This window comes from Agelaius tricolor, unplaced genomic scaffold (assembly GCF_023055355.1).
Source record: "Agelaius tricolor isolate 1412-34295 unplaced genomic scaffold, bAgeTri1.0.p SCAF_5, whole genome shotgun sequence".
Taxonomy (NCBI): domain Eukaryota; kingdom Metazoa; phylum Chordata; class Aves; order Passeriformes; family Icteridae; genus Agelaius; species Agelaius tricolor.
The window spans coordinates 46044156-46104055 of record NW_027269265.1 but is presented as its reverse complement, the minus strand read 5'-3'; the positions used below and the strand labels follow the sequence as shown (position 1 = coordinate 46104055).

General features: G+C 40.5%; 1 protein-coding gene across 1 annotated transcript; it reads right to left on the bottom strand.

Moving 5' to 3' along the window:
* Positions 1-2020: 2020 nt before the first annotated feature.
* Positions 2021-59163, bottom strand: MUC2 (mucin 2, oligomeric mucus/gel-forming). Its single transcript, XM_071425982.1, has 62 exons — positions 59094-59163; positions 57240-57504; positions 54696-54810; positions 54445-54535; positions 53944-54053; positions 53506-53722; positions 52947-53072; positions 52146-52263; positions 51674-51812; positions 51044-51154; positions 49980-50049; positions 49480-49617; positions 48778-48942; positions 48118-48212; positions 47092-47222; positions 46192-46443; positions 45252-45304; positions 44875-44984; positions 44338-44489; positions 43760-43898; positions 43086-43196; positions 42602-42781; positions 41365-41604; positions 40006-40162; positions 38858-38986; positions 36835-36985; positions 36078-36121; positions 35293-35508; positions 34919-34948; positions 34085-34535; positions 33374-33559; positions 32082-32314; positions 30340-30957; positions 29519-29686; positions 28730-28897; positions 27935-28102; positions 27077-27307; positions 24427-24603; positions 22753-23302; positions 21830-21984; positions 20725-20883; positions 18524-18709; positions 17309-17488; positions 16094-16270; positions 14194-14999; positions 12854-13028; positions 12053-12300; positions 10764-10947; positions 10439-10643; positions 9614-9798; positions 8907-8973; positions 8485-8585; positions 8294-8325; positions 7945-8119; positions 7223-7327; positions 6588-6628; positions 5850-5972; positions 5294-5392; positions 4505-4633; positions 3747-3786; positions 3338-3467; positions 2021-2235 (listed from the first exon to the last, which is right to left on the bottom strand). Exons 1-62 carry the CDS (start codon positions 59161-59163, stop codon positions 2040-2042), a joined length of 10773 nt encoding a protein of 3590 aa, XP_071282083.1. The 3' UTR covers positions 2021-2039.
* Between the last annotated feature and the right edge of the window lie 737 nt (positions 59164-59900).

Genomic DNA, 59900 nt, shown 5'->3' with positions numbered 1-59900 from the left:
ACCCAGCACCAAAACTGAGAAGGCTGCCATAACCCAGAGCACTGTTACAAATAACACCTTGCATGTAAATTCCTCTCAGAATAATTGTCTTTCCAGTGCTTACTAAGAGCATATAAATGTCTGTGGGGAGAGAGAAATTTCATTATTCTCAGAAATAAAGCCCTCTACATGATGAAATAAAAACTTCCTTTCGAGGCAATTGCTTTTTGGTATGAAGTGACTTTACATTCTCAGCCATAGACTGCCCTGCAGTGGTGAAGCCAAAATCTGCAGCCTTACTGACTTTAATTCAGGATCTTTAGAATTCCTCATTAAGAAGCAGTTTGCCCATCACTAGAAGGGACAGAAAGAGCCTGTGCAAACTACAGACCTAATGAAAAATAAATGAAACAAGGAAGATTTTATATTTCAATGTAAATACAGTGTGGAGCAAAATTCATTACTGACTAGTAATATTTTATCTCTTTTTCATAGGAAACAAGGCAGATTTGATCACACTTTGTATCTGTGTCCAGAAGTTATTTGCTGACTTCAGTCAAATTTAACTGCAAAAATAAAAATCTCAAAGACAGCTAAATGTCAATGGATTTTGATAAAAGCAGTTTCTGCAAAAAGCTCAAGGAAATATATGGTTCTAGTGTCAGCATAGAAATTTTTGGATAACAAAGAGTTCACAGAGGAGAGTGACTTTGTATGTGCCCTGGGAGAAAACTCTCAGTCACATCTTACAACGAATGTAGAGGAAGAAATCCTTAGAAACCTGTACTAAAGCAGAAACTGGGCTTCATTTAATCTGCAGCTTGCTCTGTAAACTGACAAAACTTCCTTCTTGTTAGATCAGCTACCTCTCCAACTCCAGAGAAATCTGCTTTCCAATCAGAGCTTTTTAATGCTGAAAAAAATACGGAGTTTCATTTTCTGCACCTCCTTATCAGTCTTATAAAAAGGCAGAAATCTTATCTGCCTTTTAAGCTGAAGTACATTTGATAGTAGCAAAAAATGGTGCCACCAATCCTTCAGGGAGCAAAGATGCCAGTACTGAGGTTGGCTATTGCCAATAAAGATTTCATTAATGGATATAAAATAAACCAAAAGCTTTTCTTTTTTTTCCACTACAACAGATGTGGTTTACCCTCATTGTACTCTAAGATGATTCAAGAGAAATGAACATCTTCCAGTTACCTGTTTCAGCTCCCCTTACTATAAGATAAACAGGCACTCCTTTAGATTTGTCCTTTGTTGAGAGACAAATAAATGTCAAAAATGGCTATTGCTTTCCATTTTCTGCAGAGGAAGCCTAGGATTACTTGCTTAGTAATGGGCATCTGTTTTGCAAATGTTAGAATTTGGAGAGCTCTTACTATGGTAGTAACTGTACATCCTGAAAGCACTGTGAGTGATCTTCATATAGCTGAGGGACTACTTTTTTAGTGAAAATACATAATTGCAATGAACTGAGACAGTTCTAACATACAGAGCCCTGCTAAAGTAAGTTCTGGTGATGAACTGAAGTTTCTCCAAGTCATCTGAATAATTTGGTGATCATTATTCATCTTTGCCTTTATTTTGGCAGACAGCATCATCTTCTCTCCCACCTTATAGATTGGGTCTTCTGAACAGCACAATGTGATCAGCTTTTAAGAAGCCAGGACTAGATACCCCAAAAATTTAGGAAACCGCTTGGCTTCCTATAACTTGGAAAAGAACTTTTCTTCTCTCTTCAAACTCATCAAGACTGTATAAAAATAAGTACAAAAGCCATGCTTTTTGAGATGTGCTTTTAATCAGTCAGAGAATTTGGAAAGGACACAAGAGGTTGTGCACTTGTAAGAATACAAATTTGTGTTCTTATTTTGTGCACGAATAAATAGGGCACAAAAGATAATTAGAGAAAAAGCAGGATGCAGTTACTGGGAAAAATAAAGTTCAAAAGTGGTCAATAATTAATAATGCCAGTTAATAATGCCAGAGGGGTTTTTTGCCTTCATTTTGATGTTAAGCTGATGTCTCTCTTGATCCTGTTCAGAGTGGTCGCCTTGTCATTTACTTCCTTGCAGCTCATTGGACACTGGCCTCTGGCATTCTGTGTCTTGACAGCTGCAGCTCTCCACGTAGATGTACTTGTGTGACACTGCATGCCCACCAGGGCATTTCAGAACCACGTGCTTCTCAGTGGTGCTTGTTTCTCTGCAGCAGGAGCAGGTGTGGTCCATAGAATTGGCCTCAGCAGAGTATCTGTCAACATGCGAAATGGCAATGTTACTCAGTGCCAGAAGCCAACATACAGGAGAGGGTGGAATCAGGTACAGAACTCCTGTTGAGAAGAGCCACAGTTGTGGCTAATGGAAGTGCTAAACTCATCTGACAGAGCAGTGATTATAAAATGCCTAACCTAATCAGGGCAGTGTTAACACGAAGGGGAAGCAGCAGCTCTTTCTGTTCCCATCTCACTGCAAAATATTTTTTGCAATCTTGTGTTCATCAGCTTCCTAAGCACCATTCCTAACCTGAAGAATCTGTCAATATCAGGCTATAAACTGTGACAAGATCCATCTTTTTCTTGTATTTGGTAGAAGAAACCACAAGAAGACCCTAAGATGATCAGGAATTTCAAAATACTAATAAACTCCCTGGCTTCTCAGAGTTCCATGTGATACTAAAGATTTGTTTTCATCCATGCAAGGTGCACTGTGGCAAGCTCAGTGATAGGCAGTAAGTGACAGTTTCTTTGGAGAGCTAGAGCTGTTTTTCCAGTGTTTTAGTAGCTCACTACCAGATGTCCTACTAACCACTTCCTTATAACCAATTTTTAATATATTCTCTCATTTCAGAGAAAAATGTACTCAAGTTACTCTACTAACACCACAACTCAAGCAACCTCTCATTTCTTCACTGCATAAAAATTGTGCATATTTGAATCTTCCTTTGAAAGATGTATGTGTATTTCATTTAAGCTGTTAACTATTGAAAAGCAGCTTTTCCACTTCCAGTTGCCAAGTCTGGCTGCTCTCTGGGCTCATTCTCATTACAGGAAATAATCCATGTTCTTTTGTGACGATTTCTAGCCTAGGTGGTCTGACACAAAGCCAGCTCATAATGGATGAATAGGCCTTATCAGAGCTGACTGAATCCCAAGCCAATTTAATGCACTTTTCTGCTTTGTATTACGACAAATCAGCTTGTTGGTCACAGATTCCATGCTTTTATGTCCATGATTAATGAAGCAGATAGTTCCAGGTCTTCTACCATTGTGTAGTCTACTATTTATTGTTCCTTTTATATAAACAAGCTCAGTGCCACCAGGGCTTAAATCTCATTGTCTGGTGAGTTTACTTACAGCGAGAACGTTCCACATGTTCCTTCACATTCAGTCATGTCAACTCTGTCCACGGAGCGGCAGCCATTGTAGACGATAAAGTCTTTTCTGTGGCGCACAGAGCACGGTGTGCTGCTGTCCAGAGGGGCACCTACAGGGAAAGAGCAGAAAATACTTTCAGTGAAATAGGTCCAGAAGTCCCTCACACCTCAGCATTCCCTGGGCTTCACTAGTGCACTCAAAGAATTGCCTTAAGTGCTCTTTCTGCTTCAGTTTAAACTTCTCCAGAGAGATCGGACAGTGAAGTCTTGGAATCACAAATATAAATGTAGAAGTATCTATTTAAATACAAATTTATCGGGAAAATGGGCTGATTTAAGAAGACAATTCATTCTCTGTATTGTTGATTCAGATACACTGGCATACTTACATGTTCTGCAACAACCATTAGGTAAGAATGAAATAGTTCCCTAAAATAAAAAAGAAAAAAAAAAAATTACATTATATTATTTTTCTATATTAAAAAGTCATTAAGGCCAAAAACTGAGGAGAGCAATTCTTCAGTGGCTGTAAATAACAGTGAAAACTGGTTATTGTACTGTAACATTGATCTAAATAACCAAAGATAACAACAGCCTCTTCCCGACTTGAAATTTATCAAATTACAAAGGAATTTGAAAAAGGAAAGTGAAAAAGGACTGTGAAAATACAAACAATTCTTTGAAGGAAGTCTACAGTTAACATCATGTAATTTTTGGTCAGAAGCAATTCCAACAAATGGTTTCTCAGAGTCCTCTGTATTTGAATGGGGACTATGCACAGTGTTACTGGCAATCTACTTACTGACTGAACAGCTTGTGTTTTAACATTCAAGGAAACCTGGTTCTTGTTGAGACAGAACCCCAAACACAGCAGTCAGCTAAGATTCAGTGTCTTGGTGCTGACCAGTATTTTGGCTACTGAGAGACAGCTACCAATTATAAACCTTGAATTCTCACCCAGGTATCTTATTTTATATACTCTATAGGGCTGTGCATGGATGCATCTAGAACTTCTGCCCTAAGGACTGAGAAATTATGATTAAAGGCCATCAAAACTAAATTTTACTATTGTTGTTAGTTAGATGGCTGAAATAAAATTAAGTAATCTATGTATGGAGTAGAGGGTAAATTTTCCATTTTTACTTACAGGTTTGCAGCTGTCCTCATTGAATGCTGGACAGGTAATCTCAGATGTGGAAGCAATAAGCTGGTCATGGACATTTACACAGCTATAAATGGTGCAGTTGTTGTGAGGATCATTTTTAAAGTCTCCAGGCTGCAAGTAAAATTCAAAATGTAATAAGGAAAGCTGAAGGGAGCTCAGACAGAAATTTTATTGCCCTCTGATAATAACCTTCATCTTGTTTCCTAGTCAATTATTTTTAGGTTAACAGCCATTTGGGATACAGATCATGACATGTATTGCAATATGCCCTACACTGAGAGAATTTCAGTTTTATATGGTATTTTCCTTGAGAGAGAGAGAAAAATGTCTCTAAAGTACATGGAGTACTTTAACAAAATCATCCATGCCAATGGATTTTGCCTTCAAAAAGCTAGACTGTTTTATATTAATTAAGAAAGACTCTAAACCTTCATCGTACTAGGGCAATATAATTGTTTCATATGCATGCTTTAATAGTGTTTTTCAGCATACAGAAATCAAATAACATAGAAAAGCTGAAGCTTCCAGACACTGGAAGAAAACCCCTTCCAATGGTATTGGATTTCTTATTCCAGGAAGGGCCTTACAGATAATTTTATTTCATGACACCTACTTTCAGGTGAAAAAATTGTAGCTAGGTTTTGAGATTTTGATCTTTCAGGTGCAAATTTATACTAAAGCCTTGTCTCTGGCAAAGAGATGTTCCCGTTTTGGAACTGGAAACTTTACAGATTTGATGGAGAACTGGAGAAAGACATAGAGCATACTTACACTCAAGATGAGTTCAGAACTGTCTGCTGTCTGTATAATACACTTGGTCTGCACACATTTTCCACAGCATTCACCTTTCACTGGTTTAAGTTCATATCCCTAGAAATTAAAAGTAATTAAAAACAATAGCACTACAATTTTTGAGAAATAAGTGAAAACATATGAATCCATCAATTGATTGTGCTTTGAAGTGCACTCAAGATTTGTGCCTTTTTGTGTTCCAAACCAACAGGAGACAACAGGAGACAAGTGATACAAGCAGGTTATAAATGGAATAAATTAAAGCACTAGAATAAATGCGCATAGTAATTAAATATTACTCCACAAGGTGGTCTACAGAAATTTCCCAGCTAATTCTGCCAGTGTGAACTAAATGCTGACAGTTACCCAGTTAATCTCAGGCAGTAGATTGCTCAAAGAACAGTTGATATCCATGCTGGAATTGATCTCTGGGTTTCAACTCCCTGTCCTTTGCTTAATACCACTCATTGATCGAACTGGAGTTCATATACAAGGATATTTTGGGGTCTTTTTTTTCTTTAAGTTTGCCACTTACTGGTTGACAGTATGTGTTGCAGGGGACACGCTCACAGGAGATGATATTCAGTTGAGTGCTGACGTTAACATCATTTGTGCAGACACAATTCTGGCACTTGTCAACAAAGACTGAGGAGTTGGGCTGCACATTTTAAGAAAAACCCACATATTAATGAGTTATTACATGTTTAAACAGACATTTATTATTTTTTTTTAAATCTGCAAATGAAGCAATGGAAAAGGAAACAAATCAGATAAAGACAACTGGATAGCTATTTGGCTAGTCATTTAAGAAGACAACATTTAAAATAATATAATTTAATGTATCTTTATTGAAGTCTTGTATATCAATGACAAACTCTGATATTAAAAGAAAAGGTACAATTACTAGACCCAAGAGAATTAGAAATCTAAATTTGGTTAGAATAATACTTATTTGTATGTTTTTTAATTTTTGAAAACAGAGTCTTAAAACTGCAATAATGTGCTGACAGTAAATGTGGACTTTTTTAAATGCCAGCACACTTAACCCAAATTCCTCTATGGTACTGACATAAATGCAGCTCTTCAATTTCTTTCCTTTTGAAAAGTTTCCAGGAAACTTTCCAAAAAATATTTAGGCTTTGTGAAATTGATGAACTCCTGGCAAAATTTTATAAAATATTTATTGTACTGGATAAACCTTTTCATAGCACTTCTGATCAAGTATACTAATGGTCTTTTAAGCATTTTTGAAGACTATTGAAACAGAACTTACCAAGAACTCAGCATTCTCGTGTACGCAAACTCCCTTGGGAACTGTTAATAAGCAAGGAGTTAGAAGTTTAGATAGGAAAAATGAATAAAAATGTCTTCAACCCACTTTAATCCAACTCATTTCTTCCACAATGAATCACAATTCATATGGTTATTCCCCAGTTCTGGTAGCAGATAGGACATGTATAAAGTATAAAAACTAATACTGCATGTGCAAGAAGGAAAAAAGATTTGTCCCAAAATATGCAATACAGTTTGTAGCCAAGAATGTCCACTTAACTGATACAAGTACTTCCTTGTTTCAGTTAGCAAGAACTGCAAATCTGTCTTCTACTGGGAATGCTTCTAGGGACTTTGCTAGATTAAGCTGAGGCCATCATCCCAGTTAATTCTGTAGCTGTTCTTACATGTATTTATAAGCAGGAAATTGAACTTGAGTCACCTGAGCTGTATCTGATTTCCTAGTTTCATAACTATAGCACTAATAACCAATTTTAATAGTATTGCATTTGTAGAATCTGATTGTGTTTAACACCTCTTTCAAAAGGCTATTGCATAGTCTTAATTGTAATGCTAAATTATGTAATAAATAAAACGATAAGGCTAATCTTTGTAATGTATTTCCAAGGGACTTACCACATTGGTATACAGGACAGCACTGACCACTGGGAATATAAGAATGAACTTCAAATCCCAGTGAGCACTTGGGGGCTTTAGCTGTGCACAAGCTTGTATTGCATTCTGAGGAAAACAAAAAAATCATAAGCTAGAAAATACATTCATTCACAGCTACTAGAAATAAGCACCTACCAAAGCACTTAGGATGAACTTTCTATTGCTAGGAACCAGTCCAGATCCTCTTCAAAAAAAACCAAATTGCAGATAGGGAACACGTTTTTCCTCATAAATCCAGGCACTGGATATGGGGTACTGTATTAGTTTATGAATTTTTTTCTACTGTGCAATTATGCTGTGTTAATAAAGTATCACCATTCTATGCAAAAAAGTAGGGAACAACTCCTACTCTCTCCATGATTTTAGGCAACTGCTGGAAAATGAAAATACACAGAGAATTCCATAATCTCTCTGCATTTTGCTTAAATAAAATGTGGCCCTGAGCACAATAACTATAGCTTTAGTTATGTTGAGTCCCATAACTGTAAATTCAGTTATACTGAATCATTGCAATATTAAAATGTATTTTCCCTAGCACTGGGCAAGTTGATTTTTAAAAGCATGAGAAAAGATACTATTTTGTGACTCCCTGCTGTAGATCTCTGGTACTAAGGTAGTTCAGTCTCTTTTCCTTTCCATTTCCAAGAGGTATAGAAAGACTAGAAACAAGAGTATAAACTCACTGCAAGTGAAAAGAGGGCAGCAGGAGTCTTTAGGATTGACTTCAGTGACCTCATAGAAGCCTTCTCCATCACAAGTGACCTTCTTTTGATCACATACATGAGGCTCACATACAATGCCATGTTCTCCTTCCAGGCAAATGCAGTCCTGACAGTCCACTGTAAACTTTTCTCCAAACTGCCATTGAAAAACAATAAAATAAGTGATTGCATAGTAACCAATTAAAAGGAACAAAATTAAAACCAGGAATACAAAGTAAAGAGATGACAAAACAAGATTGTACCAGTGGAAACCACTCTCCTCTCCCCACCCAAACTTCTACTTGAAATCCAAAAGCATACAGCATCATACCTCTCTTGGTATCATATCCACTCCAACACAGCCTGGAAAATACCAAAATAAATTTCCATTACCAGTCATATAACAGGAGGCATCTGTCCTATACATTGTATGAGCACTGCATACAGTCAAATCTTTGTTGTATACATGAAGGGAAACAAAGAGGAAACAATCATGCATCCAAGTGAAGCAGTAAAACTCACCACAAGTTTTCACGCAGACATCCACACCAGAGTCATACAGCATGGTTCCATTAGGACAGAAACAGCCTTCCACTTGTTTAGTTGATGTCTCATTCTGTCCTCTGTAAGACAAAATGTTCAGAGAAAGGCCATTAATGTCATAAGCACATACAGGAGGATTATGCAAAACAACCTTTCACTGAAAATACAGTGGCAAATGATCTGCACATTTGTGATTGGGGTTTGCAGTGTCGGTTTGATATAGCCAAACAACAGAAACAGAAACAGTTCAGGCACCCAGATTTAGGGTCAACAGAATAGTGCTAATGAATTTGACTGTCAGTTTAAGACATGAGAGGAGGTTAATTTTGCTCATTCACCTGTGCATTAGATATGACTGAATAGTTGTACAAGCTATAACTAACTGTGAAGGAATTTTTTACCTTGATTTGCAGGTCGTCTCTTTAATAGGACCACATGCTCTGTATTCTTTACCTGAAGGACATTCATGAGCTGGAATGGAAGAACAAAAAGGAGGAACAGCTCAGTAACAATATCATATAAAAGCCCCATGACCTTATGCCAAGAACTTAAACACTGTTTTTCATTTTCCTATTTATCTATGACAATCTTGAGAAGTAAAGAGGAAATATCCCAGATAGACTTATGTCTCTAAATGGAATAATTTTGTGCAATTTAGCCATAGAGATATAATACTGTACTTTACACTAAGGTAATAAAGCCAGGAGTCTACATCTTGACTACAATTTTTTGCATAGTTTTAGTCTCTTTTGCACAACTTCTCAAAAGGGAGTGTCATCCTTCCCTTTGTGCTCTTACTACAGATGAAAACTAATGTACACGTCACCAAATAGAGAGTGATCTGCTGATGCCTGCAAAGCATAGAGCTGCCTGCATACAAAAAAAGTGTGTACTGATACAGATGTTTCTGGCACAGTCAATACATGTATATTTTTGCAGGCCAATTTATCATTTCCCTTGTTAAAAATGTTACTGCAAAATTACTTAAGGAGAGCAGGTGCTGTGATTTATTGGTGTCTTCATTAGTCTGAAAGCAGTATGACATTACTGCTGAAACAGTTCCACATAATCTTCCTTAATAATTCAAGATGAATTTTTTTTTCCAGATACTTACAGCATACACCATTGGTGTGTTTCCTCCAGTCAATGCACACGCCTTGATCAGCACAGGTGGCAGCATAGATCTGCAGACTTGAGCATTCCAGGTCTAGGTTGGGAAGTACACAGCTATCAAAAACACAGGCTGCATAGTACTTCTCAGGCTGGACAAATGCATGGCATGGCTTGAACACACTAGAAACAGAAATATTTATCGTTATTTGTTACTGAATGATTCATATCTTTTTTCAATGTGCTTAACATGTTATGATGTGGCAACAGTGGACACGAGAGATTAAGGAGATGTGGATGTGGACTATTGATGAGAGATTTGTGCTAAGAGCACTTATCCAGATAGTAACCTTCCAACATAACTTAAAATATTCTTCCCTCACCTATAAAACACTTTGACACCAACATTTTGAGTCCAGGAGTTGTATATTATTGGGTGCAACCATGTGCTATCTCTTTAAAGCAATTTTGATTTTTTATCTTTTTCATTTCTGACATGGTGTGCTAAAAATTAAGATTTCTGTTTTCAGTTGGACTCTGTTTTCTGCTAAGTAAATGTGGGAAAAGGCAAGAACATGGGACAGGGTAGGGCAGAGAGTGTAGAATAATATGGGAACATCAACAAAGGTTAATATGGCAGCCAGAGGGTTGAAAGAAAGTGTCAGCAAAAAATAATAACCAGAAAAAGTGAAAGGAGTAGAAGCAAATCATAAAGATACAAGAAATGGAGAAACAGCTAGAGACACTTTCCACTGGTAAACTAATCCTAAAATTTCCATTTAAATCAAAGACCAAAGGCTTGTAAAACTGAGAGGATTGTTACCTTCCCAAAAGAAGCTCGCAGATGGACGATTCTTTGCAAGGCTGTGTTGGTGTTGTGCTAGGTGAACCTGTAGGAACTAGGCCTGGAGAGCACTGTGGTTTGGAAGGATCAACAACTTGCCAATGATCTGCCATGGTTTCACAGTTTTCTGCAATGTTTCCATTTGGCAGCATGCAGTCATCTGCCGTGTTGTTATTGCAGGTACCTAAGGGTGGTACGGGGAGAAAGAATTCACTCACAGATTTGCTAGGAAATACCATTCATCTTTGCATCAGGGCAGTCACTGGTTTTTTGAGAGTGCAAAAATTGGAACAGTGAGCCTTACCACACTGTCCCTGGGTATTGTTGCCAAACAGGCTGTAGGGCATTCTGATAGAAAAGGACAAGCCATTGTAGGTCACATTCATTTTCAGCTCAGGAATTTCCACAACACGATTTATGCCTGACTCGTAGATGCTCACACCAAACTTCTTGTAAGGCAAAGCCACGAGCTGGTTGTTTACTGTCACCTAATAAATAAAGCAAAACAGAAAAGAGGCATAAATTTGGTTTGACTTTTCAAAACAATTCATTGTTCCTTTGTTTTGCAGAGAGAATGTAAAGGTAAATAATATCCTTTTAATTTGTAACAAATGTTCCTGTGTTTCCTTTGTTACTGGAAAGTCAAACTTTTCTTCTCTGAGCCACAAAAAGTCCATTAACCTATGACAAATGAGGTTATTCAATGTTTAAACCAGATACATCCTAACACTCAACAGACTTATTAGAGTGACTATGGCATCAACAACTCCTGATGAAAGTGGAATATAAAATGGTATAAATTCATATGGTATAAAGTTTTAGGTTTCTGGGCATAAAGGGAATGTGCTTATAGGAAACTTAAATAACAGAAATAAGACTAAACTGTATTATTTATTTTAATACAGTAGCCATGATATACCTGTGAAACTACTACTACTACTTTCACTCAGCAGAGATTTCTTTGCTTTGGAGAAAAAAGAGGTCTAAATGTTGTAAATTTTCAACAATATGTTGCAACCTAACATGTAATATTCTCACACAGTAATGTACAAAAATAAACCAAACAAACATTAAAAAGCTAAGAGCCCCAAACACTTCTCAGTAATTTTGAAGCCCAAAAACCTTGGCATCACATTTATCAGTGGAATAAAAATATAAGTGTCCTACTCTGAAAAACTAAAAAGGTGACACAAGTCAAAGCTACTAATGGTACTTTTAAAAAATGCTTCAGGCCAGCACTTTTTTGTTATATCTACCTTACATTATTTCCTCCCATTCCACGTTGTTCTTCTTTGTTACATTATTGTTAATTATAAATTAACTTATTTTATATCTTTAACTCTTAGCAATTTGTCCATACTTGTGTATTTAGGAGAGATCTGCAAAGATTTGAAATTAAAAAGACAGGAAGTTGTAGAATTTTTTCTCCCCAGAATCAGAATAAAAAAATGCTTTGGAGTCCTCTGAAGCAGTCTAATTTTATAATCTAAACTGTTACTGAATCTAAAACACACATTATTTTTTCCCAAACCTTATGAATATAATGATCCTGTTGATGCAGTATTAATATCTGAATCAAGAAATCAATAGTACCTCTACTTGTAGAGTATTTGGTTTTGCTGTTGTTAGCCTCACTTCCTGAGTCTCATGTCTCACAATGAGCGTTCGAGGACAGGACACCACATCCCGTGCATCACAATGGTAGTTATCAATGTAGACACCAAAGTTGTCAACTTTCTTATTGATCTCTTCCACAAGGACATATGTACAATTCCCTTGATAGCTGTAGTACAGTCCATCAAAAGTCATGTAATGTGGATCTCCCCAGCCAGTGCAGTAGCCTAAAAAAAATAGTTAAGTTAGGCTCTTATGGCAATGTACAAAATCATATCAGACTACAAGCAAAATCTGTAGATGTGGGAAACATCTCAGTGAACTTTGGGCATTTTAATTTTAATGAAGTGTATATGTCAATGCATGAGCTCATTAGCTAGAAGTCATCAATAAAAACCAGGCACTTTCAATGCGTAGTTCATCTGACATTAATGACAGACAACTGAGAATAAGATTAACTGTACCATAGATATATCTTTACCAATAGACTGAACAAGTAACAAATATATGTGTGCTTCTAGCCTATAAATATCTGCATCTGGACATTTAAATCCTTCTTTGGAAGACCAATTTACTCTACTAACACAACAGTTATGTAGAGATAATGGCAACTTAAGCCAATCACTCAATTAGCTAAAAAGAATCAACAGAGCATTCTAACCAACACTAGAAGAGTGAGTCACAGCTTTGCACGATACTTGTTCCCTGATAAATATTGTTGGTCTTGACAATAGTATTGTTTCCTCAGGAGATTAAATATTCAACAAAATATGTACTTACAATCACACTCCCAATGCCAACAGCATCCATCCTCATCCATGACTGGCACAGGAGACAGTCCATTGGCACACGTGGGTTTTGGGGGTGGATTGCAGATTATTGGAATCACCTGGACAATGTTGTCTTCTATACATATAACCTTAGTGCAGTTACAGAGTATCCACGAGTCACCTTGCTGTGTTTGAAGAGAGGGGGAGCGGGAGACAGAGACAAACCTTTAGGAAGCAGTGAGGCTGACAATAGTTATGCCTGAATATCTTCTGCAGGTTTCTTAAAAAACATATGTTTATTGACAAGTTTTCCCCCATCAGAAATTTGAAAATAGGATGGAAGTGCATCAGTCAGCACTATCTAGGTCTGCAATATAAGCTAGAACAACTGAGAGCTGCTAAATGGAAAGCATTACACACAAAAATCAAGCCAGTAAACCAAAATGAGAATCACCTTTTCTAGTTTCAGACATCTAAAAGTGAGATGTCTCACCTAATCTCCTAAGGTATCATCACTCTAACACCCTCTCATAAGAACAGTGAAAGACACTGATCAATATGATGGCCAATATATGATCAATTGACTTCTATGAATGCCTAGAACAGATTAACAGCTAAAGCTACAGTGAACACCAACTGTTCAGGGAAAAATGTCCAAGGTGATTATGTCCATGCATTATGATTGAGTTTTCTTCTGTCTTCTACCAGTTTTGCAGACATGTATAATTTCCTGCAGATCTAGTGAGCAAGTTGGTAGGCATCTAAACTATGATGAGGCTTTAGATATGTACAAGACACAAACTTGTCTGTGTCAAAGGTGGAGGGTGCAAAAAAAAAAACCAAAACAAAAAAACTCTGAGTCAAATTTCACAAGCAGTGAATGCAGTGATCTGTTTCACAGTCCTCCCCTGAAGCCAGTCTGCAAACAAATATGACTCATTCCAAATTCAGCCCTATGGATTTTTGATGGGCTGCAATGTAAACACACAAACAACTTCTACCCACTCTGGACTTATTCAAAAGCAGAAATAGAGAAGATAGCTTAGGACAACTTAGCTCGTGGTTTCCTCTTCATCAGAGCCATCCTACAACAAAGACAAACGCTGAACTGCGATCTAGCTCCTTGCAGAAAGCTTTTTAAAAACTATCCTTGAAGAGCTAATTGCAATACGTAAGCTATTAATCCAAATATCATTGGAAGTCCTGCTGATGCCCAAGAAAATGAAAGAAATAGAACAGACTGACACTTCCTTTCCTATCCAGATTAATGCTTACTCTTTACATGACTAATATTGAAGTTATGTGTCTAGTCTCCATCCAAAGCACAATGAAAGTATGAAATCTACTCACCTCATAAGTTTCATTAGGGAAAATAGTACAAGTTTTTTTGGGAGTGGTTGGTGTTAAACCTGTAGTTGAGCCGTTAACTGGAGGAGTTGTACTGTGTGTAGAACTTCCTGTAGTGGTGACTGCAGTTGATGTTGCAGTAGGCCCAGATGTAGTAGTTGAGACAGGGGGCAGAGTTTTGAAGGTTGTGGAGATGGTGGTTGTTGCATTGATTGTGATAGAACTACTAGAGGTGGTTCCTGAAGTGGTGGTAAAGCTTTTTGTTGGAGTAGTACCAGAGGTGGTGGTTGACACAGGGCTGGTTGATGTAGGTGATGTTGTTGGAGTAGTAACAGTTGCAGAGGTTGTGGGTGGGGTACTTCTTTCTGTTCCTACTGTGGTGGTGGGGGGAGTGGACACTGAGGGTGTGGGGCCTGAAGTGGTGGTCTTGGTGGTTGATCCTGTTACAGTGAATGGGGTTGTCGATATGGGTGGCTGTGTTCCCGTAGGGCTGCTTGGTCTCGAGGTTGTGGTGGTGCCAGGGGTGGAAGTGGTGGTAGTGGTCTCATGGACAGGTGTTTCTGTTACTGGTGTGGTGCTGGTGGATCTTGAGGGTGTGGGGCCTGAAGTGCTGGTCTTGGTGGTTGATCCTGTTTCAGTGACTTCAGATGTGGTAGCTGTCACTGGGCTTGTTGACACTGGTGATGTTGACTGTTGACTAGTGGTGCTTGCAGTAGACACGGTACTTATTTCTGTCGTTCTTGTTGTTGGCAGTGGGGTAACTGAAGGAGTAACTGGAGTGCTTGTTGTTGTCGGCGTCTCTGGTGTCTCTTTAAGACAGGAAGAAAACAGAGTATTTTAAGTAGAAAAATTGCATTTTCTTCCTAATGTCATCTCATTTTCTACTAAGCATACATAATTCAACAAGCCTAACCATAGGGTCTTTAGATAGAAATAAAGCAGAAATTGTTTTAGCAATGGTTTTGCATCACTGAGGGATTATTAACAAAATATCCTGCCTCTTGTGTAGGAGACATTGATATAAACACTTTATCAACAATCAGTGTTAGAGGGAACATCTTCCGCAGTGTTAAAACTTTATATTGCATGGAAGAGTCCAGGAGTCCAAGATCCCAGGGGATTCCACTGATCAGTGAGCTCTGGTTAATACTGTATTGCTGTCATACTATATTCTATGGAAAGACCATTATTCCCTATGTTGCTTCATGAGGCATATTCATATCACTATTGATTATGGTCAGAGTAATTTGACTCCACAGAAACGGAGCCATTGGTGGAGCAGTCTGTGTTCCATTTCTAATGCCAAGGCCTTTAAAACTACTCACACACAAGCTTTTTTGGGATGCTACAAACCCAAAATACACTTTTCTGCTTTTTCACATGGCCAATTTTCATTAGGGTTGTTAATGGAAACTCCTTTAAAATAGTTTTTGATTAGGATGTTAAAAAGTGTTCATGACTCTCACAGACCAGCCTCAGAGACAACTATTTGTGCTTTTATAACATAAGTGACACATGGTAGAGAGAGAAGCACTGTTTACACAATAAAAGTGCAGTAATAATGCTAGAGGAATTAAGATACACTGTTTCTGCCCAGGCAGCCCACAAGGACGGTTCTTCAATGAAAACTAATTTACATTTGGGTGAGGACAGGCAAACTTCTTCATGTACTTCATGCCCTTTAACAGAGGCAGATGAACTGGGACCGTTCATATATAATGGGGATATTAATATATATATATAATATATGGGGATATAACATCACTGCTGAAAGGTTAGCTGGGATGTTTTTGAAATATAATCAACTACATTAGTGCAGAGTTTAGAAACTAAAACACATGTTAAGCTGCCAATAAACCCCATTTTCTAAAATCATTAACGAACATGAAACCCTGGGAATTACTTATTGGTTCAGTGGGTGGAACCGATGGGGTTATGGTGCTAATATTTTCAGGAGTTGTGGTGGGCGTTGGAACAGTGGTTGTGGTCCTCGGAGGGCTGGTGGTGGTGGTGGTGGGAGTCTCCGGCGGCGAGGTAGGGGTTGTCGATTTTGGCGTGCTCAGTGTGGATGGAGGTGTGCCTGTTAGGAACAGCAGGGACAGAGAAAACAGACAAAGCCACAAAGGCATTAGTGGGACTCAATGTCAACTCAACAGAAGCTGCACATGAGGCAGCAGCCAAAGAGCTAGAGAGGTCAGACTACCCTAGCACCAGCCCTTCCTTTCTGGCCCCAAAAAGCACAATATTTGAAATCCATGCACACACAGGGTAAGGTCCCTTCCCTCTTAGCAAAGACATGGTGCTGGAAGGTGCTTCTTACCAAATCAGAGAGACCAACCAATAGGTAAGAGATGAGGAGGAGCAATGCTTTTGATCTTGCTGGGGCTTTCTATCTCCATGTCATTATCTAGAACACCACACTAAATCCTCAGGTAAGAGCTGAGACAGGAAACTGTGATCAGGGAAGAAAGCATGCCCAGCAGTATCTTCCTGCCTGATTGGCATGTGGCTTTCTCAATGTCACCCTGATAAGTGGCTTCCCAGAATACTAGTGGATCTGATCAGCCAAAGACCACAGTTCTCAGAAAGTCACAGTCTGCAGATTTAAACTCTTTCCAAAAGCATATCCATCCTTCCTACATCTATAATAGCTGTCAATCATTAGCACTGACAGGGCAAAGGAATAGGAGAGTGGGAAGAAGTCCTACAGAGTTATGTCAAATCAGTGCCTAAAATGCCAGTACTGAAAAACGAAAGCCATGCCACAATTGCACATATGTCCAGTGAGTATGTTCTGGCCAGCTGAGGGATGAGGTCCAGCAGCAAAAAATGCAAGATTTCCCATCAGTTCAAGACCTGTGTAAGCTGAGCATCAGTATGAAACACCTCCTCTGAGCCTTTTTGAGTGAGGGAAGACCAGATCTTTTGCCCAGAACCACAAAACCTTGTTCCTTCTTCAATAGTCAGATGAAAAACAAGTTTTAAGCAACAGCTCTCCGGGGATGCTCTGCAGTTATACTCATCCAAGATCCACATGAGACACACAATTTGAGGTGCTCATGTACCTTCAGGGCAACCACAGGAAGGGAGCAAGCAACAGCACAGGCCAGAGAAGTACCTGGAGTTGATGTAGTGGTGGTGTATGTTGGTGTTGGTGAGGATGTGCTTGAAGTAGTTGAGGTGGGTGTTGGTGATCCAGTAACAGTGGTTGTTGTCGGGGTGCTGGTGGTGGAGGTAGAAGTCTGCGGTGGCAGAGTCGTCGTTGATTTTGGTGTGCTCGGTGTGGATGTAGGTGGAACTGTTAGAAAAAGCGGGGACAGAGAAAACAAAGGCACAAAGGCATTAGTGGGACTCCATGTGAACTCAAGAGTAGCTGCACATGAGGCAGCTGGCAGAGAGCTAGAGAGGTCAGCTTAGCATAGCAATGGTTCCTTGCACCAGCCCTGGCTTTCTGGCTGTAGAAAGCAGAATATTTGAAATCAACACACAGAAAGTATCATGACTCTCCTCTCCTAGCAGAGACTGGGCATAGTGCTGGAAGGTGATTCTCACAAAATCAGAGAGACCTACCAATAGGTAAGAGATGAGGAGAAGTAATGCTGTGGGTCTGGCTAGGGCTTTCTATCTCTGCCTCATTACCTGAACACCTCATTAACTCATGGAGTAAGAGCTGAGATGGGAATCTGTGATCAGGAAAGGAAGTCTATACAGCAGTATGTTTCTGCCTGATTGGCATATGGTTTTTTCAATGTCACTCTGATAAGTGGCTTCTCAGAGTACTAGTGTATCTGATCAGCCAAAGATGCAGTTCAAAGAAAGTCACAGTATGCAGAATGAAACTGTTCTGAAAGGATGGCAGAGGAATCCTTTTTCCTACATCTATAACCACTGAAAGATTTTTGCACTAACAGGGCAAAGAAATAGGAGAGAGGGAAGAATGTCTACACAATTATGTACAAATAGTACCTAAAATGCCAGTGCCAAAAAACCCAAAGCCATGCAGTGACTAAATTCTGGCCAGCTGAAGAACAAGGTCCAGAAGCAAAAAAGGCAAGATTTCCCATCAGTTCAGCATCCGTGTAAGCTAGGCCGAAGCACGAAATTTTTCATAGCAGGCTTTCTGTCAGGGAAGCCAACACATTTTCTCCAGAACAACAAAACCTTTTTCCTTCTTAAATAGTCAGATGAAAGGCAAGTTTTAAGCAAAGGCTGTTCCAGTGTTGCCCTGAAGTTATATCCATCCTGGATCCATCCGAGACATACAATTTGAGGTACTCATGTACCTTCAGAGCAACAGGACAGTAACAAACAACAGCACAGTCCAGAGAAGTACCTGGAGTTGGTGTGGTGGTGGTGTATGTTGGTGTTGGTGAGGATGTGCTTGAAGAAGTTGAGGTGGGCATTGTTGATCCAGTAGTAGTGGTTGTTGTTGTCGGGGTGCTGGTGGTGGTGGTGAGAGTCTCCGGCGGCGAGGTAATGGTTGTTGATTGTGGTGTACTTGGTGTGGGTGTAGATGGGGCTGTTAGAAAAAGCAGGGACAGAGAAAACAGACAAAGCCACAAAGGCATCAGTGGGACTCAATGTGAACTCAACAGAAGCTGTGCATGAGGCAGCAGCCACAGAGCCAGAGAGGTCAGCCCACCCTTAGCACAGCAATGGTCCCCAGAGCCAGCCCTTCCTTTCTGGCCATAGATAGTAGAATCCTTGACATCCATGTGCAGAGAGGGTCATAGCCCTCCTTTCCGAGTGAAGAGATTAAAGATGGTGCTGGAAGGTGCTTCTCACAAAATCAGACAGACCAATCAATAGGTAAGAGATGAGGAGTAATGCTTTGTATCCGGCTGGGGCTTTCTGTCTCTGCCTCATTATCTGAACACCTTGCTAAATCCTGGTGTAAGAGCTGAAATGGGAAGCTGCAATCAGGGATGGAAGCATGCACATGATTGGCACGTGATTTCTTCTGTGTTCCAATGTCAGTCTAATGCAGGGCTTCCCTGGGCACTAGTGGATCTCATCAGAGATAGCATCACCCAAAAATTACAGTTCACAACAAGAGGCAGTCTGCAAAGTTCCCAAAAAGACTGGCAGGAGAACCATTCCTTCTTACATGTTTAACAGCTGACAACAATTAACACACAGTGGGCATAGGGGGAGGAGAAACGGAGGAAAGTCTACACAAATGAACCCAAACACAGCCTGAAATGCACTTCCACAAGACCAAGTCCCACTCCAATTGCACTCCACAGGTCCAGTGACTACATTCTGGCCAGCTGAAGGACACGATCCAACAGCTGCAAAAGCAATGTTACCCATTGGTTCAGCATCTGTCTAAGCTGGGCACCAACATGAAATACCATCTTGAAGCACTGTTGAGTCAGGAAAGATAAAACCTTCCCCAAGAACCCCTAAATCCTTGTTCTTTATGAAATAGCCAGCCCAAGGGCCAGATTTGGCCACAGGACTTTTCCCAGGACTCCCAGAAGTTACACCCATCCCTGATCCCATCTGGAGCCACATATGGAGGTGCTTCACGGACTTTCACTACTCCCACAGCAAGGCCAGACATGACAACAGAACCAGAGAATTTTTTGTTGATTCTGTTCCTGGGGGCAGAGGGGTTTTGGGAACATACTTAGAGGAGTTGAGATGGTTGTGGTTGATCCAGGAACAGTGGTTGTGGTTGTGCTGGAAGGTGCTTCTCACAAAATTAGAGAAACCTACCAGTAGTTAAGAGATGAGGAGGATCTGCTTTGGATCTGGCTGGGGCTTTCTATCTCTGCCTCATTACCTAAATAGCTCACTCACTCATAGAGTAAGAACTCAGGGGAATCTGTGCTCCAGAAATGGATCATGCAGCAGAACAATTTTAGTCATGTGTTTTTCCCAACATCACCCTGATAAAGGACATCACAGAGTACTAGTGGATCTGATCAGCCAAAGACCACAGTTCACCACAAGAGGTAGCATGTAGCCAATAGCATGGGAAAGGAATCATTCCTTCCTACATCTATAACCAAGATTAGCACAGACATGGCCAAAAAAGAGAAGTGAGGAAAAAAACTTTATACAGCTGAGCCTAAAACAGTGCCTAAATGCCAGTGCCAAGAACAAAAATTACTGTCCCAACTGCACATCATGGGTTCCATGACTATATTCTGCCCAGCTGAAGGACACGGTCCAGCAGCTGCAAAAGCAACATTTTCCATCAGCTCAGCATGCGTCTTAGCTGGGCAGGAAAATTAAATACCTCCTCAGGGCATTGTTGCATCAAGAAAGACAAGAACTTCCTGGGAGCCTGCATCCTCATCACTTTTGAAAAAGCCCAAATTAACTTTGGGAACATCTCATTGCCTGGAATGTCCAAAAGTTACACACATCCTTGATCCCACACAGAGCCACAAATGGATGTACTCACGGACCCTCATTACTGCCACAGCCAGGCCAGAAATGACAACAGAAGCAGAGAATTATTTGTTGGTTCTATGGTTAGACATAGAGGGGTTTTTATGGGAATAACTAGTGTTGGCAACATACTTTGAGGAGTTGAGATGGTTGTTGTTGATCCAGGAACAGTGGTTGTGGTCCTCGGAGGGCTGGTGGTGGTGGTGGTGGTGGTGGTGGTGGTGGTGGGAGTCTCCGGCGGCGAGGTAGGGGTTGTCGATTTTGGTGTACTCAGTGTGGATGGAGGTGTGCCTGTTAGAAACAGCAGGGACAGAGAAAACAAAGACACAAATGCATGAGTGGGACTCAATAGGAGCTGAACAGAAGCTGCACATGAGGCCATTGCCACAGGCCTAGGGAGGTCAGCCCACCCTTAGTAAAGCAAAGATCCCTATCATGAGCCCTTCCTTTCTGGCCCCCTGTCTTGAAATTTGTGCACATACAGGGTCATACCACTCCTCTCCTAGTAAAGAGACTGGGGATGGTTCTGGAATGTGCTTTGCACAAAATCAGAAAAACCTACCAACAGGTAAGAGATGAGAAGGAGCAAGCTTTTGATTGTGCTGGGGCTATCTCTCCCTCGTTATCTAGAACACCACACTAAATCCTCGGGAAAGAGCTGAGATGGGAAGCTGTGGTCAGGGAAAGAACCATGCACAGGAATATGTTCCTGGCTGATTGGCATGTGGTTTTCTGATGACAGCAGTTCCCAGAGTACTAGTGAATTTTGTCAGGCAAAGACCACAGTTCACAGAAAGTCACAGTCTCTGCAGAGTGAAACTGTTTCCAAAAGCATGGCAGAGGAATGCTTCCTTCCTCCATCTATAGTAGCTGAGAAGCATTAGTATTGACATGGGAAAGGAGCAGGAGAGAAGGAATAAAGACCACACATCGGTGCCTAAAGAGAGCTTGAAATGCAAGTGTTACAAAATCAAGCCCCACTCCATCACACTCCAGGGAGTGTCCAGGGACGCCACTCTGGCCACCTGAAAGACAAAGTCCAACAGCAGCAAAAGCTACTAAGTTCTTGTTCCATCTGAAACAGACTGAAGGGCCAGCTATGGGCAAAGGCTGTTTCAGGGGTTGCCCAGAAGTTAATTCATTCGTAATACCATACAGAGGCAAAAAAGTAGGTGTTCACAGACCTTCAGTAGTCCCAAAGGCAAAGAACATATGAGACTACAAAACTTAAAAGCACCTGGAGTTGATAAGGTGGTGGTGTATGTTGGTGTTGGTGAGGATGTGCTTGAAGTAGTTGAGGTGGGCGTTGGTGATCCAGTAACAGTGGTTGTTGTTGTCGGGGTGCTGGTGCTGGTGCTAGTGGTGGTGGTGCTGGGAGTCACTGGGGACGTGGTGGACAATTCTTCTGTAGGGAATGCTGTGCTTGGTGTGGATGGAGGTGTGCCTGTTAGAAACAGCAGGGACAGAGAAAACAGACAAAGGTACAAAGGCATCAGTAGGACTCACTGTGAACTCAACAGAAGCTGCACATCAAGCAGCAGCCACAGACATAGACAGGGCAGCCCACCCTTAGAACAACAAAGGACTCCAGAGCCAGCCCTCGTGTTGTGGCCATAAAAAGCAGAATCCTTGACATCCATGCACACACAGGATGGGCTACAGCCCTCTTTGACTAGCTAGGAGACTGCGGATAGTGCTAGAAGGCAGTTCTCACAAAATCAGAGAGATAGGGAAAGAGGAGGAAGAGTAATGCTTTTCATCTACTGGGGACTTTCCATCTCTACCTCATTACCTGAACACCTCACTAAACTCATGGAGTAAGAGCTGAGATGGGAATCTGTGGTCAGGGAAGGACGTATGCACAGTAAAAAGAGGATCAAGTTCTCCACCGGAAAGGAGGACATAGAGACCTATATTCTTGCTTCTTCTGAAACAACCAGCCCAAGGACCACCTTTGGGGAAAAGCCATTTCAGGGGATACAGAACAATTAGTTCAATCTCAGATCCCAGAGAGGGGCACAAATGGAGGTGCTCACAGACCTTCAGTTCCCCACAGCAAGGAAACACATGAGAGCACAGATCAGAGAAGTACCTGGAGTTGGTTTGGTGGTGGTGGTGGTGTATGTTGGTGTGGGCGTGGATGTGCTTGAAGTAGTTGAAACCGGTGTTGTTGAGACAGGAGCAGTTGTTGTTGTTGTCTGTGAGGTGCTGCCACTAGTGGTGGTGCTGCTGGGGGGCATTGTGGTGGTGGTGGTGGTGGTGGTGGTGGTAGAGCTGTGAGTCTCCACTGGTATTGACGTTGGAGCGGTGGTTGATACTGGAGGGGACACACTGCTCGTTGTGGGGGAAGCTGTGGACGTTGTGGTGCTCATGGTGCTTGGAGTTGGAAGACACTCTGGTTTGTTGGGGGTGCAGCAGACACTGATCTCGTAGTTGAGGCAGACTGGCATTGGTATTATACCTCCTATCTGCTGATCTTTATTGTTACAGATGAGCCCTACGTTAACATTACATTCCACTTTCTGCCCTAAATCTGCAATGGAATGGCTAGGGAATTTCTCTGCTCGGCATGAAATATTCTCAACTTTTGCACACTCCCAGGAGGGGTATTTCTTGTAAATGTTCTCAAAGGTTTCGTAGTCACCACCATTCCTGTCAGAACCATCTGGGTAAGTCACATCGATCCAGTCTGTCCAGATGCAATCACACGCTGAGAGGAGACAACAAGACAGACAGTCAGAAACACACAGGGGAGAGACAGCAATGCAGGGCACCAGCTCACACACAGGTGGTGCTCTGGGCATCCCCTGCACTCAGTGGTGCCCCTGAGGCTGCTACTGCACTCAGCCAACACTGGCCATAAGAAAGCTCAGTGGTGTGGCCAGGCCTCCCTTCTTGGCCCTAAAAACCACTCCTGGCCCAAATCAGGACACAGGCACTCATGAGTTATGTGTGTGTGCCCCAGCTGTGGGGCACACTGCTTTGTATGGACTCTCATCTGCAAAAAAACACACACCTAAGGCCCATACAGGAGGCAGAGTGTGGGACTAAGCAGAGACTCCTGCCACTCTCTCAGCTTCTTGGCCCATGCACATCACCTCAATATCTCATGGAGAAACTAACCACTGGGAAAGCAACTGACAACAGGGAGAGCAGGCACAGGACACATGCTGCTGACAAAGCCTCAGCTGCTTCCCAGCGCCTCCCAATAGCACACAGATTGCTGGAGACAAGCACCAACAGGTACGCTGGTAGAATCCAGCTGCCCAGAGCCTGTGTCTGTCAAAAGTGGCAATCTCAGCTCTGAAACCAATCCCCAAACTCTGCCAGCTAAAGCCGTGGAAGCATCCTACAGCCCAAACAGCTGGAAAGTAGCAGCAATGGCCACAGAAACAAAACAGGAGAGAAAGGCAACTAAGTCTGCACAGCTGTGCCCAAACAGAGCCTGAAATGCCACTGCCACAAACTTTAGCCCCACTCCAACTGCACACCTTGGGTCCAGAGACTACATTCTGGACAGCTGAAGGACAAGGTCCAATAGCAGCAAAAGCAACATTCCCATCACTTCAGTATCTGTCTAATCTGGGCACAAGTATGAGATACCTCCTTGGAGCATTGTTGAGGCAGGGAAGACAAGACCTTCTCCCAAGGTCCCCTAAATCCTTGCTCCTTTCAAACGGCCAAAACAAGGGCCAGGTTTAGCCACAGGTTGCCCAGAAATTACACCCATCCCTGATCCCTTCCTGAGCCACATATGGAGGTGCTCATGGATCTTCCCTACTCCCATAGCAAGGCCAGAAACAACAACAGAGCCAGAGAATTATTTGTTGGTACTGTAGTTGGAGGCACAGGGCTTTTGGTGGGAATTATTTGGTTTTCGAACATACGTGGAGGAGTTGGGACGGTTGGTGTAACAGTTGTTTCTGTTGTTGTTGTTGTCGTTGGCGCTCTGCTGGTGGTGGTGCTGGTGCTGGTGCTGGTAGTGGTGGTGATCGTGGTGCTCCTGAGAGTCTCCAGGGACGTGGAAGTGGTTGTCCATTCCGATGTAGATGTGCTTGAAGTAGTTGAGAAGGTTGTTGATGAGCCTGTAACAGTTGTTGTTGTTGTCTTGGGGGTGCTGATGCTGGTGGTGCTGCTGGGTGGCATCGTGGTGCTGGAAGTGATGATGGGAGTTTCAGATGCTGTTGGAGTGGGAGTACTTGGTGTATGTGGTGGGCCTGGTGTCTTCGTAGGTGGGGCTGTTAGAAAAAGCAGAGACAGAGAAAAGAGACAAAGACACAAAGACATCAGTGGGACTCAACAGAAACTCAACAGAAGCTGCACATGAAGCAGCTGGCACAGAGCTACAGAGTCAGCCCACCCTTAGCACAACAAAGGTCCCCAGAATCAGACCTTCCTTTCAGGCCATAGAAAGCAGAATCCTTGACATCCATGCACAGAGAGCATCATGGCCCTCCTCTCCGAGTGAAGAGATTAAAGATGGTGCTGGAAGGTGCTTCTCACAAAATCAGACAGACCAACCAGTAGGCGAGGAGGAGCAATGCTTTGGATCTGGCTGGAGCTTTCTATCTCTGCCTCATTACTGGAACACCTCACTAATTCATGGACTAGGAGATAAGAGGGGAAGCTGGGAAGGAAGTATTCCCAGGAGTATATTTGTGCCTGACAGGCATGTGATTCCCCCTGTATTTCAATGTCAGCCTGATGCAGGGCTTCCCTGGGCACTAGTGGATCTCACCAGGTGAGGTGATAGCCAAAGATCAAAAGTTCACGGCAAGAGGCAGTCTGCAGAGTGAAACTATTCCCTATAAAGTTGGCAGGAGAACCATTCCTTCTTACATGTTTAACAGCTGACAACAATTAACACACAGTGGGCATAGGGGGAGGAGAAATGGCTGAACCCAAACACAGCCTGAAATGCACTTCCACAAGACCAAGTCCCACTCCAATTGCACTCCACAGGTCCAGTGACTACATTCTGGCCAGCTGAAGGACATGATCCAACAACTGCAAAAGCAATGTTACCCATTGGTTCAGCATCTGTCTAAGCTGGGCACCAACATGAAATACCATCTTGAAGCACTGTTGAGTCAGGAAAGATAAAACCTTCCCCAAGAACCCCTAAATCCTTGTTCTTTATGAAATAGCCAGCCCAAGGGCCAGATTTGGCCACAGGACTTTTCCCAGGACTCCCAGAAGTTACACCCATCCCTGATCCCATCTGGAGCCACATATGGAGGTGCTTCACGGACTTTCACTACTCCCACAGCAAGGCCAGACATGACAACAGAACCAGAGAATTTTTTGTTGATTCTGTTCCTGGGGGCAGAGGGGTTTTGGTGAGAATTATTGCTTTTGGGAACATACTTAGAGGAGTTGAGATGGTTGTGGTTGATCCAGGAACAGTGGTTGTGGTGCTCGGAGGGCTGGTGGTGGTGGTGAGAGTCTCCGGCGGTGAGGTAGGGGTTGTTGATTTTGGTGTGCTCAGTGTGGATGTGCTCTCTGTGCCTGTTAGGAACAGCAGGGTCAGAGAAAACAGACAAAGGCACAAAGGCATCAGTGGGACTCAATGTCAACTCAACAGAAGCTGTGCATGAGGCAGTTTTGCTGGGGGAGGTTTAAGTTGGATGTCAGGATGAATTTCTCCAGAGAACAAATGATTAGACACTGCAATGGACTAACAAAGGAGGAGGCAGAGCCACAGTGTCTGTTGGCTTTTAAGACAAAAGTGAATGTGGCACTTAGTGCCATCATCTAGGTGACATTGTGGTGTTCAGGCAAAGGTTGGACATGATGATCTCAGAGATCTTTTCCAACCCAACTGATTCTGTGAATATATTCCTGCCTGATCATCATGTGATATCCCTGTGGTGCTATGAAGGCCTGATGAATGACTTCCCTGGGCACTAGTGAATCTCATCAAAGGCCACAGTTCACAGCAAGGGGCAGTCTGCAGAGAGAAATTGTTCTCAAAACTCTGGCAGGGGAATCCTTCCTTCCAACATCTATTACAACTGACAACTGTTAGCACTGACAGAACAAAGGAGAAAGCAAAAGGGGAAAAAACTTGGCACAGCGGTGCCCAAACAGAGCCTGATATGCTACTGCCACTAGATGAAGCCCTACTCCAATTGAGCTCCATGGATCCAGTGATTCCATTCTGGCCAGCAGAAGGATGGCCCAAAACCAGCAAAAGCAACATTTCTCATCAGTTTAACATCTCACTAAGCTGTTTCACCAGTGTGAAACAACATCTTGGAGCCCTGTTGAGTCAGGGAAGCCAAGACAATCTTCCAATAACCCCTGAATTCTTATTCCTTATGAAACAGCGAGCCCAAAAGACCAGGTTTGGAACAGCCCATTTCCTGGACTACCTGGGAATTATACCCATCCCTGATCCTGTACAGGGACAGAAAGAGGTGCTTACGAACATTCATTACTCCAACAACAGGGGAACATGTGAGAGCACAAAATGTAAAAGTACCTGGAGTTGGTGTGGTGGTGGTATATGTTGGTGTGGGTGTGGATGTGCTTGGAGTAGTTGAGGAGGGTGTTGGTGATACAGTAACAGTTGTCGTGCTCGGGGTGCTGATGCTTGTGGTGCTGCTGGGGGCCATCGTGGTGCTGGCAGTGGTGGTGAGAGTCTCCGGCGGCAAGGAAGGGGTTGTTGATTGTGGTGTAGTGGACACTGTGCTTGGTGTGGATGGAGGTGTGCCTGTTAGAAACAGCAGGGACAGAGAAAACAGACAAAGCCACAAAGGCATCAGTGGGACTCAATGTCAACTCAACAGAAGCTGCACATCAGCCACAGACAGTGCCCACAGACATAGACAGGGCAGCCCACCCTTAGAACAACAAAGGACTCCAGAGTCAGCCCTCGTGTTGTGGCCATAGAAAGCAGAATCCTTGACATCCATCCAGGCCCTCCTCTCCTAGCTAGGAGACTGGGAATGGTGCTGGAAGGTGCTTCTTACAACATGAGAATGGCCTACCAATAGGTAACAAATGAAGAATGGCCTACCAATAGGGATGGAATACCTCCTGGGAACACTGCTGAGTCAGGGAAGCAAAAACCGATTCCCCAGGATCCCTAAATCATTGTTCATTCTGAACCAGCCTGGACAAAAGGCTGGCCTTGGGCACATGACATTTCCTAGGATGTCCAGAAATTACACCCATCCCTGATCCCATCCAGAGCCACAAATGGAGCTACTCTCAGACCTTCAGTACTCCCAGTACAGTAGGTAAGGTCAGAAATGACAGAAGAAGCAGATAATTATTGGTTGGTTGTGCAGTTAGATGCAGAGGAATTTGATGGGAATTACTACTGCTGGGAACATACTTCCAGGAGTTGAGACAGTTGTTGAAGATCCAGTAACCGTTGTTGTTGGTGTTGTTGTTGTGGTTGTGGTTGTGGTTGTGCTTGGAGGGCTGGTGGTGGTGGTGAGAGTCTCTGGCGGCGAGGTAGGGGTTGTCGATTCTGGTGTGCTTGGTGTGGATGGAGGTGTGCCTGTTAGAAACAGCAGGGACAGAGAAAACAGACAAAGCCACAAAGGCATCAGTGGGACTCAATGTCAACTCAACAGAAGCTGCACATCAGCCACAGACAGTGCCCACAGACATAGACAGGGCAGCCCACCCTTAGAACAACAAAGGACTCCAGAGTCAGCCCTCGTGTTGTGGCCATAGAAAGCAGAATCCTTGACATCCATCCAGGCCCTCCTCTCCTAGCTAGGAGACTGGGAATGGTGCTGGAAGGTGCTTCTTACAACATGAGAATGGCCTACCAATAGGTAACAAATGAAGAATGGCCTACCAATAGGGATGGAATACCTCCTGGGAACTCTGCTGAGTCAGGGAAGCAAAAACTGATTCCCCAGGATCCCTAAATCATTGTTCATTCTGAACCAGCCTGGACAAAAGGCTGGCCTTGGGCACATGACATTTCCTAGGATGTCCAGAAGTTATACCCATCCCCAATCCCATCCAGAGCCACAAATGGAGCTACTCTCAGACCTTCAGTACTCCCAGTACAGTAGGTAAGGTCAGAAATGACAGAAGAAGCAGATAATTATTGGTTGGTTGTGCAGTTAGATGCAGAGGAATTTGATGGGAATTACTACTGCTGGGAACATACTTCCAGGAGTTGAGACAGTTGTTGAAGATCCAGTAACCGTTGTTGTTGGTGTTGTTGTTGTGGTTGTGGTTGTGGTTGTGCTTGGAGGGCTGGTGGTGGTGGTGAGAGTCTCTGGCGGCGAGGTAGGGGTTGTCGATTCTGGTGTGCTTGGTGTGGATGGAGGTGTGCCTGTTAGAAACAGCAGGGACAGGGAAAACAGACAAAGGTACAAAGGCATCAGTAGGACTCACTGTGAACTCAACAGAAGCTGCACATCAAGCAGCAGCCACAGACATAGACAGGGCAGCCCACCCTTAGAACAACAAAGGACTCCAGAGCCAGCCCTCGTGTTCTGGCCATAGAAAGCAGAATCCTTGACATCCATCCAGGCCCTCCTCTCCTAGCTAGGAGACTGGGAATGGTGCTGGAAGGTGCTTCTTACAACATGAGAATGGCCTACCAATAGGTAAGAAATGAAGAATGGCCTACCAATAGGGATGGAATACCTCCTGGGAACACTGCTGAGTCAGGGAAGCAAAAACCGATTCCCCAGGATCCCTAAATCATTGTTCATTCTGAACCAGCCTGGACAAAAGGCTGGCCTTGGGCACATGACATTTCCTAGGATGTCCAGAAGTTATACCCATCCCCAATCCCATCCAGAGCCACAAATGGAGCTACTCTCAGACCTTCAGTACTCCCAGTACAGTAGGTAAGGTCAGAAATGACAGAAGAAGCAGATAATTATTGGTTGGTTGTGCAGTTAGATGCAGAGGAATTTGATGGGAATTACTACTGCTGGGAACATACTTCCAGGAGTTGAGACGGTTGTTGAAGATCCAGTAACCGTTGTTGTTGGTGTTGTTGTTGTGGTTGTGGTTGTGGTTGTGCTTGGAGGGCTGGTGGTGGTGGTGAGAGTCTCCGGCGGCGAGGTAGGGGTTGTCGATTCTGGTGTGCTTGGTGTGGATGGAGGTGTGCCTGTTAGAAACAGCAGGGACAGGGAAAACAGACAAAGGTACAAAGGCATCAGTAGGACTCACTGTGAACTCAACAGAAGCTGCACATCAAGCAGCAGCCACAGACATAGACAGGGCAGCCCACCCTTAGAACAACAAAGGTCCCCAGAGCCAGCCCTCGTGTTCTGGCCATAAAAAGCAGAATCCTTGACATCCATGCACACACAAGGTCACAGCCCTCCTCTCCTAGCTAGGAGACTGCGGATAGTGCTAGAAGGCAGTTCTCACAAAATCAGAGAGATCTACCTATAGGGAAGAGAGGAGGAAGAGTAATGCTTTTCATCTACTGGGGACTTTCCATCTCTACCTCATTACCTGAACACCTCACTAAGCTCATGGAGTAAGAGCTGAGATGGGAATCTGTGGTCAGGGAAGGACGTATGCACAGTAAAAAGAGGATCAAGTTCTCCACCGGAAAGGAGGACATAGAGACCTATATTCTTGCTTCTTCTGAAACAACCAGCCCAAGGACCACCTTTGGGGAAAAGCCATTTCAGGGGATACAGAACAATTAGTTCAATCTCAGATCCCAGAGAGGGGCACAAATGGAGGTGCTCACAGACCTTCAGTTCCCCACAGCAAGGAAACACATGAGAGCACAGATCAGAGAAGTACCTGGAGTTGGTTTGGTGGTGGTGGTGGTGTATGTTGGTGTGGGCGTGGATGTGCTTGAAGTAGTTGAAACCGGTGTTGTTGAGACAGGAGCAGTTGTTGTTGTTGTCTGTGAGGTGCTGCCACTAGTGGTGGTGCTGCTGGGGGGCATTGTGGTGGTGGTGGTGGTGGTGGTGGTGGCAGAGCTGTGAGTCTCCACTGGTATTGACGTTGGAGCGGTGGTTGATACTGGAGGGGACACGCTGCTCGTTGTGGGGGAAGCTGTGGACGTTGTGGTGCTCATGGTGCTTGGAGTTGGAAGACACTCTGGTTTGTTGGGGGTGCAGCAGACACTGATCTCGTAGTTGAGGCAGACTGGCATTGGTATTATACCTCCTATCTGCTGATCTTTATTGTTACAGATGAGCCCTACGTTAACATTACATTCCACTTTCTGCCCTAAATCTGCAATGGAATGGCTAGGGAATTTCTCTGCTCGGCATGAAATATTCTCAACTTTTGCACACTCCCAGGAGGGGTATTTCTTGTAAATGTTCTCAAAGGTTTCGTAGTCACCACCATTCCTGTCAGAACCATCTGGGTAAGTCACATCGATCCAGTCTGTCCAGATGCAATCACACGCTGAGAGGAGACAACAAGACAGACAGTCAGAAACACACAGGGGAGAGACAGCAATGCAGGGCACCAGCTCACACACAGGTGGTGCTCTGGGCATCCCCTGCACTCAGTGGTGCCCCTGAGGCTGCTACTGCACTCAGCCAACACTGGCCATAAGAAAGCTCAGTGGTGTGGCCAGGCCTCCCTTCTTGGCCCTAAAAACCACTCCTGGCCCAAATCAGGACACAGGCACTCATGAGTTATGTGTGTGTGCCCCAGCTGTGGGGCACACTGCTTTGTATGGACTCTCATCTGCAAAAAAACACACACCTAAGGCCCATACAGGAGGCAGAGTGTGGGACTAAGCAGAGACTCCTGCCACTCTCTCAGCTTCTTGGCCCATGCACATCACCTCAATATCTCATGGAGAAACTAACCACTGGGAAAGCAACTGACAACAGGGAGAGCAGGCACAGGACACATGCTGCTGACAAAGCCTCAGCTGCTTCCCAGCGCCTCCCAATAGCACACAGATTGCTGGAGACAAGCACCAACAGGTACGCTGGTAGAATCCAGCTGCCCAGAGCCTGTGTCTGTCAAAAGTGGCAATCTCAGCTCTGAAACCAATCCCCAAACTCTGCCAGCTAAAGCCGTGGAAGCATCCTACAGCCCAAACAGCTGGAAAGTAGCAGCAATGGCCACAGAAACAAAACAGGAGAGAAAGGCAACTAAGTCTGCACAGCTGTGCCCAAACAGAGCCTGAAATGCCACTGCCACAAACTTTAGCCCCACTCCAACTGCACACCTTGGGTCCAGAGACTACATTCTGGACAGCTGAAGGACAAGGTCCAATAGCAGCAAAAGCAACATTCCCATCACTTCAGTATCTGTCTAATCTGGGCACAAGTATGAGATACCTCCTTGGAGCATTGTTGAGGCAGGGAAGACAAGACCTTCTCCCAAGGTCCCCTAAATCCTTGCTCCTTTCAAACGGCCAAAACAAGGGCCAGGTTTAGCCACAGGTTGCCCAGAAATTACACCCATCCCTGATCCCTTCCTGAGCCACATATGGAGGTGCTCATGGATCTTCCCTACTCCCATAGCAAGGCCAGAAACAACAACAGAGCCAGAGAATTATTTGTTGGTACTGTAGTTGGAGGCACAGGGCTTTTGGTGGGAATTATTTGGTTTTCGAACATACGTGGAGGAGTTGGGACGGTTGGTGTAACAGTTGTTTCTGTTGTTGTTGTTGTCGTTGGCGCTCTGCTGGTGGTGGTGCTGGTGCTGGTGCTGGCAGTGGTGGTGGTCGTGGTGCTGCTGGGAGTCTCCAGGGACGTGGAAGTGGTTGTAGGGGATGTAGGGGCTGCTGTGCTTGTTGTGCCTGTTGGAAACAGCAGGGACAGAGAAAAGAGACAAAGGCACAAAGGCATCAGTGGGATTCAGTATGAACTGAACAGAATCTGTGCATGAGGCAGTTGCCACAGACCTAGACATATCAGGCGATGCTTAGAACAACAAAGATCCCTAGCAGCAACCCTTCCTTTCTGGCCTCAAAGTGAAGAATCCTTTACATCCATGCACAGAAAGCATGATGGCCCTCCTTTCCTAGCTAGGAGATTTGGGATGCTGCTGGAAGCTGCTTCTCACCAAATCACAGAAGCCTACCAATAGGTAAGCGATGAGGAGGAGTAATGCCTTTTTATGTTGCTGTCACTTTCTATCTCTGCCTCACTTCCTGAGCACCTTGCAAATCCTTGCAGTAAGAGCTGTGTGGTGAATTCATTGTCAGAGATGGTAGAGTGAAGAGGAATAAGTTCCTGCCTGACTGTCATGAAATTTCCCTCTGGTGGAATGTCAGCCTGATGAAGGGCTTCCCAGAGTTCTAGCAGATGTCATCAGCAAAAGGCTACAGTTCACAGGAAGTGGCATTTTTGTGGGTAAGTTTCCAAAAGTGTCCCAGTGTAATCCTTGCTTCTAAGATCTAGAACCATTGTCACCCACTTTTACTGACATGCCAAAGGAAGAGGAGCAAGGGCAGAAAGTCTGCCCAGCTGTTCCTAGAATGACAGTGTCGCAGGCTAAAGTCTCACTCCAATTGCCCTCCATGTGTGGGTCCAGTGACTACATTCTGGCCAGTTGAAGGACAAGGTCCAACAGCAGGAAAATCAACAATTTCCATCAGTTCAGCATCTGTCTAAGCTGGGCACCAGCATTTTGAGTCAGAGAAGCCAAGACCTTCACCCTAGAACCCCTAAATCCTTGTTCTTCTTAACCAGCTGGCCAAAAGGCCAGCTTTGAGCGCAGGGCACAGGGCACTTGAGGGGATGAACAGTAATTCCTCCAATCTGCAGTCCCATGGAGACACACTAAAGGAGGGGCCAAGGCAACATCATTTCTCCCATAGCAAAGGAACACATCAGAGAACAGTCCAGAGAAGTACCTGGAGTTGGTGTGGTGGTGGTGTATGTTGGTGTTGGTGAGGATGTGCTTGAAGAAGTTGAGGTGGGCATTGTTGATCCAGTAGTAGTGGTTGTTGTTGTCGGGGTGCTGGTGGTGGTGGTGAGAGTCTCCGGCGGCGAGGTAATGGTTGTTGATTGTGGTGTGCTTGGTGTGGATGGAGATGGGGCTGTTAGAAAGAACAGGGACAGAGAAAACAGACAAAGCCACAAAGGCATCAGTGGGACTCAATAGGAACTGAACAGAAGCTGTGCATTAGGCAGTTGCCACAGAGCTAGAGAGGTCAGCTCACCCTTAGCACTGCAAAGGTCCCTAGCACCAGCCCTCCCTTTCTGTCCCCAGAAAGGCATACTGCTGGAAAGTGTTTCTCACAAAATCAGCAAGACCATGTCAGCCTGAAGAATGAAGCCTGTGCAACCCCACCCAGATAATGCCTCTAGCAAGCAATAGGAGTTAGAAGCATGGCCTACTCTTTTCTCACACAGCAAGTCCTTCTTGGAATATTGTCTCCAGCAGAAACTTGAAAGTCCAAACTCTCCTAAGACTTCCTTGCAGATCAACATTTTCTAGGATTGTGACCTGCCTTTAGTAGCCAACAGCCCTATATTTCTCCAAAGGCAAAGATCATGGAGTATTTTTTGGTTAAATACCTGGAGTTGTTGAAGTTAATGGAGTGAGGACTGATGGTGTATACTCACATGTTGTGGAATGGATGTCTATGGGCCTGGTGGTAGTTTCTGTTGAAGTCCTGGTTGTAGTGGTGCTGGGTATTGTTGTCTGGGTGGTGGTTGAAGTTGAAGGTACAGTAGGTGTAGTTGTATGCCCACAAGGAATTTCTTGCCACTCACAACAGTTTACTCTGATTTCATAATTATAGCAAAGTGGCCACATAGTTACATCTTGCTCATCATTTTTACAGATTAGCCCATATGTAACATTGCACTCTACTTTCTGACCAAGTTCTTCCAAGCTCACATCAGGTTTATCCTTAGCCCTGCATTCAATTTTTTCAGGAGCTGTACATATTTTGTTTCCATGTTTTCTTATTTCATCATATGTTTCGTAGTCACCACCACCTTCTTCAGGTTTACTAACATCAAACCACTCAGTCCAATCACAGATTAGTTCTGTGACTATGCATGGAGCTGCAAGAAAAGACAAAGGTTTCAGACTTTACAGAGAACATCCTAAGAAGATCCATTTTTTATTTTCTTCCATTAAGGACTAGAGGACTGCATTGCAATTTGTAATCTTTCCAAATAGAATATACAGAATAAAATTGGTTCTGTATTACAAGGTCTTTAAACTGGAAGTTTTGCATCAAGATAAAATCATCAAGCTGAAGCCTTTAAAGGTCCTTCTTCTCTGGAAGGACCTATATACTAACAGCACTTTTGAAATTACAAAAAAAAATTATTCATTTTTTGTTTAAAATATATTTTCTTCTGTACTGATTGCCTTTAATTTACTCTTCCTTTAAATATTCCTTTGACATTTTGAACAACATTGTTTTGTATTTATAACTTACTTGTAGTGACTGGATGGCTTGTAGTGGAAACTGAAATAGAACAAAAAGAGATTATCATTTCAAAAGAAATATAATAGTATTTTTTTTGCTGACACTCCTAACATTATTTCTACTATCCCATTAGGATATTGAAAAGCTAACATTTTTTTTTCAAAAATAGGAAGGCACCCTATACATTTATACTTAAAATTTCTTTCATGAGAAATAAATCAACTCAAAATGCTAAAAGTCTTTCTTAGTGTGGTGTGATAAAACAATCCATAAATATTGCTCTATCTGTGTCAACTATAATCCCATATAATTGTACATTCTATATTTAAAATATTTTCCTTGAAGGAAACAATTTTTAGATCACATCTGTATTGATGATTTACCTGTGGTGGTGGTGGTGGTGGTGGTGGTGGTAAGAGTACTGTGAGGGGAGAAGGTTGAAATGGTTGTAGGCGAAGATGTTGGACAGGGATAGACTTCACCAGGAACTACAGAGCCATTTTCTGCACAAATGTAGCTTATACATGTGTCACCGTCCTGTACAACTCCCACAGTAGCACCCTCTTCATAACTTGTTCCATTGATGACACAAGGACATCCTGTAAAGAAAGAGCTTTACTGTGCAATTTTTCTACTACCATGTAAGAGGCAGAGGCAAAATACTTATGGACAAGAGAGCATTTACATGAGTCATGCATGTTTTTCAGCTTCTGTTCCTGGAGCTTAGATCTACTATATTGTGCTAATTTATCTTTACATTTAAAGCAATGTTAGAACATATTTAATCAAGTCCTGAATAAAATGCCTGGTGGTACAGACTTAGAAAGTAGGTTTTAAAATGTTCTAAGAGAAATAATAATTGAAATTTACTGTCTGATAGTTTTATATTAATAACTACACGTTCAGAAAGTGCTAACTTGTAGTGAAATCCATTAGTTTGGATGTGGGACGTGGGGAGAAAGACCAAAAGGGCATGAGAAAAAGGTTTAAGCGGAAGTATTAACAGCAAAGTTCAAAAAAAGTGCTGCCAAATTTTCTTTAGTCCCAACTTTCACTAGCACTGGAAAGAATTATTCTAAATCAATACTAAGCCTTTGTAAAGTCAGACAGAGCAGTTCTGTGCATTTGCGTTTCTTTTTGTTTCCCGAAAAAACCAAATGTTATTTACCTGGGACTGGTTTACATTCTATGGATCCTGATGGGACACAGATACTAAAAGAAAAATTTTCAAAAATTAAAATGTTGCTGATGTTTTATTGCACCTATTAGCAGAATCAAGAGCACAGAAACACAGATATTTGTCACTTGATCTTCATTCACACTACTGCATATTTTTCTGGGTATATTTTGTAGTATTGCCTACCATTTTTCTTTCAAACTAAGTCACCACTTTCAGTTCAATTGCGAGTTGCAATACTGCAATAAGAGTAGAACTGTTTTGCAAAGTGAACTTTCAGCTAGATCAGATTATTCTCTGGTCACCAAGTGGAGCCAGAGGTGTAAGTGCTGTCATTGCTAACACTAAGCATGAAGAGTTAGGACTCAACTATCTCTTTCAGGGCAAGAGTATTTCAGACTACAGTGATTTTGAAGTCCCAGTTTTAAGTGAGAATGCAAGGCAGAGTAGCCTCTCTTCCCAAAAAGTAGTGAGAATTGAAAGGTTGTTTTAGAAGTTCATTGAGGTTTCATTGTATAATTTATGACAGTTGACAGGTATAATTACTGAATTTGCTAATACATTTATTATAATAACACTACCAACCTAAAATATGGATTATTATGGGTTTGGAAAATTATGAAATGCAAGAATATATCAGCTCTTCAGCTGAAGTTGCATCTCTATTTGTTTGAGGCCCAGTAAAGTAAATTAAGGACTCTGCATACACTAATTATTTCCTGAATTACTGCAAGTAATTTTTATATACCATATTGTACAGTTGTCTTCTGTGGGTACTTCTTGTCCAGGGGTTACATGGGTTCCATCCTCGAGGTAACATCCACATTGATCTTCAGTCACACATTGCTTTGTCTCTTCATTATAAATAGGCTTGTCCTTAGGGCATCTGGGGTAGCAACCTTTTGATGACAGGTAGAACAGAATAAGGGTGAAGAAAAAGTACAAAAAGTTACTTTTGTACCTTTTGAAGGTAAACTATTCTCACTGAATCAAGCATAGTGAAAGAAATCTAAAACTTCCCATTCAAATCAAGCTGTGGACAATTAGTCTTTCCAAAAGACTTCTACAGTTCTCATTGATAATACTGGTGTGAGGAGGATTAAGTAAGAAGTTTTTTTATGAAAACTAGTAAAGTTTCTTTTTCTTAGTTCAATATCTTGGAGAAACCCCTAATACATACTCATTTCTATGGGCAACTAGTAGTTTTAAGACAAAGAAACACCCCAATTTTTGTATAGATCACTATATCAATAATACTTTTGTGCGGAATATGGAAGCAGATTCACTAACAAACAGGTTTTCCACTACATTTCTTGGAACATTAGGCGTTGTTTATATGCCTAGAATACACCAGGTATCTCTACCTCAAGCAGATAATTTATCTGTGTTTTTCTTTACCCACAGGCAGTGATCCAAACTTTACTGCAAGGAATTAATTGACTGTCAATTGTCATTCAATTTTTCATGTAAATACACTTTAAAATATTATTCTGTTGTTATTACTATGATATTTCCTTCCTCCAAATAACCACTTATTAAGTCCAATTATTAATGACATGAAGTTCTCTTTTTACTGTACTGAAGTTCTAAATAGAGTTTAAACTGAAGCACCATGTAATTAGCTGGTACTTAAAAGTCACTTTATACTGACAGACTGTACTTAAGATGTCCTAACAAAAATAGGTGTGCTCTAAATTTCTATTGAAATTAAGCAACAAAAATAATTCAGAAATATAATTGGATATATAATAATCTGCCTTCTGACACTTCCCAAATCTTATCCATCTAAGAATATAAGATAATTTATTTTAAAATACAGACGCTTCTTGGGTTTTTAAAAAATATTTTGGTTGGGGATTTTAGTTGATTTTTTAGTAGGGTTTTTTGGTGTGTTTTTTGGGTTTTTTGTTTTTTGAGGGTTTTTTTTTCTGTTTTGCTTTGTTTGGTTTTGTTCGGTTTGGTTTGTTCTGTTTCTCTTGAGTTTTCATTTGTTTGATTTTTTTCTTTCAATTTTTTTACTAGCAGTTCAAAGCAAAGTCAAATTCAAGGAATTTCTTGCCAATCCCTAAACTGGAGATAACTTCTTCCAGTACAGACCAAAAAGACTTTATGGCTAAAAATACAGCTTCTTTCTCCAGCTTCACCATGTACTAAACCAGGAGATACTTGCTAAGTCTTTCACATTCTTGGATCATTGCAGTCCTTTTAATGTGAAATTCCTGTTCCATTATCAACCACAAGGACTGTCACCTACTCATATCTCATCTGCAAAGGAAATAGAATCTCCAGTATGAATCCAATATAAAGCAGCATCAGTGTGTCTGCTATGAAAGATATTTTCCAGTGTAAAGGTAGGTGAATGTTGCAGACTAATCTAGTAAAGGCAAGATCTGATACATAAAAAATGATAAGGTTAAAAATACCCAACTATCAGTGACTTGCTTCTTTGTCATATCAAAGATTTTCCTGCTTTTAAAATACTTTTGCATGGGATTCAAAATAACCATGATGTAATAATAATGCATGTTTCAGGATATTATCCAAGCAGAGAACTAGCTTTGTGGCTGACAGCAATGTAACTATCACCCATTGATGTTAATAAATAATACCTTACATTATAGGAAACATTTATGTAAGACTGGAGGCAAACTCAACATAGTAGATTTAGGAACATCTCATCAAGTTGACTGACTAGTCCATAATTATTAAAAGATATCTGAATAAAGACATCTTACACAAAACACAATATAAAGTGGCAAGGAATTTATTACCTTCCAGTAATGGTACTGTAAAGTTGGTGCTGACATTATTGATCATCTTGCAGGTTGTGATATTACTGCCACAAGGCTCATAGTGCCAGTCACACTCATTGCGAGGGTTGTAGTAGTCACAGAATATCGCTGATGAGAAAAGAGAGAAGCTGATTAAAAACAAGGTTAACAGAATGCACTTCTGAGCAGGCCTTTAAAGGTACAAGCTATATCAATCTACAAATTAAGCTGGCCAAATTTCTCTTGAGGTAAAAGACCTGGACTTTCTGCTACTCTGCTTAAATTTAAGATACATCAAAACACTGGTGCCCAAGACTGAAATTTTAAATATTCAGGCTATTGGGTAAAAATGCTTCAAATCATAAAGAAAAACTATTTTTAAAAATTAGTTTCATTTAAAATTAAAGGTATAGTTCTGACAGTATTTTTTTTCCATAGCTACTAGCAAACTCCTAAATATTTTTCAATTTCATACAAAATAGTTCCATCTTGCTGTATCACACAGGCTGAAAGTCCAAGAGGAAGCATACAAGCCACTACGAATACAACTTAAATTCAGCTTAGATGACTAGAGACAGAGGAAGGAGTTTTTATTAACTTATATATCAGAGCTGAATTAAACTTGCAATTTTTGTTTCACTGGATTCTTACACTTAAAAGCTCCAATTAGTCCAAATTCTTAATCTGAATTATTTTTTTAAAATTTAAAAATTATATATTTCCATTACTTAGAATCTCAAAATTTTGATTTGAGCGCTTTTTGGGTAATATTAATTTAAATACTATTTTACATTAATTTGTGATGTACTGGTATGAGTACTAGCACCATTAATGGACGTAACACTGATTAGGTTCAGGGCTGCAGCATGGGAGTGCTATATACTTTTTTCTAAAATCAAATTCTGAGTAATTTGAACAACTGGAAGAGAAGAGAAGAGAAGAGAAGAGAAGAGAAGAGAAGAGAAGAGCTAGGCTGAACAGAAGACAGTTGAAATATACAAATTTACTAGCCTGTTTGTTCCCTGATATGCTGAGAAAAGGTTTCACCAAGTAGCCAGCATGACCTTGCAGTGACAGTACTAATGATTTATTTGACAGGCTTTCTGACAGCAGCTAGAAAGATACAGTTGTGTTTATCTGTTACTCACGGCAGATATCAGGAGTTCTCCAGAAAACACAGGCCTCAGCCTTGATGCACTCTTGGGCATACGCTGCAACTGCAGAGCAGAAGCACTCGCAGTCCCCACCGCTGTCACAGGAGCAGGCATCATGAACACAAGCCTCATAGTAAGGAAGTGGGTCCACCTGTCAGGGGAAGAAATGATGTTCCAGTTCATCTCCAAATTAGTTTTCAAACTAATATGTTTGAGAGCTCTTGTTATAGGAGAATTGAGCTAGGAAGGAATGAGACTGTGTCTAAGAGTTACCAAATCACAAACACTTACAGGCTTGAAGCTGCTCAATATGTTTTGGGGAATAATAGATTTAAAATAATATAGCTCCTTCATAAGTTGCTATGACTGAAAAAACAAAGAGTCCTTGGCAGTGCTCACATTTTCTAATAGATTTCCATTTTAGTGGTCCCAAAACCAAGCTGAATTGATGCCAGTGAAATCTTATCTTCCAGCAAGCTTTGCCAACCAAATGGTGAACAATGTCAGAAAGGCTGCATTCACAGCAAATATGAAGCATGCAATTTTGTGCCTATCAGTTTTTGGAGTTTATCCAATGCACATTTTAAAAAGCTTTTTTTTTATTTGAGACTGCAAGAGGAAAAACATAGACTGGATTTTTGTTGCTGAAGTAAACCACATGGAAATATGCAACAAATTAATTAAATTAATAATTGTTTGTGACTTTTCCACTGTGAGTTAAGAACAAATTGTTGTTAATATTACTATGCATCAGGAAAGAGGTGAGAAATAAAGAGGAGTGCTCTCTGTGCACTGTACTCTGGAAGCTGTGGGCTGTCACAGTGTTTGCTGTGACAATTTGGAGGCACAGTACCAGCAGCTGTCTGTGTAAACTATGTGATGTCAGTGGTGTCTAAAAAGATCCTTTTGTGGATTGAATACTACAAGAAGTAGTAGCCTCTTCAACAACCACCTTTCATGTTTAGTACGAATTTCCATCAGGAGATGGATCTGATGATTGTAAGGTCCTTCAGTACTTGTAATTCTGACTGTCTCTCAACAAGACATGGTGCAACACAGGCCTGTTCAGGATACATTTTTGAAGCTAACTTGCAGAGTAGTAGCAGTGAAACTGTGGTGATGAATATGGGTTTGTACAGCTGGGGCTGTCACCACCACTGATACAGTCCCATTGCCACAGAGACTCAGACTGCTTTGACTAAGGCCACATGAAACTTCTGACACCTGTAGCTGTACTCAAGACTTAATTGAAGATCAATCTATTTAACCATCTCTTCATTTCTGATGGTCTTTTTGATTTTGCATTATCAGAAATGCATTGTGCTGTCCCATCACCTACTGTCTTCTACAAACCTTGGAGTGACAAATTTCAAAGACTTCACTCTGGATGATGCTGCATTCTTTCTCTGCCCAAGACTTGCGGTGTGGTTTCAGATCACAGGGCTTAATCTCTTGTGTGACATCTGGGCACATGGGAGATTGTTTCCAGGAATTTCCAAAATTCAGAGGATTATTGTCCTGCAGTCCACTCCTTGTTGTAAAATCATTGTTTGCCTTGTCATCAAAGTTGCCACACAGACCACACACTTTGCCCTGGAAAAGAAAATTCAGTTTTTAAGTATACCATGGAAATGAGAAAAAGTCTCCAGCAAAGTAAGAGAAAAACATTGACATGAAAAACGACAAATAACTGTCTGTGTAAATAATGACTTTCTTCTTTACTGTCAAATCATTTGTGCAGAAAATAAATTTTTGTCTGTCCTCAGCAAATTATTCAGTTGCCATGTCTTCCCTCCTTGAAATCATTTATATCTAGTGTATTTCCATATCTCTATCTCCATATCCAACTTAAAACATTAAAGGGTGCCCAAGCCTCTTGCAGCTGAGAAGAATTATTTATTCTCCATTCTCAATTTATCATAACTCACCTATTAATATAAGCCTGAGATAATAAATTTCTGCTCAAAGCTGTTTTTATTAAAAGTTTCTAACATAATGATCACCATTTCTTCATTCATGGAAAAGAAATGACAGGGACCCATTTTTCTTGAAAGAAAATGTATCAATCTGCCCTCAATGGTGAATTTTTGGTGGTGTTATTTAAGGTCCACAAATCCCCTCAAGTAATAGTATGTCACTGTTTGTACAATGCCTCAATATTCTTCAATTCAGGATGCTGAATTTCAGGAACCAGAAGCATGGCCGTACATTGCATAGAGAGTTTGGTTTTAACACAGGGCTGAGATTACACATAGGTTTCCATGTGAAGTCAGTCCACATCCCCTAAATTATTCTGGATGATGGCTATCAATACTCAGAAACTCAAGAGTATTGCCTGAGATGTTTATCTCTATTGGAATAACATCCTTTGCATTCTGTGCAATGCATTGTGATATACTGCATTGTGATATACTGTAAGAAACCCCAGAAGCACTTCTGCAAGCTGTGACCATAACAACGCAAGCTGACCCTTAGTGCACAGAGGATATAGGAATTAGACATAGAGTCAGAATAAAAGAACATTTATGTTCTTTTATGTTTCCTCATCTATTGAGAATACTACTTCAGAAGAAGACAGACAGGCACTAACCTTGTAATCAGGGCTCAGCTTGATGAAAACAGTAGTCTTCTTGTCCCAGATCAGCATCACACCATTACTAGCCTCAATAACCAGGTACAGGCCAACTGTCCTGTTCCAATACTGCACATCCTCACCAACATCTCGCTGAATTGCTTTGGACTCTTTGTTCTCCAATTTCAGTTCAGTTTTCTGAAAGATAAAAGAGAAGTATTGTAACACTAATTTCTATGATGAGACAAAATATTAGACACGTGTAACAATGCAACTCATTCTGAAACCAGTAGCTCAGACTCTGGGATGACTTCCAAGATGGCAGGGAGTGGTGAAGCACTTCTGTTTGAGAGAGTTTTCACCACCTGAGAACCTAGACCTTTACAGAATAATTTGATAGGGCCTCTAATGCTTGTTACATCTGCTTTTAGGGGCGTGACTTTAGAGCATTACATTTTTAGTAATACTTGATTACTGATATGTACTGACTGTCATCACTCACCCCTAGAAACATTTTGATAGCCTTTGAGCAGGTGACTCCTGTAGTTCCACAAGGGACATTCTCTGTGATGATACTGAATGAGCCGCTGGAATTTTTGTCACCGCAGAAGTCCTATTGAAAAAGAAAAAAAAAAGAACATTAGAAGATTACGTAGAATATTTCATTGTAGTCCAATTTCATAAGAATTGCAATAATTTAAATCTTCACAGTGTATAAATAGTTACTGCTCCTTCAAATGTTCAAATGTGAGGTCCTACACACACATGTTTTTACAGATGCATAGCCATATATGCATACTTCCATGCATACATATAAACAGTTAACACAGTCTCAGCCTGGGAAAAAGAGTGGGACAATAAAAAAAAAGTAAGGAATATATATTTAAATAAAAGTTTCAAGTTTCTAAGCTTAGAATTTGGATTTATTTCACAAATGATAATTAGCTCTCACAGTAACATAGTTATGTTACATGTAATTTATGATATCTATATTTGAAAAAAAGAAAAGCCACATTCACACAGATTGCCTGCACTTAAAATACACAATTTATCCTGGCAGAATGTGTGAATCCCTTCGGAACAACGATGACAGGCAATAAGGAATGACAAAACCAAAGAGGAAAGTAGATTTTCAAGGCAATCAAATTCCTTTTCAGCCCTCCTGATGAGCATTACCTGAGTAGCCACATATTCACAGCTCCCATCAAAGTCATAGAATTTCCCATCAAAAGTGTTATAATGGCCGCTTCCATATATCATACAAGTCCCATAGCACACGTCCTCAGTGCATTTCCAAACCCCTTTCTGGCAGGTGCTAGAAGAGAGCAGAGAAGTTGAATTTTCAGATCTCACCGAGAGTGTGCTGTTTGAAAAACTTCAGAACAAACCAAGCAACTACCTGATATAATGTGATAATATTCAAAACATCCAAGCCTCAACTTCAACTGATAAGCCTGTTTTTAAGCCTGTAACATGATCTTCACTCTGGTGAGCTACCATCTTTAGATTTGATAGCATTTATTTTTAAAAAATGAGTGAGTTTTCCCAACGAGAGATGCCTACTGAAAACAGAGGTAACTACCACCCCCATACTTCCAGCAGAATCTGTATTTTCTGAGATAGCAATAAGTATTCCTGAAAATTAAGGATGATACTTGAAGCTTTTGCAGCTGCTGTAGCACATAAGCCTAGATATGAATATGAATATAGTGCATAGAATATATTCTAGAAGAGACTATTCACTTATAACTCACCAGGTGTTGCAGTCCACTTTTATCTTGTCTCCAGAAGAATACCACTCATTGTTGTGAATGCATGGGCAATCTTTTTGCTCAACACAGCCCCCTCTGCCATCATCAAAAAGACCTTCAGGGCACACACAGCCTGAGACACACTCTGTCTGGAACTAAGGAATATAAGGAGAAATGGTTACCTTATGACAAAGTGCTGCATCTTAATTCCACTTCTTCACACTTTAAAATCTGCATTTAGAACCACACAGTCTAATATTGATTAGTTTTATAAGGTTCTTTTTTTCTAGGTTTCTAATGCTTTTCTTTTCTTTTCTTTTTGGATTGTCTAAGAACTCAAATTCTTTTTTGCTTGGAAATCATGACTCTAGTGAAGATACAGTAAAGAGAAGAGGGGAAACCATTGTGAAAATGGCAACAGATTATTATCATGGGGCGGGGGGGAAGTGTAGATTAAACCAAAGAGAAATAAGCTGCACCATGTCATGTAAAGAATACAGAATAAAGAAAGCAAGATACAAAGAAAAGTTGAATACATACATGATCGGTTTGAGGAGTATGACAGCTAAGTTGTAGAGGTGTTTGCGAAGTCCACTTCGAGAATGCATTACAGTCAAAGTATATCTTGCTAGAAGAACATTCTTTTTCACCTGAAAGGTACATTGTTGGTTTAGATCAATCAAAGCAAAAGAAATGTTAGTGAAAGGTGATAGTTTCTCAGACAGAAATCTCAGTCTATCCTTTTGAAAAAAACAGACTTACTGAAGAGAAAACAAAGGGAAAATGTGTTACTGTTTTACATAAAAAGAAAAAAATATGCAAAACAAGTAAATGGAGAATTCAAAAAGGGAATTAGGTTTGGGTTGGGAGGTTGGCTATGGATTTTATTCTAGTTTAGTTTATAGAATGTCACTTACTTCTCATTCTTAACTTCACTGAAGTGCACTGGATCTTTGCATTTCGGCAAACACTAGAAAAGTGAAATAAGTAGAAATTAAAAAAAAAGCAAGCTCAATATCTTCAATTTAAGTCTAAGGACTTGTTTATATAAATTTGAGAGTATTTATTAAAGATATCCTGCATAATTTCTACTGGAATTTCAAGGCCAATTCTATTGAATTACACTCAATAATTTTTTTGTTGGAGAAAAAGTGTAGCAAGATTTTAGGCATAATGCACAGAAAGGTTATGTTTTAAGAAATGACAGCTATTCTATTAATCTTTAATACTATGTTCTATGACAACTCAGGAATTCGATAGTAATAAGACATAATAATTATAATTTAAATGAAAGCCTCCATTTGGATACACAGTGTATTTTCATGATTATTGAATTTATATGTTACAAATTTGTTGACCTATATGCTTCTTCTGCTGGATGAAAGAAGGCATTTCACAGTTTGCACTGATGACTCAGGCAGCAAAGTGTTGCCAGAGACCATGGGAAAATACAAAAGAATCACAAATGTTGTTTCCAAAAGCTAATGTTACAGTGAATACATATCAAGGGGACCTTCCTCCAGTGGAAAACAAGCAATATGTGTCTGCTAGAAAAGCAAACATAACACATAGTTGGCCTTTTAGCTTCCTTTCACTGTTCTGCCTAACAAAGCCTTATTAACACTGCAGCTTCAGAATAACATTTATCTGTGAAGGCCAATACTCACACCTCCAAAGCAAGCTGCACTTCTCAGCTATTGATAAATTGCATTGCAACAGAATAATGCTTTGCTCAGCATGAAGATGATGTGAAATGCATTACAAATATTCATTAAAGTACCAAAAATCCTATGCACCTTACACCTAACAAGTGATTTTTATAGGGCTTTTTCCCCACAAACAGAAGCCAAAACATACCAGCGTTCTCCATCTTTTGTGAAATACTCCCCAGGTTCCAGGTATGATCCCTTGTAATAACATGGGCACTGGGAGATGGGCACACAGTTATCCTGGTTATCCAAGTATGTATTGGGTGGGCAGCCACAGCCATCCACGGGAGCAAAGTCTTGCAAGCAATACTTTTCACCATCAGCAAAGGAGCGACAGGTTTGCTGGCACATTGTAAGGTTGTAAAGGAAGACTTGATTTCCTGGGCAAGAAGATGCTTCACTGCCTGGAGGGAAAAAAACCAAACTGATAAGTAAGGGTTGCAGGACGGACCATTTGGCCTTGACATTTCCATTTTGGTTTCTTTGGCTGTGCCGAATGTAGTGATAAAAACATTCCCTTAGATCTTAATAAAGTATCAGAAAATATCAGAAGTCACAAGTAGCACTAACCTAACTTTGCCAGTTGAAGACTTATTTTTAACTGCTACTAATAGTTTCTACTTTCATAGCCCTATTTGTTTCACATACTGATAATCAGATAGTGAGCACAATATAATAAACTGCTAGTCTCTAAGTACTGAACTGTTGATGTAGAGCAAGCATGATCAGAAACAAAGACATTGATAAACAAATGCACAGTAAAAGCCCTGATGGCTGGGATTCCATTAGTAAATGGAATCCTATTAGCTAGACTGGGAAAAGAAGATGAAAGTTAAAAATATTGCTTTCTGCTTTTAAGTATAAAAATTTCAAATTACATCTGAAGAATATAATGTGAATTAGTAAACATTATCAGCATTGTCTCTTTTTGGTACATTAGATACTCCAAATCCTTTAAGAGTGAGATGGATCACTAACAACCAAATTAAGAGAGAGCCTCCTTATTTCTCATGGTTAATTATTTCCACAGGGATTACTGCTCCATTACTTACTGCAAACACTCTGTCTCCAGCCTCCCAGTATGATCCCTTTGAAAGCACAGGCTCTTGAGTAAGAGGACAGGGCAGCACACAGACATTCTTCATTGTCTTCACAGAGGCAGGTGTCATATTTACATTTCTGAAAAAAAAAGAACCAAAGGGTCAATAAGTCCACAGGAAATCAATGGGCAATTGCAACTTGATTGCTACAAAATGTCCTGTCAGATTTTCCTGATGTTGTTTGTATTAATTCCCATGACCAGAGAACAGTGAAAGGAATGGACAAAGACCAGAGAGTTAAAGTGCTGCTTCATTTAATACACAATGAAAATACTTGGATGCTTATTCTAACATAAGCCAACTCTCTTGAACCTTTAAATAGTAGTCAGCCTCCTAAGAACACATTTTTCAAAGGATATTGATACCATTCCTTCTCAGTTACTAATTAGAAATGCAGAGAACCACAAAAACTAAAATAAAGGCAAAATATTAACCAGGTCTACAAAGACCTTTACAACATTTGAGCTCACACTGACTTCCAAATATAAGCAATGGTTTTACAATTCCTTTTCCTCAGGTGAGCCTCTGTTACTGCTCAACAGAGATGAGCACGAAGGAAAAGAATTCATGGAGACTCTGGCATGAAAATGATTTGGTGTTACATTCCAATCAATATATGGTTGGAATTTTCCCCCCCCACTTTATAGAAACTAATGTTTCTAAACTTAAACTGTGCACATCTGCAACTCTTGAGTCTTCTTTTCAGTCCAAATATCCAAGCCAATAAACATGTTACCACAAAAAGTAAAAAAGCAAAATAAAAAAAAGCACATTTTTATTTAGCAGCAGCCCATAAGGATCTCATCACATGAGATACTTTGGATGCTATGTTGCTTGAATCAGTCAATGCAAAAACTTCAGCATCTCTTATGGACAAGTTACTCACTGATGTCTCAAATGTTGAAACAATGATAAATGCCTACAGTTAACCATCTGAAATAATGAAGTACTAAAAGAGTGCAAAATTACAATACCTTATAGTATTCTGAAGGATCAATGGCTATGTGACATCTTGCAAAAGGACCCTTTGGGTTTCTCAGCAAAGAGCACCAATGCTCAGCATAATTTGCTGCAAAAAAAAGAGAAATTAATCACATTTCCTTATCTTCCTTGTGTCATGCCTAGTTATACTGACACATAAATGCAGCGCAGAAATACAAATGAGAGAACTGTGTGCATTTTGGGGAGTGGAGAAACTACATGTAATCACCACACATGTAATTCTAATCCTTCAGAGACATGCAACCATAAAATCAAAAATTGCACTGTAGTTTTGCAATTTGTACACATGGAATTGTGACAACTCTTTCCATTTGGGGACCATAAATTTAAGTTAAACACAAGGCTACATAATGCTAGGAGAAACAAGCTGTCTTTGCAGATAGTACAAATTAATGACTGTTTGTCCCATTCTACCACCTCAGGATTCTTTTACAATCATCCTTTAAATTTTCACTTCAGTTTGATGAAGTGCTTGTATGTATACATACTTGCAGATATTAATTATTAATGTTAAAGTCCTGTAAAAAAACTTCAATGCCCCACTACAACTCTTACAGGCCTGTTGCAGTAATGCACAGCAGATACTGCTCATCCGGGCAGAAGCCAAGCCTCTGACTTATTAATGTGCTTACCACTTTCAATGCTGAGACTGCAGGGGTCTTCCAGCTTTTCTGCCTGGTCTGTGCAGGTGGACTGAGCTTTCCACGTGTTAGCAAAGGCAGATCCTGTAGCCTCAATCAGCCCACTGGTTGTTCTAAAGTCATCACCTTCCATTCCATTGAAGTTTCCACAAAGACCTATTTGAGAACAAGGTAAAAACTTCACATAAGCATTACTTAGTCTCATACTGAAAGGTCAAAGGAAAGGGACAACTGATCACAAACACTATAAACAGATGATTATTCCACATCAATTTCATGCATAGTATAAATACTGTGGTTTTAGATGCCCTGGTTTAAATCTTCCACATCTTCAAGAATAGTAACCATGAAGGTATATGTGCTTCAAGAAATTACTACTCTAGCCCAAATTTTTTATGCTTTCTGATGATACTGAAACCACAAAGTACACCAAAAACCTGTTTTTGTGGATAGTTTAAAATTAGACCAAATACAAAAGTAGGGAATATTCTAAGAAACACCTATGTACTGGCAATGATAGGTCATTTCAATATCAAAAAATAAAACCACATTTCTAGTTTGCTTGAGCCAATTTTCTTTCTGTTTTCTCCCCTCAAATTAACAAGTAGCATGAGTTATCACTCATATAAAGAATACATGATTATTCAGCTGTGAAACAGCATGACTTTGCTTCCCATTTGCATAGACACTTGCCTTGAAGTTTTCCTTTAACTGATTGATCCACAGTCACAAACAGCTGCATGACTCCAAACAGCTGGATCTGCATCTGAAGCCCAAAAGGAGTTTGTACAACAAAGTAGTTGGAAGACGGCTTGAATACTGAGAAGCTGGCTGAAAAACAAAACATGAACTGTTGTAATGAACCAATACACACAGGCTGCCAAAAGAAACACTTCTTATTAGATTCTCATGTATCACCCAGCATGAAATCTCTGAGATCAGGATTGAATTAATATCTTTTTTCCTTTAAAAATCACTGGCCAACTAGATCTGATGCTGGTGCTTACAGACTTAACAAATTGACTACTTAAAGGGCTGGTCTCTGGGATCAGAATCAAATGGGCATGCCCACACCATGTTACCAGGTTTGGAAAGTGCTAAATACCCCTCTTCCACTTTTGCCTCTATAAAAATACACCCCTCCATGAGAAGCCAGGTGTGTGACACTTGACATACAAGGCTGTGTCCCTTACTTGACACATGAGGCACATTCACTGTCATCTCATTCAGGAGCACGCTGCCATCTGATCTGAAAACCACCACCTGTGTAACAGCAAATGGAATCAATGAGGTTCCAGGGACTGAGGAAAATTAAGATTTTACAAATACAAAGAAGATTAACAGCAAGGACATTTACACATTTAAGCTCTGTCTAGAACTCCAAATTTTTGAAAGGAAAAATCTGTCTGAAAATTGAACATGGCAGCAGCCCTACAGATTATGCCTAAGGTTTTGTCTTGCTATTCAGTGTTTCTCTTCCATCTGCCTACAAGAATTCATGGCAATAATGAAATGCAAAACTCATTTATATTGGGCCCTTTGGTTTCAGCAAGTAGAAGAAAATATTAGGTCTTCAGGATCTGTAGAAAGTTCTTATTCCTTGTTAAAGCATGTGCTACAGCTTCTGTGTGATGGTTAATATGATTCTGACATGGTAAGAAAGCAGTTTATTAAACTTCCTCAAAAAATGCTACTCTACATACAGAAACATAAAACTATTGGATTTTGATTTGGTTCTCTTATGTTCTAGTAATACTGTCAAGGACATGGAAGTCCATATATATGTGAGGAAAATCATGTGTATATGTAAGTAAATTATATATAGTCTATATATTCTCATAAACAAAGAGAATACTAAAATGAATATTTGAGAAGGTTGGATTGTATCACCATTTAAAGATAGGATTTCTTCTGAAAAAGATTCAATTAGAACTATAAAATTATATCTGAATGAAGAAAAAAATATGAGGTGGAGAAGAATAGGTACCCTTCCTTCCAGACACCTGGAATTCTGTGAGAAAAATCATATCACACAGAGCAAAGAAGAGGGGGAAATGTCAGTTGTTTTGAATCTCATATTTTCTTAAGTTTAGGTTTATTTTGAATTCTCGAGGCAGAAACCTGAGCTGTTTGTCAGCCTGTCTGAGGTTCCTTATCTATCCACAACAATGACTCCAGAAGAAAAAAGTATTCACTCACATAAGGGAAATATGTTAATTTTCAACATATCTAGCAGAATCCACAGAACAGCACTTACATTCTTTTTGTTATCCACTAACATCACAACAGTCTTCAGGCAGGTCTGTTTGTCTGTGGAGCCACAGGGAGCCAGTTCTGCCAGGAGAGCATAACTCTCATTTGCAGTACCCTACAATCACAGGGAAAGAAATGTCCATTAGTCATATTAAAACTCTCATGAGATGATTTCCACAACAAAGACTAAATTCATCAGTTACAATAACTTTCCTAAATCAATAAGATTTTCTTCATTCTCTAGAAAAACAGACACCAGATATTTTAGGGATAAATGAAACAGCTGCCTACCTCTTTTCCCCACCTGACTTTGACACTCAGAAATAGCTATTACAGAAGTGGCCAAGAACTTCTTATCCTGAGACCTTTCTATTTCTTACATACAAAGGACTTCACTGGATAATGACAGCATAGGCAGTCTTCTATCTCACTGAGTTAATCACCCATTGCAATAAGTCCTCAGCTTCCCCATACGGCAATTACAGCTAAACCCTGAATTTTCTAGTACAACTTCCAGCATTTCGGCTTCCCTCACCCAATGGAAGTGGACTAGAACAATAACTCCCAGCAGATACACATCAGCCCACAGACACTGTTTTACTCTACAAGAGAATATCCCCACTGTACACAGTACCTTGGCCAACACATAGTAGCAGTCTCCATGGAAGGTGTATTTCTTCCCATCAAAGGTGGTAAAATGGGAACCTCCTTCCACTGAGCATGTGCCTGGGCAGGGTAGATCTTTGCAGGTCCATCTGCCTGAATTACAGGTGCTACAAACAGACAAATAATACAAAAAATACTTGTAGTTATTACAGGAGCTGAGAGCACTGAAAGTATCGGTATATTTGGCAACCAGCAAGCTATCTCCAGGTACTTTAAAACTGTATCCTTGACCATTCCCTTGAGATTTTCCCTCTGACATATGCCATAGAATCTGACATATGCCATAGAAACTTACCAGAAATTATGTTCTATAGACACACAACCTATACATTAAATTCAGAGAGTTTTCAGAACATCTCCTGTGACATTGTGGAAATTTGAAAAATGCAGGCCCATTTACAATCATTCAAAGAAAGGTGTACAACAACCAGGATCCTTACCATTCTTCACATTCTTTGGAAATGCTTTCTCCAGGTGCATAAGTCTTTCTACCAAGTTTGCAGGAGCACTGGCTAACAGGGATGCAGCCTTTTTCACTGATATCATCATACACAGTTCCTATAAAATACAACATTAACTATTCCAGCTCTTTTTCAAATAAGCAATTTCCACAGAGGAAAAACTCTAATTTGCCACACAGACTGAGATTATCTAAACTTTGAAGAATACTGGCTCTAATTTTTGTAAATATAAGACAGATGGAAAACACTTTGATTCAGCTTTGAAAATTCAAGTCTGTTCATTTGTATAGCTATACACAGATAAAAAGGTTATTGCAAGCAAATAAGAAAAATCTGAGAATGACAGATGTTTAGATTCTTAGTCTTTCTGGCTGTGAAGACTATCACTGTAATCTTTCCTAAGGCTGACAACAAGCCTGAGAATTTCACTCACTGTCCATCACTGCTACTCTCTGGGCAAATGGTGTCCATTGTCTCAGAATTATTCAACCTAAAAAGCAGGATTTACTATATAGTATCAAAAACCCACCTGTTGAGAATTAACAAGCAGGTCTATTACCTGTCACTGTGTTAATATGTTTGAACTATAAATTAATTAATTAATCAATCAATTATTACCTCCTTAGAAAATTTTAAAGTTATTTTCCTCAAGTGGGGAAAATAATGAGTAGCACAACTCTTTTCTAAGATATAATTTGACTACATGTAGTATTTTCGTATGACTTCCTTAGCCAGGGCTCCTGCTTTTGTCCCAGGTGCAACAGCTAGAGTGACACTTGCCTTCAGGGCAGAAACACCCATCCATGTAGTGCTCTTCACAAAGGCTGCTGATCTGCAGGTGTGAGCATGTATCCATGCAGGGTGAGCTGCTTTCTCTATAGACCATGGTAGCAGGACAGGTCTTGGCTGAAAGAATAAGAAAGACACCAGGAGTTATTTGAGTGTTAAGTCCATCATTCCTGAGAAACCACACCCTACTCCCTTCAAGTCAGTGATGTCTCAAGCCACATTCTACATGGCAAAGCATGTTTATCTAAATCTGAACTGCTTTCCCTTGTTTTTATATTTACTTCTTCTGGTTTCAAATAGATCAAATTATTCTCATCTCCTGCAACATCAAATCTCAGGTTTTTTAACGGGAACAGAATTTGCTGAAAAATATTTCTTAATAGTAAAAGTAACAGAAGAAGAAAACAGGGACACCATAATATTTTTAGCACTACTGATATGAAATTTATAATACATGCCAACAGCTTTGTAAAGAAGTAATGAATTTAAATTTCATGGTGCTACATGCATGCAACCTTTGAATCTTTGTAAAATTTGTGTAGCTGCTTACGGCAGAAGCTCTGTGTCCTCCATTCTCCCGGGCGGCCGCCTGCGTGCGAGCACTGGCGGGAATACTCGGAGATGGTGCTGCAGAGGCAGAAGGAGTCGTCCTTCCCTTTGCAGGCACACTTGTCCTGCATGCAGGCTTGGATGTACATTTCCAAATTAAGACGCAGCCGACAATCAGCAAATGCAGAGGAAGTCAGCAACCTCTGACACTCGTCACGCTGATGAGGAAGAGGAATAATGATTAAGAGATTTACAGGTATCTGAGCTTCTGGACATTTCTTATCTTACCAAAAAAACCTGTTGTCTTTTGAACAGCTAGGAAAAGTAACCATATATCCTGGAAGGGACAGTCCTCCCAGCTCCTTGCAACTAACTCCCTGTTGCACAAGGATCTCTCCATGTGTCCATGTCAAGGAATTTCACCACAAGAAATACTTACATGCTCATTACAGCTTGGAAGAGCCTGAGTTTCATCTGGATCTTCACATTTGGAATTGGGTTTGCTGATCTTTTGCATATTCCCATACGTAATTGAGTTGTAGCTTGCATCTATGAGAAAAAAAACAGAAAGAGAACTTGCAGAGCCCCAAAAATTGACAAGGAGCACCTGATTTCTGGAACTCTACTGATCAAAGGAAGCAGTCACTATGGTATCAAATATGCCAGTTAGACACAGGTACCTGCTCTGAATGATGTCTAACTGTGCTTAAAAATGTAGAGGAAACAGGAAAAGAAGGCTAGTAAAGAACAAAAAGATTAATCCAGAACAGAATAAACTTAGAATGCAGGAATTCCAGGAATGCAGACTTGGAACTTCATGTTTAGTCTGGGGCAATCACAGAAACCTCTCAAGTGAAATTTGCTCTCCTGTGATGTTTCTATGCACAGGACTTGTCAGCCTATCTCTGGGGACAACTGTCAGCATGGTGGGATGACGCACCTCCCTTGATGAACTCATTGTAGATTTGAATGCCATTGTAATCCCCACAGAGACCACAGGTATGGTTATTAAATTTGTTGTCCAGCTCCACCTAAATAACAAAAAGAAAAAGGAAAAACACAAAAGAATTATCTTTTTCTTCTTCCTTTTTTCCCCGTCCTTTTTTTTTTTTCCTACTGAGATAGAGAAATATCCCAGGAAACCCAGGAAACCCAGGAAATACCAATTAAAAATACTTTGATCATACATACCATCAGGGCATCCTGCTGGTTCCACATCAGAGCCATGCCTAATTTGGCATAAATCTTGGTGTAAATTTCATTGCTCTCAATGAGGACACCAGAGGTGTAGTAAGGTGTCTTCACACTAGGAAGAAAATCACAGACTTTGCATTAGTTAGGAAACATAAGGGCTGACATGAATGTCTGTAATAAGCCAAATACCCCAAGGAATAGAGAAACTAGTCTGACTACCTCATTCTAACTGCACAGGCTGCCTTGTTTTAATGAGGCATAAAGTCTTCCCTTTCTGACACTCAGGACAATAACTCATTGGAAAAACTCATTTAAAAGGCAAAGCAATTTCAGAGGAAAAGCCTAGCCAACACTTTGGTCTCTTTAACTTAAAAAATACCAAAATGTCAGATGTCTTCAAATTAATCAAAGAAAAACCATCATCATTGTGTTATTATTCAAATATTCACTAATAATTTACATCAATGAAAGGAGCTACAACATGACTTACAATGTTTCTTTACCAAAATATCTCATAACCATTTCAGAGAGAATTAATGTTCCATTGCAAGGAACTGCCTCTTTAAGAGAGAGTTCAGAATGCACAGGCAGTTACAGGGACTGCCAACTAAATTTTCAAAAGAAAAGAGCATGTTAAGAGGAATTCAGTAGCTCTTCTGTAGTTAGTTAGTTTTAAGCGGACAGGACTGAGCTTGTTAATGGTGACAAAAGACACTTTGCAGAGGGCTAAGCATAGATATTTTTGTGTGATAACAATTTGTGTCTGTCTTACAAATAAACTGAAGTGCTGAATTTCATTCAACAATAAAAGAATTGTGGCAGGCAGTCTTATCCTATAAAATCCAGAGAACTAGAGTCTGCTCAAACAGAAGTAATGTAAACTGGGGTCCAGTCAAAATAACTGGTTCATTTTCTATAGATTATCATTGTAATTGTTATCCATCAAGATTCATGCATGTGTATGCACATCTCTTAACTAGTCTCTTGACTGGGAGAACTTTATCTCCTGATTTTCTGTCACTGGGGTTTTTACAGCTATTTAGCTCAGGCAGTTTTTAACATGCCCAAATGACTTACACATCTAGGTGCAAACTCAGAGATCATTATTTCTGCTTTGACTGCATTGTTCATCAACAAACAATGAAGTCTTGAGGGATTATGTTTCTTGAGGGGAAACATAAAATATTGGGCATCTTTTCAGCTTTTAGCTATCACAGCATGGAATATTTATTGTTTTTCCTAATAGTAGGACATTCAATCAATCAGTGGATCAGGTACCCGAAGGCTAATCGATATACTTTTCTACTTTACAGTTTTCACTTCAGCACAGTGAAATGCTATTTTGCATGGCAATAGAAAATTTATCATTTCAGAAGCAATATGGAAAATTAGGTTCTACCAAAAAAAAAAAATTCTCAAAGCAGCAAAAACCAGTTTGGCAAGGATCTGCTGGTTTATGACAATAAAATCTATCTAAGACAAAAATGGCTTCGTTTAAGAGAAACAGTTTTAAAAGGACTTCTAACTTGTTTTTCAATGAGTTTTCTTTTAAGACTTGAGTGCACAATAAAGAGCTTTTTCAATTTGAGGCAATATTGCATTTTTTTGTAACTTTCTGTCATTTTATTATGCATTCTAATATGATATTTGGAAAACCGAATGTTACTTGCAATTCTTGAACATATTTTCATTGCAGTGTCTTCCAAACTTTAGAGCAAAAGCTGAATTCTGGGCAAAACTGAGTTCTCCAATGACAATTAAAAAGTTCTCTTTTTTTCAATTATGCTAAAACATACTAATTAACTCATGAGTTTCCTCACTAGATTCAGAGTATAAAGGCACATACTACAAGGATAACCTAATGATAGGAAAGACTAAGTTAAGACACTACTTAGCATCAGTAATGGTGTCAGATGAGTTTCTTGTGTAATCATGTTATAAGAGGAGAAAAATAACACTGCTTAGTCTGAAAAAGTACATAGTGCCACAGATAAATTGGTGTGAATTTTGACCTGTGTTTTATCTGTTAAACTCCCTTGAGGAATGGCCATCAGATCTTTAAGAGTTATGTATGAAGATCAGAAAAAACTACCTCTCTTCTGTCAGAAAATAAGAGGAGAAGACCCCAGAGAAATGCATTTCCTTTTCAAGGATTTGCTAGACCATCTGCTAAGGTAAACACGAGATGATGCCATTAAACAAATCAATCTACGTCATTTTAAGCCAGTGAAAATTCTGGCTCATGAGCTGCACTGTTTTCTGCACAACTGGAAGAACAATTTGGTCAAACCTATTCCTGACTTGTATTTAAATAACTCCTTATGCCAGTGTAGAAATGACAATTAGTACTAAAGCCCCTCCCCAAAGCCATTTTAATGCTGAATTTCAAAAGGCTTTTTTGTTTGTTTATTTGTTTGTTTGTCTGTGGAAATGCTTTGCAGCAGTTTCTGTAATGGCACACAGACAGTTGTGTAAAGAATCAATCCTGCTTTTATCTTCCCAGGACATTTCTCTAAATACCATTTTAGCAAAGGAACTTACATTCGCCCATCCACCACAACCAGGTTGGGTTTGAGGTAGACCATTATATCCTTGATTTTCATCAGAATATACTGGATCTCAGGATGGCCATTGCTGTTGAGAGCACGCTGGATGTGGACAGAGAATTCTTTGTAAGCCTCTCGGCAGTCGGAAACAAAATTATACTCGCAAAGGCCAGGGAATTGGTAGACGTCTCCATCAAAAGTCTTGAAATGGTTGTTTCCCCAAGTGCTGCAGACATAGTGGCCATGGCTTCTTGTCCTTCCTGTTAAGTGATGAAAAAGAAATAGAGATGAAAAGAAGTGCAAGAAATTATCTAGTGTGAAAAATGGTAAGTGTTCCGTTTTACAGTAAGAACCACCTGCAATTATGTTCACAGTGATTCCATGGATTTCAAGTGGGATCAAGGATCTGCCAGGTCAGCAGAAAATATGGAAATCTCTAAAGCAGAATAAGACCGTAACAAATAATTCTGAGACCAGGATACTTCCTATAATTTTCACTGAGGTGAAGGAACTTATCTGCATGAAGTGGGGAAAAAATACTGACCTCTAACTTGGCTTCTGTGCCAAGCATATGATTTTATTCTGAATCACAGTATTATTTTTATCAAAATTAAATTTTTCCAAGAACTATCTTCTTTCCTGTTGCAACATGTACTAGAAATAAAACAGGTAGGAAAGAAAGTACTACCTACTCTGGAAGGCTAATAGTTTAAAGGGTATGAAAGGGCTTATGCACAACAGGAGATTTCAGTGAAATATTTATTTTCCTAAAAGCAGTAGTGATTTCTATTACTGCAAGACAGAAATTTTTCAGAAGATAGGTCAGAAAATAGCCATGGTAGGAGGGGAAAAAAAAGTTTTTGCAATAGCAAAATATGAAGATTATTTGTTCCTTTCCCTGCCATCTATACCAACAAAAAATACAAATTAACAACAATATCTGATCAATCTCCAGATACTGTAGATCAGGGTTGAATCATAAAAGCTGAGCATTCTTGGGAATCTTAACATTTCACAAGATTTTCTTGCAGCATTTAACATGAGAAAGCAAAACTGCTAAGAAAACCCCTAGGTTACTGTATTTTGATGGTATCAATCATACCAGATACATCCAGCCAAGCTGGAACACTTCCCTCCTCAGAAGGAAGGCTGCACAGAGATCCTCTCAGAGCTCACAGCTGAAAGACCAAATGCAAGTTCAGCTTTCCTCCCATTGCTGAATTCAAGACACAGCAGACCAATAGCCCAAACCTGATCACTGGATATAATTAATCACCTATTCCTCTAAAAAGCAGTTTTCAGTACGAGTGCTCCATTCCATCACTTCAAATTTGATAGCAAATATAGTAAGTTAGAGCTTTTGCAAAAGGGTTAAAAATGTCCTAAATGACAAAATAAGCTTTTATTCAATGTTATGACATTCATTTTTGAGGAAAAATTTATGTTGTTCCAAAGTAACATAAGACACAATCATCCACTTCCTTCATTACTTTAACAATGAACCTCTCAAAGTCCTACAGTTCCTTTCTTGCCTTATAGTTCCTTTCTTGCCATACCTAGTAAAGACTCAATGCATGGAAAGAAAAGCAACACTGAAAATATTTTCCAAGGACATCAAACTAGAAATCAGTACAGTAGAGATAGGCACTAATCTCTCCAAAGAAAGTAGGATCTACCAATTTTGTCCAAGCAATGCAGCCTCAGTATTTGAAAGCTTAAGCAATTGAAGGCATCCTAAAACTCCAGAGCACTATTTAAATGCACAGCCTCCTTCTAGCTGCGCAGCGATATTTTAAGTCTTCCTCTTTGCCAGGAGGCAATCTCCTACCATTTCATCTCTAGAGCTTACCTTTTTTTATTTCACTGGCAGAGGAAAGAGCCAGCCAGAGGAGGAAGACGCTGGCTGCTCTTAGCCCCATGGTGGCTAAGGTGGGCGAATGCAAACTCCACTGGAAACTCAGCTTTTTATAATACCCACTGAGGCAATTGATTCTGTCACAGGGGAGGAGATTCAAAGGGAGGGGGCAAGAGGAGGGGCGAAAAAACAGGTGTGATATTTGCAGAAGATAAGAAGTAAACAGACAATCGTTTTTCACCATAAATGAAGGAATTCAGCATACAGGAAACTATAATATTGATTCAGTAATCATGTAATTTTTTTATTGCTCCATTTCATCTACAGGATGCTGTGCTTTTAAATCCTTCAAATGCTCACACCAAGTTTAACCTTCAGTAACCCCCATAACAAATAATGAATTTTGGGGTGGCTGAACAAAGAAATCCCTTGAAGAAATTTTAAAGTGAGACCCTAAAATAAAGGCCTCAAAACCAAAGAATTTTCATTTTTCATCATCATATAGAATCATTTCTGTAAAAATTAGGTGATGCTTGTGAAGAATGTTGTAATTAACAGTAACCCTTACAAATAAAATGGCACATCATGTGTTGTAAAATTATTTTGCAGGCACTTATTGGATTTCTTTAATTTTTACAGCCCTTGGGAATATCTAAACCAAAATACTGCCCATACTGCATATTTTGCCCAAAACATAATTGAGACTGGGTGACACAGTAGGTTCAAGGATTTTACAGTAAAAGAGGTGCTCTTTCAAACCTTATCATGGTGTAACAGAATGTCCATCAAAGTTGTAGAGAT

What these genes read in the sequence shown, in the direction of transcription:
- MUC2 (XM_071425982.1), bottom strand. Translation starts at nt 59,163, where the DNA reads ATGGGGCTAAGAGCAGCCAGCGTCTTCCTCCTCTGGCTGGCTCTTTCC. An exon ending in GCCCTGTGCCTCCAACTACA is followed by an intron (nt 23,303 to 24,426) that starts GTACCAACAAAT and finishes GTCTCCTCTCAG; the next exon opens with CGTGTGATTGCATCTGGACA. An exon ending in TAATGGTTGTTGCAGAACAT is followed by an intron (nt 3,468 to 3,746) that starts GTAAGTATGCCA and finishes CTTTCCCTGTAG; the next exon opens with GTGCCCCTCTGGACAGCAGC.